At 42.2% G+C, this 72089-nt stretch overlaps 1 protein-coding gene across 2 annotated transcripts; it reads right to left on the reverse strand.

The window, feature by feature from the left end:
• Positions 1-3382: 3382 nt before the first annotated feature.
• On the reverse strand, positions 3383-8531 carry RAP2C (RAP2C, member of RAS oncogene family). Of its 2 annotated transcripts, none has more exons than XM_042974159.1 (3): positions 8449-8531; positions 6121-6899; positions 3383-3693 (listed from the first exon to the last, which is right to left on the reverse strand). In XM_042974159.1, the coding sequence occupies exons 2-3, from the start codon at positions 6391-6393 to the stop codon at positions 3415-3417; spliced, it is 552 nt and encodes a 183-aa protein (XP_042830093.1). In that variant the 5' UTR covers positions 6394-6899; positions 8449-8531; the 3' UTR covers positions 3383-3414. The 2 variants fall into 2 exon arrangements, with proteins under 2 accessions (XP_042830093.1, XP_042830092.1); XM_042974158.1 differs by lacking the exon at positions 8449-8531 and adding an exon at positions 7001-7145.
• Between the last annotated feature and the right edge of the window lie 63558 nt (positions 8532-72089).

Here is a 72089-nt window from a genome sequence, read left to right on the forward strand (position 1 = left end):
GCATTCCTTCTGTTTGGAAGTCACCTCTACCCCCACCCCCACCCCACCCCACCCCTTCCAATCCTACCCATTCTCCAAGACCTGAGTCAAATGCTACTCGTGCCCCAATCCCTCTAAATCGGTGGTTCTTAGCCAGGGGTGACTTTGCCCCCTAGGAGACATTAGGCAAGGTTTGGAGATATCCTTGCTTGTCACAACTAAGGGGCGGGGAGAATGCTACTGGCATCTAGTAGGTAGAGGCCAGGGATGCTGCTAAGCATCCCACAATGCATAGGGCAGTTCCCATAACAAAGAGCTCAGAATACTGAGAAATCTCCTCTCACTGACCATAGTCTCTCCTTTCCCTGAATGCCCACAGCGCTGTGATTTGCTTCTTTTATAGTATTATGGGATGATTAACAAAACACCCATCATTCTCTAGAACAGTAGAGCAAAAGAGCCGATTGTCAATTATTTACAGCAATATACAGAGGAGCTATGATGTAGTTAATAAAGGCAAAACAGGGCTTCAACGCTGACCTGGGTTTCTATTACACTGCTCCTGCACAGTAAAGAAGTCTCCCAAGGCCCTTGATGGCAGGCTCCTGGGGTCAGTAAGGAAACCCACCACGAAAGCAGCACATAAAGAATCTGGGTATCCAAAGGCACTCTAAGACTCCTGCCAGCAGGAGGGTGAAAGGTGAGGAAACAATCCTGGGAGCCATGCAGATAAACAGGTGTTGGGCAAGAGACCCAAACTGAAGGTGACCCAAATTGAAAGGTGGTTAAGAAATAAACATGAGGAGGGGCGCCCGAGTGGCTCAGTCGGTTGAGCGTCCGACTTCAGCTCAGGTCGTGATCTCGCGGCTTGTGAGTTTGAGCCCCGCGTCGGGCTCTGTGCTGACAGCTCAGAGCCTGGAACCTGCTTCGGATTCTGTGTCTCCCTCCCTCTCTACCCCTCCCCTCCTCAGGCTCTGTCTCCGGCTCAAAAATAAACAAACAAAAAAATAAATAAAAGAAAGAAAGAAATGTGAGGAATTCTCAGAAGCAATTTTTAGAGCATTACAATTTTCCCTTTCAATTAAGAGCAGCCAACTTACATCAATCACAGGAGTCCTCCTGACTTATTTGAATATTATCATTCCTCACCTGGACAAAAGGTACTCTTCTAAGTATTAAGGACAAACATTTCTCAAGCCACCTGTACTTGTCAAAGTTTGATCTTCCGTCTAGATCTGGGACTGACAGACGTCAGAGCTGCACAACTCAAGCTGCAGGACTCGGAATCCATCGCCTATTTTTTAGATACATTAGTGAGCAAGCACAACCACAAACTTTACAGGCCTCAGGTTACAGATGCCCATACACATCGATTCAACTTTACTTGATTTCAGGAAAGAAAATGCATATGGTGTGCTTTGTTCTAAAAGATCTTGCTCAGGGAACTTCCTCTAATATTTTCAGACACTCAGCTGATTAGATTTTTTTTCAATGCTCACACCTACAACTGTGTATTCTGCTTACAAAAATGAAAACCAAGCAAAAAAAAAAAAATCACACAGGCAACTTGCCTATTATTATAAAAAACGAGCAATTTTTGGTGTATTTTCTTGTTTTTAGTACATTAACACAAAACTTAAACACAGTTGGCTTGAGATATAGAGCAATTCGATTTAATCATTCCCGTAGGTAACCAAATGGATTCAAAGCCATTTAGATCACAAGCTGCAAAATGAAATAAACCTAAAGAGAACAGGGAGTAAGAAAGATCTAAAAATCGCTCTGGAAATTATCCATCTGCCAATCGGAATTTTATTCAAAGTTTACTTCCTGTAGCTGTCTACATTAATGATGCAAAGAAAGCTGGGAACACTTTGTGGCAACTGGTTAATATTTTATAAAGGTGACAACACTAAAATGTGTACACTTGTGTCATTTGGCCGGTAAAAAGTGTCAGAGGGAGAAACAAGAGTGCAATGGTGAAGACGCAGTCACCACACAAAACTTGCTCAAACTTGAAATCGGCTTACGATTTAGGAAAGATTACGGAAACACGAACACAGGACTCAATCCCCTACATACGTCTGTTCCTGCTTCAAAAAACTATACCGCAAGTGTGATGCCACCAACCAAACATGTGCCGCAGGGAGTCTGAACGGCGACGCTGTAACAGAGGTGGCTGGGTGGAAGAAAATAAATGTGTTCTCATCATATTCCGGTATGCTAAAAGGCTGGTGTGTGAAAGCATTTCGAATAAAGCACTGCTGTCATCCTTCATTTTCAAAGGTGACACTACCTGACAGAGGATCTTGTCTGAAAAGATAAATTAGGGACCGTTAGTCTTTTCTCCAGGGAGCATATATATAAGCCAGACCTTTGATTAGGAATCATCACTGCAATCTGCAATGCCTGCTGCCATTCGCAGCACTGCCTCCTAGACTTGAGGTCAGTCTTGGCTCCAAGCAATCAATTCCATTCCTGAGACCGTAAGGCCAGTCTGGCGCTTGCTGTGGCTTCCCAGTCATCCAGGCTATTGGTTGTTTTATCTTATTATCTAAGTGTTCCTGTCTAAGTGGGACTAGCTACCCAATGATAATCTAGGTTAAGAGATCGTGATGTGAATACAATAATCCCACTTAAAATGCTCAATAACTTTTACATAACCTTGCTTTTTCAAAAACTCATTTAACAAAACTTTTATGAAGTTATCCATGAAATGTTTGAAGGTTTTGTTATCGTTCCAATCAACTCCATCATTTACTAAACTAAATAAAAATGTTGCCTGGGCTTGGGTGCGTCTCTTCTAACACATCGCAGATGATTTTACCAGACTCTCATTTGGGCCATACGTTCATAATGAAGTCAAGATACATGTGGCACTGTAATTTGTTATTATCAGAGGTCACTTAAGTCCCTCAAGTGCAAGGTACAGATGAACTTGATTAAATAATCACCTTGATATATCAAGCACTTGGGTGATTAGTAAATTGATGATTTCAATTACAGCAGCTCTCTAGCCTGGGACAGAAAAGTGTAGGAAGCCTAAAACTAATCACGTTCTGAAATTATTATTGGATGTAAAATCACCAGAACAGGGGAAAGGTGTAGCATCCTTTAACTCACTGCACCCCAAACGAATGTTATCAATGAAGCAGAGAACATTCAGTTTTAAAAAATAAATCTTAGTGATAGGAATACATGCAATTTCTTACCTTCATTTTGCTTATCTGTATCTGTTTTATTTTCTTCATTGAATGTTGACTATTTTGTGCTAATGGAAATGTTATTTTAAAAACAAAGAGATTGAAGGTAGCACAACGTGTATTAATATTAACCAGCTTTTTGTTACACTTGATCAAAAACAATACACTCTCTGGCTCATAAGCTTCCGTCAACAACTAACCTGCTCGGTATGGCCATGATTGAGGTTCTTTTTTACTGGACAACGCAAGTTGTACAACACTGATCTTGCTTCTCCGGCAGGGATGAATAGTTCATTTGCCTGACGATCTCGGCAAAAAGTTCATCCACCATTGATTTACTTTTTGCCGATGTTTCCATGAAAGGACAGCCCCATTCTTGAGCCAGAGCTCTGCCTTCGGAAGACATAACCTCTCTTTCTGGTTCCAGATCCACTTTGTTTCCTACTAGGATTAGTGGGACTTTTTCATATCTCTTCACTCTGACAATCTGATCTCTCATTGGCTTGATATCCTATTCAAATGATCACAAAAAGAAAAAAAGTCATGCAGTTTGCATAACCATAACAGAAGCTATTACAATATCACAAGATAATAACTCCTCGGGAAGTACAGAAAGTTTAATCCAAAATAAAACCATACACCTAAACCAAGAAAATGTTATTTTCTCCATTGAGGTAGGAACTAGATAATCTCCACAGACCTCAGCTGCTGGGTTTCTGTCTAGAATATAAAATGTAGGCTGCACACTAACTTTAGGATTCATTGAATCCCTTCTTTCCCCCAGTCTATGCAGATTTAAAAAGTTCCCAAATATGAGGAATCCATTTGTACAGAAGGATGTTTGGCTAGCTCCTTAATCCTCCCGGCTTGGCATCATTCCTGAAAACACCTGTTATCCCAGCACAGGACTGCAGCATCTATGCATTCCTAGCCATTTAGCAAGAGTGCTTGAGAGAAAGTGTTTCAGGTGGGAACAAAAACACTGGTGCCTAGAAGACCAATTCAAAACAGATTCATACACTTAAACATTTCCTTTTAAATGTACTGGTAGGCCTTTATTCCAGTAAAATCAGACACCTTAAAATACACGAGAAACGAATGTAACAGTGAGCAGCAGCTCCTGGGAGAGACAAACGTACTGAGGAGTCTGGGCGGGAAGAAAGTCATACTTTTATTTGCCTATGTTAGGTTTTACAGCTTGAATTTTCCTCCGACTGTCTCTAATTACAATTAACTAGGAAAGATAAGAGCCTCAGCAATTCTCAGGTAGCATCAATTTTTGGGGGGTTATTGATTTACGGCAATTTCATAGATTTAATACTAATTGTACACTTTTTAAAAATTTTTCATAACTTAAAAGGATTGACTTAAATGTTAAACACGTTTAATTTGAATAGTTACAGTGAATTGAGTATTCACATGCAAGACGAAGGAAAAACAGACAACTGAAAATTTATGAAAACAATTATTTCATGTTTGCAACAATTTCATTTGCTCACGTTATCAATTCCGTCTTCCAGGCTAAGCTTTTTTCCCTGTGTCCTTATGGAAACCCAAGTTCAAATTAGAAACCGAATGTATGACATTTAGGCTTGCAAGAGTTTAAGTCTCTGCTGAAATAATGACAGTTTTTCACTCCCTATTTATGCCTATAAGAGAAGTAGATATAATGGAAATCATATGAAAAACCCTCCAAAGGGCTTCCAGCCTCAAGAGAGTCAGCTAATAGAATAACAAATCTCTAGAGGATCCTTTAGAAAGAAAATGCCTGTCAAATAGCACCTTTGGTACTTTCTGGGGAAAAATGCTTTTATGATACTATTACTGCTTTGGAATTCAAGCCTACATAAAAAGTACTTTAGTTTGGTCACAATACTTATTATCTGTGAGGAAAAATATCCTGAAGTTGCTATATGTGGTTACTGGAAAACTTCACTATAGTACTGCAATTTAAATACTAAGAAAAGTGGAATTAGCACACTGTATTTGCTAGAGCACTTAACGTCTCTTAAGTAAGCAACATTAAGCACATACCTTTAAATGCAGAAAAAAAAATATCCATTTCCTAAATCAATGGAGGTCAATAGAATGGGTCAATATGAGGTTATTTATTTTCAAGGAATAAATAGCAACATTTACTGCATCTCTTAAAATAATGTTAAACTTTCAGTCGGTCTCCCAGTGAAGGACAGGGCAGATATTCGGAAGAAACTGGACCAGCCCCAGCTTGGCCACCCAGCCAGGGTTAGAAATTTGCACTTGTTCAGTGTTCCCAGATCCACATATTTTGTATAAATATAGTCCGTGTTATCAGAAACAACTCGATCAACTGCAGGAGGGTCACTGCAGATTTTTGTTGGTTATATTCTAGGTACCAGTCTTTTCAATTAGTAACTTTCCTTCACACCCGCAAACTAAAATGCCTAGAAGGCAGGTCTTCGGTTCTTCATCTTGCACCACCAAGATTTATGAATCTGGTTGAGAAACTTGGGTGAGAACAGAGGAAAAGGCGGGGAAGGCAGCCACAGAGGAGTTACAGATACCGGCTCCAAATAATTTTCCTTCCAAAGTGCCCTATTTACCTGAGACCGTCTGTTAAACGTTGTTGTGTTAAGTACGTTAATCAATACTTGTTGAATTGAACCAGCAATTTTGGAAGGTTCTACCCCAGGCTAAACACAAACAGCCCGACCTATTCCTTTCTCACTTTTCCTGCGACTCAGAAATAACTTTAGAATATTTGTTGACGGTTGTTACTTTAGACTCTCTATAGAAACAACCCGATACTTTTCCGTGCCAGAAGTAACCTCAAAAATGCGCCATGTCTAACTTTTCAGAAAGCAAAACATAGTCATTAACGCACTGCTCAAGCACACCAGAAGTAAATGTGGGATCACCACACCCCCTTGTAACAAATTACAAGACTCGGTTTGGTTACCTGGAAAGACTGTTGATTAACCAGGCTATAAACCAGGATGAAACCTTGGCCGTTTTTGATGTAGAGATCTCTCATGGAGGCAAACTGCTCAGTGCCCGCGGTGTCCAGAATTTCCAGCACGGAGGGGGAAGAGTCCACTTCGATCTCTTTGCGGTAGAAATCTTCAATGGTGGGGTCATATTTCTCAATGAAAGTCCCGGTGACAAACTGCACGGTGAGGGCAGATTTGCCAACCCCTCCGCTCCCTAACACCACTACCTTGTATTCCCTCATGAGTCTCACCTTCAGCAACTCCTACCAGAGGGAGGGAAAAGAACACCCCGCTAGCTGCGGCGGCTCGGGGAGGCGGAAGGTGGGCGGAAATCTGCGAACCGGGGAGGAGAGTGCGGAGAGGCAGAGGGCCCGACGGGGGAAGAAGAGGAAGTTAAAGGAGGGGGGGAGGGGAAAGAGCCAAGTGTCGGGTGGGTGGGGATGGGACGGTGATGCCCTTCCTATAGGAACTGCGGCCCAGGCAGGGGGCGTGGGGAGGACGGCGAGCCCGGAGGGGCGGGGTGGGGAGACGCGCCGCGCCCCCGAGGGAAGCGGTGGGGGCCGCGGATGGGGAGGCCCCCGCGGCCACGGGCGGCCCGGCACCCCTCCCCCGCCCTTCACACAAAGGGGCCCAGGGACCCCGCTTCCTGCTCGCGCCGCCGGGCCGGCCCGGGCCTGTGGGCTCGGCTCCACTCGCTGCCGCCCGGGCGGGTCTCTGGGCCGCGCGGCTCCCGCGGGCGTCGTCCGGCCTGTGGAGGGAGAGGGGGCGCGTTACCCGCCGCCCCCCCCCCCCACCCCCCGCCGCAGCTCCCGCCCCGACCCGGCCGCCTCCGCCAACGCCGCCGCTTACCCCGCAGTCCGCACCCGCCCGGCCGCCCCCCGGGAGGTTCCGTCACGCCGAGGCCATGGCCAGCGGCCGGCTCCTCCGTCTCACCGCCGCCCCAGCGCCGCTGCTCGCGGAGGGGAAAGGGGCGGGGGCCGTCCGGCGGCGGCGGCGGCGGCCACTCCAGGCGAAGCCACCTCTTTTTTTTCTCACCCACCCCCCCCCCCCCCAGCACACACCCGGAAGGGTTTCCCTGACACACTGGCTGAGGTGCCCCAGTTCCCCGAGACTGGCCGGGATCACTTCCGGTGGGGAAAGTCCCACCTCTCCGGGGCGAGCCGGGTGGCGCTGGGGCCGCGCCCTGCCGAGCGAGGCGGCCGGGGACGCTCCCGGGTCGGGGCCGCGGCCTCGGCATAGGGCCTCGCTGAGGAGCTCCGGCGGCCTCCCTCTCCCCGCCCGCTGCCGCCGCCGTCCCACCCCGAACCCGCTGCAGCCCCTGCGCGTCTCCGCGGCCTGAGGACTCGAGCGGCTGCTTGGCCGGAGCGGGAGGGCCGGCGATCATCTAGCCGCCGGGAGAGCGCCAAACATCCCTGGACTAGAAGTGACGAGGAAAATAAAGCAGCCAAGAAAGTTTATTCTCTTTGCTGGTATTTCTTCCACTTGACGCTTGTCTGAGAAACGCGTGCGAACTCCCTCTAGACTTCGCTATTGCACGGCTTTCGTCGGTGATGGCTTTTACTTAGCCGTGCCTGACAAATCATTAAACACACACGGTACTTTTATCATCCGGCAGATCTGCTCAACTGCACCAGCAAATGCCAGAGTCACCCCTTTCCTTCGTATCACAAGGCTCAAAAACAACAGGAGTAGAAATACACTTTATCTGACAGTAACTCAGCTTTGCCCCCCTATTTGATTCCAACCGCTACACAGCAGGAAAGGTAAGCAACGCTCAGGGAACAGTTGATTGGAAATGTTTCAGGCCGACTAACTGCTTTGAATCTTTTCTTACGTGCATGCACTGCAGTTTGCGTGGCTGGCTCTTCCACGCTGAAGTTTGTTTTAACGGTCATCCTTCACGGTCATTGAAACGCACAAGGGAAGGACTGGTGTTAGACACTAAGTTTCTATTTTTAGATAAAATTGTTACTTCTTTCCTATCTTTCCCTCTGCTGACTTTCTATTTGTAAACTTCGTGTCAGCTCCACAGAGCCCCGGGGCCAGAAGGCTAGGTTATATTTCAGGCACGTCACTCCCTCTTTGATTCAAGCATGCACCCAGAAACCTGAGATACTCGGTGGCCAGTCGAGTTAAATTGATTCCAAATTCCCTGACTTGCAAGCCCCCACCAGCCAGACCCTGTACAAAGAGATTTATGACCAAACCCGAACTGGCAGACATTAGAAAGCAGGCAAATCACGGTAGTGTGAAGTTCCCGCTGGGTCTTTCGCGGAGGATTCCCCAATGTCACTTACAGTAGCCAAAGGACAGTTTAGTTCAATTTCTCCTCGGCTCAGGGCTGCTGCAATCTGTCCAGCGAAGTCCCCAGCTCTGGCTCCAGCTGGCCCGAGTCCCGCCTGATATCTGAGGCACTGCCCTCTGCTGGAAGAGGCTGGTTTAGGAGGTAGGAGTCCCCTCATAGGTCACTGCTCCTTCCACACGTGCCGTTGCCCGATTTGGAGCTCTGCTGCCCATCTCCCTGTCTTGCTGTCTCCAGACTGTCTGGTGGGACCCACAGCCCTGCACCAGCCCTGATTGTAACTGAGTCTGCAAATTCCTCTTCTGACCCAGCAATCGCTGTTGAGCAACAGCAGCAAGCCTCTGCTCTGTTACTAAACTGTCACAATAGGGAACTCTTTGAGGTTGTCCCACCTGTTGGCAACTCTCATGGCTCTGATTGTGTTGGCCAAAGTGTTTTGGAGAGAGTTCTTTGTTTCTCCACACAGTGGAACATGCTCCTCCCTTCACTACAGAGTCCCACTGGGTCACTCTTATCAGCTACAGGGTCGACAAATGTCCCACTCAGTGTGAAGCTCCCTCTGAACTTTCTTGGGAAGGGGATTCATTACAGCAACACTTAGGAAAGCAAACAGTTGGAAGTAGCTTAAATGTCCTTCAGTAGACAATGCAAAAAGTAATTGTGTGTGTGTGTGTGTGTGTGTGTGTGTGTGTGTGTGTGTACATTCGCAAAATGGATACTATTCAGCTATTAAAAAGAAAATATTTGTAAGTGCTGATATGAAAAGATGGTCAGGATATGTGATAAGGCTGAAAGCAAGACACTGAGCAAATATACAATTGCTCGCACCTACGTAAAATATGTGGGAGTGTGTGTGATATATAGTTACATAGACATTAAAACCTAAAGGAAGTCATGAACTATCCATGTGAGGTATTCTAAAAGGACTTCCATTTCTCCATCGCATTTTAGCTTTTAAACAATGATCAGATGTTATTGGGGACAGGGGGAATAAATATAATTTTATAATATTTTTAAAGGAGAAAAAAAAAGTGATTGATCATTACTTCCCCAAAAAACTAAATCCTGACTATCTAGGGGTCAGTGGACAGGTCGGCCCAAGTTAAACTCCCTCCCGCTGCCTGTTCTTTCCTCCCCAAACATCTCTATACTTAGAAAAGTATTTTCACATACATTATCTCATTAGACTGCAGTTGTTCGCCAGTTTACTTTTATTAGGCAATGAGAGTATAAAAACCAATTCCAAGGGCACAATTGAGTGCCAAGGGCTCTGAACTGAACACACAGGCAGTGAAACCGCAGCTTGCCCACCTCCTTCGCTGGGACACCTCAAGCAAGTGATTTCACCTGCCCAAGGGTCTAACTCCTCATCTGTAAAATGGTGCTAACCATTCAATGTGAGAATACAGTGAAGCAGTGTAGGTAAAATACTTAGCTCAGTTCATTGCTCGTGAGGAACACTGAATGAATGCTAGCTGTTTGGTTTTATTTAAAAGATTTAATAAAGTGTTATTTTTTTAAGGCAATGAACATAAAGAGGAAAACAAAACTTTGAAAGCCCAAGTATCTCCCAGTGGCACAAAAATAATAAGCGAGTTACTCTTTCCAAAGATATTTGTCGTTAAAAGCTTTTTGAGTTTCAGGGGAAAATGTTATTTAGATGCTGGTATATCTGTCAATCCATCTACTATATGTATTTTTAAAACATATTATAAAAGTAATCTTAGTATACACACCGTTCCCCACCTTGCTTGTTTTCCCTTGCCGTATCTCGGTAATTGAAAGAATTGCAACAAAACGGTATTGCATTGAAAATTCTCTGGTGAGGGGCGCCTGGGTGGCGCAGTCGGTTAAGCGTCCGACTTCAGCCAGGTCACGATCTCGCGGTCCGTGAGTTCGAGCCCCGCGTCAGGCTCTGGGCTGATGGCTCGGAGCCTGGAGCCTGTTTCCGATTCTGTGTCTCCCTCTCTCTCTGCCCCTCCCCCGTTCATGCTCTGTCTCTCTCTGTCCCAAAAATAAATAAAAAAAAAAAAAGTTGAAAAAAAAAAAAAAAGAAAATTCTCTGGTGAATATTGCTAAATTGTCCTTCAGAAAGATCATACCAATTTACATTCCTACCAGCACAGTATGACCGTATGTGGTTTTTTATAACCTCACCCTAGGTATTACTAATTTTATAGCTGTTACTTGCTTCAGGGTATGCTCAGGACTAAGAAATGTAGGGTAGTATCATAGAAGGAATTCGGGCTTCAGAGTCAAATCTTCCTAACGTCGTTTGCCAGCTAGATCTTCATTCCCTCATTTGTAAAGTTGGGCATAATAGCAGTATCTAAGCTCATAAGGCTCCTTTGAAGAATAAATGAGACGATGCAGTCAAAGCACTTAGTCTTCTAAACACTAACTGCTTAATACATGTAAACTGCTCAGATAATAACTTTCCACTCCCAAGGTTCAAGGATGGGGGAGGGCAATTTCTCCAGAGAGTATGCCCTCGAGATTTAGAACTTTTGCTTTAATTCCGTATCAGCCTCCACTCCAAAGTAACTATTGCTCGGGGAAGCATCTGTAAGAACACAGCTGATTTTTAGCGTTGTGAAGAAATCATAGGGTATAAACTGTATGCAGAACATGTAAGTTGCAGGTACACAATCCTGTTTTATGCAATTAGCTTGGCACAAGTTTAAAGTGTGAACGTTTGCTTCGGGCACCGATTGTTCACTTCTGTTATCCCTCCCTTTCCAGTTTATACCTCTTTCGGTTGCAACCCCTGCAGCCATGAACTGTTCTGGATCGTTTTCCCTCACTTCCACCCTCCCAGTGAGCCCTTTCACCTTCCAGATCCTGGGAAGAAACCCAAGCCCCGTTCTATTCGTGTCCCAGACGCTTCCCTCTCTTTGGCTTGAAGTTGACTTTGGATTAGCAGAACCCGTGTCAGTAGTGTCCTACTTCGGCAGGGCATCACCTCTTCTTACTTCAGTGCTTTAGGGAGGCCCCTTGATACATATTGTTCTGGGTTCTTCCCAGCTCCTTCTAGCCTCTGAGATTCCAGTCTTCCTTTTCAAATCCTGCGTCCAGCTACACCAGCTGCTGGTTCTGCATATCAGTCTCCCCAGGTACACAGAACCAATTTTATAACTTTATTATCTCTTTCTCATTATAAAAAAAGTTCTTTGCAAAAAAACTCTTTTCTAAAAAGGTGAAATACCACTACCCAAAGAAAATCACCATAAAATTTTAATTCCTTTCACAGTATTTTTCCCTGAGAGTGAAAACATATTTTTTAAACTAAGAATGTGGTCGTGTAATTTTGCACGCTGCATCTTCCACTGACTGAAACTTCACGTCGGCATAAAGAATTAAAAATACTCACGTACCCCTCAAAGTCTGGGTATGCCTTCTTGCCCATAGTGTCACCTCTCCTACAACCCCAACTACGATTTAATCACATCCCAACTTTGCCCACCTGGAATACTTCACCCAACCAATGGGATTTCATGGGAAGGGCTACTTATCAGAAGTCACTTCTCCAGCCTGGCCAGGAAAACACTCCTATAGAGGCACAAAACTCTTCTTTTCCTGATGTGACAGCTGAGAAAGTTCTCTCTCTAGGAACTCAGGGGCCTGCTAAATAAGAGTGTAACACACTGATCTGAACTCCTTAATCCTTCTCCCTCTCTATTCCATCTTTCCTTTCAAATATAGTAGTGAGGAAAGTATTTTGTAATCCGTTAAGAACTAAATACATTTAAGGACTTAGTATTAATAATAAACATAATCTTTTTTGTTGTTTATATATGCATGTTTATTGGCAATTTAAATCCGATGTATAAATATACTCGCAACTTACAGACACTTGAAGGTAACCTGGAGGATTGTAAAATACAGAAGGTGGGGCCCCACCCCCCAGTTTCTGATGCTGGGGTAGGGCAGATAATTTGCATTTCTAAGTTCCCCAATGCTGCTACTGCCGGTCCAGGGACCCCACCTTAAGCACTGCTGTTGTAAAAAAAGTGGTGGGACTTTATACTTGGGCCTTCCCTCCTCAATATTCAACGGTTTACCTATTCATTCATTCATTCATTCAGTCAGTCATTCGATACACATTGATTACATTCCTACTCTGTGGCAAGCACTTTGCCAGATAATGGGAATAAAAAGATGGATAAGACACAGTGTCCTAAGGAGTTCGTGGCCTTTTGAAGAACACATACAATGAAATCAATAGTTACTACAATGTGACAAGTGTCATGATACAGATATGGCCAGGGTGCTCTGGGAGACTCAGGAAGGGCATTAGGGAAGGTTGTTTTTTTGTTTTTTTGTTTTTTCAGGAGGTGATTGGGCTGTAGGTGAGGAGGTCAGAAGGGTGGGGGGGGGGCGGGGGGCAGTAGATCCAGATAAAGCAAAGCCTTATGTAGTAACCTGAGGGGTGTGACCTTTCCCCTGAAGGCTGTTGGAAGTCGTGGAAGGTGATTTTACAAAGGTCAGGGAGTACTACACTGAGCGAAAGTAGGGGATTCGGCACCCAGGCCCAGGTTCAAATATTGGTCGTGATGCTTATATGACCCAGGGAGAGTTACTTAACCTTCTCTGAGCCTCCCTTTTGGCATGTGTAAAGGGGAAAATAATGTCTGCCTCATTTAGGTGTTGCAAAGACTAAGAAAAAGTACCTAAATGCCTGGCATATGGTAAGTGTTTAATAAACGGTGATTATGGTCAGGTTAGAACTTTAGAAAGCTAAAGACAGGGAAGACGTACTTCTCAGATTATTGCAATTCATTCGAAACTACCAGGCTACTTCAAATATGAAGGCCGTATTTGATGTTGGGGCAAGTTGGATGATTTCATGGTATAATGATAGGGATTTATGGATGACAGACTCTATGACAGGCATTGTGATTTACACCACATCATTTTATTTAATTCTTGCAATAGCCTCAAGAGTTAAGTGCTATCATTATCATTCCCAATTTTATAATGAAGGGAGTAAGGCTCAGAGAAGTTAGGTAACTTCTACAAAGTTGCATAGCTTATTGGTGGTAGAGCTAGAATTCAAACTCAGGCCAGTCTGTCCCCAGAGCCTACAATATATTCACCACCTTGTTTCACAGCAATAAGTTCTGTTTCCCTGGAGTATAAAGTAGCGAATGGGTGGTAAGACAATGTTAAAGAATTCGGGCTTTATTCTCCTGTTTCTCTGACCTTGAGCAAGGCTGGTTGTTCCTACTGATTCCATGTCTTCTCTGAGAACATGCTTGCACGACCTGCCAGGGGACCACCTGACCTTGGGTCTGTGGCACCTGCTGCTGATGCTGAGGTTGCCGCAATTACCTTCCCAAATGCCTTGGAGCGTTTACAACAGGGAGCCTCTTTCTCTTCCAGGGGGACCATATTTAACTCCATGGGAGGAGGCGAGGGGTAAGCTTAATTATTTTTAATGCTATTATTACAAATAGCAGTTATTATTTATCGGGCACTCGCTAGGTGTCAAGAATCTGGTGGAACACTTCAATCCTCACAGCAAGTACTATTGTCATCATCCCTCGTTTAGAGGTGAGGAAACTAGGTGCAGGGAAGTTAAGTAACTTACATAAGCTCGCACAGCTGGTGGACGCAGAAGATTCAAGCGGAGAACTGGTACATTTATTTTAACAAACCTTATACTTTTCATGTCTTACTTTGCCCTTGTAACTACACCATTTACAAATACAAATGTAATCCTCTCAAATGCTTCTACCACCTACACGATTTATTACCACACAATAGTTCAAACCCTGGTTGTAATGATATGTATGCAAATATGCCAGTTTTCTCAAAATTACCGCATGCCATAGGAAGTCATTCTGTGGCCATTATCAGAGAGACAAGAGATGACAAGTGTCGGAGGGGATATGGAGAGAACAGAACCCTCGTGCACTGTCTGCAGGAATGCAAATTGGTGCAGCCACTATGGAACACAGTGTGGAGGTTCCTCAAGAACTTTAAAATAGAATTAGCAATTGATCCAGCAATCCCACTTCTGGGTTTATCTACAAAGGAAATTGAAGCTAAATAAGTCAGTCAGAGAAAGACAGATATCATATGATTTCACTCATATGTGGAATTTAAGAAACACGACAGATGAACACAGGGGAAGGGAAGGAAAAATAAGATGAAAATAGACAGGGAGGGAGACCATAAGAGACTCTTAAATACAGAGAACAGACTGAGGGTTGCTGGAGGGGAGGTGGGTGGGGGGATGGGGTAAATGCGTGATGGACGTTAAGGAGGGCACTTGTTGGGATGAGCAGTAGGTGTTGTATGTAAGTGATGAATCACTGGTTTCTACTTCTGAAGCCGAGACTACACTGTATGTTAACTAACTTGAATTTAAATAAATAAAAAAAGACATTAAATCACTCTCTTGAAGACATATCTGCATCCCCGTGTTCACTGCAACATTATTTACAACAGCTGAGACATGGAAATATATATAAAATATTATTCAGCCTTTAAAAAAAAGGAAATAGTGCCATTTGTGACAACATGGATGAAACCAGAGGACATTATGCTAAGTGAAATGAGTCAGACAAAGACCAATATGCTACGGTCTCGCTTATACGTGGAATCTGAAAGAACAAGAAGAACCCAAACTCATAGAAACAGTAGGTTAGTGGTTGGCAGGGGCAGGTCGTTGAGGGAAATGGGTAAAGATAGTCAAAGGGTACAAATTTCCAGTTAGAAGATAAATAAGTTCTGGGGATGGTGACTACAGCTAACAATACCGTATTGTATCTTTGAAAGTTATTAAGAGAGTAGGTCGTAAAAATCTTCACCACACGCACACACACACACACACCCCTACACGTGTGTGCACACATACAAATAAGGGAACTATGCGAGGTGAAGGACGTATTAACTAACCATATTGTGGTAATCATTTCACAAAGTACACACATATGAAATCATCGCGTTGTACACTTTAAACTTACACGATGTTATAGGTCAATTATGTCTCACTAAAGCTAGGAAAAAAGTCATTCTTCCCCTCCTCCACTTACTATTTTATTCTTCTTGAGAAATGGCAATTTATGATAATTACATTGCAGGCTAAATTTCAGCTATATAGTGTAAACCCTTAATCTGAAATTGAAGATTCTTTAAAAGTTGCCAAGTATGGGGGCACGTCGGTGGTTCAGTTGGTTGAGCGTTGGACTCTTAATTTAGGCTCAGGTGGTGATCCTAGGGTCTTGGGATCGAGGCCCACCCCAGCATGGAGCCTGCTTAAGATTCTCTCTTTCTCTCTGCACCTCTCCCCTGCGCAGTCTCTCTCTCTCTTTCTGACAATAAAATACATCTTTAAAAAAGTTGCAAATTATGGTTATGAGACCATTATAGACTCCAGTCCCATTTGACTCCCCTTACCAGGAGAATTTGTGCAAGTGCTTCACAACTAACAGAAAGTGATATTCTGACCTACTTGGGCCTCCAAGTGCTCTCAGGAATCCCCCCAGCAGGTAACCAAAATTGAGGCTTAGAAAGAAATTGCCTGAAAATTGAATTCTCAGTAATTTAGAAGGGCTGGTGCCTGAATGCTTGAAACGGCTGATCTATAAGTTTGAGAAATACTGGGGAGCCTGGCTGGCTCAGTTGGTGGAGCCTGTGACTCTTGATCTTGGGGTCAAGAGTTCAAGCCCCACCCACCGTGTAGAGATTACTTAAAAATCAAATCTTTAAAAATGTGAGAAACAATGTGAAAAATTAATTTAAAGATAGATACTGTTTGCTAAAATAGCTCATTGTTATTGTCTGTTTCGAATCGGTGGCGATGCATTAAACCTTGTTAATTTTTTTTCTTATCTGGAGCAGCTAGCTGAATATGCTGAGTTCTGGCACTAGGTGGCAGCAAAAGATTAAACTAGAAACGTCCCCCTTTTGTTTTCTCTTTATTTTCGAAATTTTGATAACAATAACAATAAAATCCATTTCCTGGATTTAAACAAAGAAGGCACAACACACATCCTTGTTGCTGTGACAGCGTCACTGAGTGAGAGGCTGGGTTGCTGCTGCTAAGTGGGCCCCTTAGAGAAACCACCAAGATTTGAGGAATTATAGGTCTTAGTTTGACCTCCAGCTTTTAATGGTCTGGACTCCGTTTTGTGTCACCTGGAAAGTTGAGGGATTAGAAGTTTGAAGGTGAGGGTACAGGGGTGAACCCACTCCTGTGAACCAGTTACTAAAAGTCTGGATAATAAATCATTTTAAAAAGAGAAATCTAATTTTCCTTTTTAAAAAATGTGTGTTTGTTTTTGAGAGCTAGAGAGAGAGAGAATGAGAGAAAGAGAGACAGAGAGAGAGGGAGACAGAGGATCCGAAGCAGGCTCCACACTGACAGTGGAGAGCTTCATGCGTGCTGGAGCTCACAAATCTGTGAGATCATGACGTCAACCGAAGTTGGATGCTTAACTGACTGAGCCATCCAGGCGCCCCAAGAAATCTAATTTTCAAGCTGATGACAGCACTTGGGCTAATTAATTCAGTGAATGCTCTTCCCATGTGGACAAGATGAACAAATTTAACCCAGACGATCATTTTGAGAGCCAAGGGAGTTGGCTGATGGTAAGGGCATCTCAAACTTACTATGTCTGATATTCAGCATATGTGTGTGTGTGTGTGTGTGTGTGTGTGTGTGTGTGTTAAAGCAATCTCTACACCCAAGTGGGGCTCAAACTCATAACCTGGATATCGAGTCGCATGCTCTACTGACTGAGCCAGCCAGGTGCCCCTCCTTGTTTTTTCTTTTGATCTCCAGAACTTCCCCCTCTTGTGTTTCCTATCACAGTCAATGGTACCACCATCACCAGTTATTAAAAATAGGACTTTGGGGGGCGCCTGGGTGGCGCAGTCGGTTAAGCGTCCGACTTCAGCCAGGTCACGATCTCGCGGTCCGTGAGTTCGAGCCACGCGTCGCGTCGGGCTCTGGGCTGATGGCTCAGAGCCTGGAGCCTGTTTCGGATTCTGTGTCTCCCTCTCTCTCTGCCCCTCCCCCGTTCATGCTCTGTCTCTCTCTGTCCCAAAAATAAAGAAAAAAAAAATAAAATAAAAAAATAAATAAAAAAAAATAAAAATAGGACTTTGGGTATCATCCTATATATACACATACATATACATATATGATGAGGTAAGGGTCTGATTTCATTCTTTTGCATGTGGCTAACTAGTTGTTCTAGCACCATATGTTGAAAAGACTAAAAACGTGATTCTAATGGCCTGTTTGCTAGAAATGGTATGACATAGTCCATACTCCAATGGTTCCAAAGTATAGTTTCCAGAGAGGTAGCATTGGTATCACCTGCAAACTTGTTAGAAATGTAGTCTCAGATCTCATCAAAGACCTACTGAATCAGAAACTCAGGGGTTGGGCCCAGGAATCTGTGTTTGAATTAAGCCCATCAGGGGATTCTGATGCAAGGTCTAGTTTAGAACCGAGGCAAGTCAAATCAAGTGATGAAGCACATGTACTTAATGAGTATCTGTGTATGGATTATCTCCCTTTCCCTCTCACACTTGGTCAGGCCACCAAATTCTATTGATTCTTCCTCATGAGTATTTCCTGCATGCATTTGCCACCACTTCTTCCTATTCTCAGCCTCATTATCTCAGCTCAGGTTCTCATCACCTCTCACTACAGCAGCCTCCTAATTCCCCTTTCTAACTTGTGCTTTCTCCCTTCCAGGTCAACCCAAGATTTCTAGAATGCTGTTCTCAAATACTACTTTGCATACATCAGTCAGTGCCCCACTCAGACAGGAAAGTGGTAATGCCTCATTGCTTCCAAGATGAAGTACCTATTCAAGGATCTCCTTAATTTGGTTCCAAAGAGACTTTAAAACATTTTTCACTTATGAATTCTCAGCAGGAACCACCCCCTACATAAATTATTCCTTAGACAGACCATGAGCATATTTGCCTCTGTACCTTCCTCTTTTCCAAATTCTCCCACCCCATACTCATCACCTCTCCCATTTAACGCCTACTCTCTCCCCTAGATTTGAGCTTAAATGTCTTGTCTTTGAGGATGCCACCCTTCAGTGCTTCAGGGAAGGTAAGGCACCCCTCTTCTTTGCTCCCATAGAACACTATGCTTACGCATTGTATTTTAATTGTCTGTTTGTCTGCTTTTTCATTAGTGTATAAACTCCCTGATGACAGGAACCTTGTTCATTAACTCAACAAATATTTCTTGACCAGTACTACGTGTCGGGCCCTGTATCCCCAGCATCTAGGGAGTATTTCATAACAAATTTTGATAGATTAAAGTGAGGTTTATCCTTTGTTTATGCTGGCCCCTTCAGCCACCTATTATACTGTAAACCATGTTTTGGGGGATGAATTTTTGGACACTTAGGGTGACATCTGAGGTCAAGTATGTGCTACAAAAAATATAAGAGCAACAGGCCTAATGACAAAGAAGAAGGTAAGGAAGGAAACTTGTACTCACCAATGACAGCATGCCAGGTACCTAACAGGAAATAAAGCCCTTTATTTTCTCCCTCTCTATAATTTATGTAAATTTGAAAACTGAAATTAAATATGTGCAAATAGGAGAATTCAGCTTGAAAAGTAAATCCTTTTTTGGCACATTTTTGGGTGTCAGAAAAGATGAGCGTTAGGAAAATGTCGGGGTGCCTGGGTGGCTCAGTCGGTTAAGCGTTGGACTTTGGCTCAGGTCATGATCTCATGGTTTGTGGGTTCAAGCCCCAAGTTGGGCTGTGTGTTGACAGCGTGGAGCCTGTTTGGGATTCTGTATCTCCCTCTCTCTCTGCCCCTCCCCCACTCACACTCTGTCTCCCTCTCTCTCTCAAAAATAAATTTTTAAGAGAAAAAGGTTAGGAAATGTCTTTTAAGTGTGAAATGAGTCCCACTATTCATAATTTACAGGGACATTATGAATTATTTTCCCACTTCTCATCCTATTCTCCTCTAATTAATTAAGGGCCATAGATCCTTTAGGGGCTTGCAAATCAATATAAACAACGAACCTTTTGCACAATGAATAGATCTGGTACACATATGCAATGTTTAAATGTATGCAGATGTTCTTGTGATGAATAAAATATAGATTCACATACTTTTAGAAATAGATGTTTTGGGCGCCTGGGCGGCTCAGTCAGTTAAGCCTCCCACTCTTGGTTTTGGCACATGTCATGATGTCACCGTTGTGAGATCAGCCTCACGTCAGGCTCTGTGCTGGGCGTGGAGCCTGGTTGGGATTTTCTCCCTCCCTCTCTCTCTGCCCTCCCCGCTCATATGCTCTCACTCTCTCTCTCTCTCTCTCAAAAAAAAAAAAAAAGAAATTTTCGTTTCTTCTTATTACTAAAGCAATACACATATTGTAGAAAACTATGAACTGTGGAAAGGAAGAGCATAAAGTTTACCTAAAATCCTTCTACCCAGAGGTAGCTACAGTTGTGTATTTTTCAAGAAACTTTTCTTTTATAATAGATTGACATTTGTAGAAAAATTGTGAGGATAGTGCAGAGAGTACCCATATAGCCCCCACTTAGTTTCCCCTATTATTAACGTCTTACATTAGTATGGTACACTTGTTAAAATTGATGAATCAATATTGCTTCATTATGATTGATAGCAGTCTATATGTTTTTCACACTTCCTTAGTTTTTAGCTAATGTCCTTTATCTGCCTGAGATCTCATCTATTAGTTACCACATTACATTTGGTTGTCCTATTTTCTTAAGCTCCTCCTAGCTGTGACATTTTTCACACCTTCTTTGTTTTTGTTGATATTGACAGGTTTTTAAAATGTTTATGTTTATTTATTTATTTATTAAGAGAGAGAGAGAGAGAGAGAGAGAGAGAGCGAGCCCGGAAGGGGCAGAGAGCAAGAGGGAGAGAAAAATTCCAAGCAGGCTCCACTCTGTCAGTGCAGAGACCAACCAGGGGCTCGAACTCAGAACCATGACATGACCGAGCCAAAACCAAGAGTCAGCTGCTTAACTGACTGCGCCATCCAGACACCCCGACATCGACAGTTTTGGGGAGTACTGGTCATGTATTTATAGAATGTCCCTCAGTGGGGTTTGCTTGATGTTTTTCTCATGATTAGACTGGGGTTATGGGATTTGGGGAGACCACAGAAGTAAAGGACCATTCTCATCACACCAAATCAACCGTACTATATTTAAGATATGCCTATTTTCTCCACTACCCAAAACTAGAGCATCCCTATGAAGTTTTTCATAAGCTGAAATGGCTTGAAGCTAAGAGACAACTGCCATTCATTATATGGGGAAAAATTTGAGCATTCCCAGGTCCAAAAAATCACCTCTCTTAGGATTTTCTGGTAACTTAGTACACATCTTGCTAATGGAGGGACAAAATAAATCCAGATAGAGGACAGATGCTCCCAGACAATGGTTCAAAGCTTTGGTGGCTGGATGCTGACATGCTGAGGGTAGTCGCCAGGGAAGGGGCTGGGAGGCGCCACTCTCGCTGCTCCGGGAATGAGCCACCTCTACAAAAGCTCACCGCCAAACCAACACTCAACCCTCTCCTTGTGTTTCCTCTTTTTTCCTAAAAGCAAAAATCCGCTTTGGATTTCTATCGCTTAGCAAAAATGGGTATCAATGTATGTCTTTCATAAAAGGAAAGTGGTGTGATGCAAACTTTTGAAAAGCAGGACATACCTATATATATTGTTACACTGCACACAGTATTTTGTACCCTGTTTCTTTTTCATTCAAATGCCTATCGTGAGAGCCTTCCATACCATTAATAGCAGGGTAGGAGTATGTACAAGTTCATGTTAAAATTTGAATGACTTCTGAGGAGTATTTTGTCTCTGTGTCTTTTATTTTTAAAGCCTTTTTAAAAATTTGATTTTATTTTAGAGAGAGAGTGCAGGAGTTTGGGAGAGGAGTAGAAAGGGGGAGAGAGAGAGAGAGAGAGAGAGAGAGAGAATTCTAAGCAGGCTCCATACTCAGCACGGAGCCCAACGCAAGGCTTGATCCCACCACCGTGGGATCATGACCCCAGCCAAAATCAAGAGTCAGTCCCTCAATGGACTGAGCCACCCGGGCGCCCCTCCATGTCTTTCTTTAAAAGATGGATTCCCTGGATCCAATTCCTACAGGGATTTGTTTACATTATAAAGGGAGCTCTAACTGAAGAGTCTGCTTCCTGTATCCTGGCATTGCACATCAAGGGCTCTTGGTTGAATTGGACTTTGTGAGCTATTTTCAGGCACTCATTGAATTTGCCTTGGGGTCAGCAAGATGAGAGCAGGTAAGAGAACCATATAGGGGATGGACTAGGTAGAGAATGAAGAAAAACAGGAGACTTAGACTTCTACCTAAAGGGGGAGAGTCCAATTCAGAGTCACTACCTGGGATAGTATCAGAATGGAGAGTATCGGAAAGACTCTTTCTTACTAAACCACAGCATATTCCCATGAATTAAGAGACAAGGGGCGTGGCAGATTTGTGACAGTGGATAGTTGGGTCATTTAGAAGTGATATTTTTATGGAGTGGAAAGTGACCCCAAACAACTAGCTGATTTGTCCTTTAGTCAGCATTTTAGTAGATATTAAAATTTAGTTCATCTGGTTGGACTTTTGCCTCCCATAATCATCACACAATCACATCACAAAATCACATCATTTAAAAACCAACACTGTGGCTGAACACAATCTCCTATTTTGGGTGTTACTGCTAATTGGACAATATTTACTTACTATTCTATATGGGCTAGAGGTAAACCAACTACATTATTAGTTTTAGATAACACAGATTGTGCTGATTTTTGCCTATGCATCCAGAAAAATACATTTGTAGTATCATGCTAGGAAGCGAGGGGCAGGGGGCTTAGACTGGGAGCATCATACCAAAGTATAACGTATTTGCAGCAGTAAATCAGGGTTCAGAGGAGGCTATAGAAATAAGACTGCCAACCCATACTAGATGTCCAAATTCACCCAAATAATAAGCAACCAGGACATCTGAGTTTATTCATTCAAATGTGGTATGCTGGCTACAGCAGTAGACTAAGAAGTATATAACCCAGATTCATCACTTCCTGGCTTGGAGTTTCAATCTCTGAAGGTTCTCTTTAGCGCTCCTAGTCTATGAATCTATGATTCTACTCAGTATGAGGCACTATTCTGGGTTGTTTGTGGGAGTCAAGGTTGTATAAAACACTGTCCATGTTCTTAAAAATCAAAGTAAGGAGTTGAATGGTCCCATGAACACTTAGCAAACATTTGCCACCAGAAGTCAAGAAGGCCTCTACTACAGAGATAGAGATAGGGCATATCAGGGAGAGTGACACATTTCCAACAACAAAACAAGGCTATGATGTTTGCCTTAGCTTCAACTCCAATTATTCTGCTCCAAATATCCCCTTAGACACTGCTAATATGAAGTGATGACATTAATTGAAAAACAAATACACCGGAACTTAGGCATGTGTGTAGCCTCTTTGAAATAATATCCTTGAAAGGTTATTTGAAGATACTTGATAACTGCCTTCACAGCATGTGGCACATGTTCAAATTTACTCAGTTGGAATAGACTTTGGTCATTGGAGAGCAGACAATGTGTTTGGGAATGGCCACATGCCATTTAGAGCCAAGTCAAATGAATAAGACAAGTGATAGAGCTAGGCCATAAATTTTGAGTTAAAAATGAAGTGTGACAATTAAGAAATGAGATTGACTTTCTTGAGGACCTGTAGTTGGCTCTGAAGGCAATTCTTATTCCTAGAGATAGTTTGAGCATCACAAGAACAAGTAGATGTCCTCCCAAGGGAAGCACTTTGAAAGACAACAGCACATGCCTAGCATACTTATGATTTCACTGTTTGTTTACTTAGCAACATCAGCTATGTTATCAGCAGTTAAATATTATACCCAACTATTCCTTGTCCTTACGTTTTTGTGACAAGTAATATCTTTCACTTCTGAAGGAAGACATTTTCAAGTAACACTTACTTTCAAGCGATTTTCGTTTGCCCCTCACCGGTGCCTTGCATTATGTGCTAGACGTTGAGCTGCATAACTCCCGCAGCAACCCACTATGGAATAACCATCATCTCCCTCATTTTATAGATGAAAAAACCGAGGTCCAGAAAAGTTATGTGGCATCGTGATAGAAATCAGGATCTTCCTTCAAGTTTGCCAAGGATCATAAAAGAACCCTTTTCTGTAGCGTGTTGAAGAAGTTCTTGTGCAGTGGGCAATGTACGAAACATTAGTACAATTTATTTTCTCTTTTTTTGGTATTGCAACACCGTTTGAACCAACCAGCCAGAGCGCACCGTTGCCTTCCACACTTGCCTGCCAGAGACTAATGTAATAAAACTGACATTTCATTTATTTGACACCTGTTTCTCAACAATAACCCTTCCGAATTTGCCAGTTAGCCACACGAGGGTTTCCCCTCTTTTGTTGTGTGGTTGGTTGGTTTGATGGAGCTTCAAGTTGTTTGACTCACAGTGCATATTCACCTTGGTTGCTGATAAAAGTTATTTTAAATAGTCTCCAGGCTTCTCAATTTTTTTTTTCACAGCCAAGGAAATAGTAACTATCCAACCCGAGGTAATTAATCATTCTGGACTGTTTTCTTATCTTTCACCTGGGGATAAAAATGTTTGCCTTACCTTTCCTCTCAGAATTGATGGACGGTCTGAATGCAGTAATGTCACTGAATGGACGTTGAAGAAATATAATGCATGGTATAAAATGCACAGTATTGTTTTTTTCACATCAATTATGTGATTGACTAACCACTAAGCCAATGTGTATTTTGATGTAATTAGATCTAGGTTCTGGGCTGGCTCCAGAGAAAGATTACTTTCTTTGTCTTAGCTCCAGAAAACAGAAGAGGGTCGTGCATCACCAAAGGCCAGGCCCTGAAAGATCTCCACTACTCACTGTCAAAAGCATTTGATTATATTTCACAATGTATACAAATATCAAATCATTATGTTGTACACCTGAAACAAATGTCATGTTACATGTCAATTATATCTCAACTAAAACAGGTCAAAACTGCAAAGTACAGTTTTGAGTTGAGAAGCTTTCTTAAAATCTAGATTGTAGCTGTCTCACAAAAAGATATAGAATGCTGTACGAGGCTTGCTTTATGTTATATTGCAAGCTAATAGAAGTTGAAATTGGTAAAACAAAACATCAAAAATTCCCCGAAACTCCCAAACCCATTCAATTAGGTGGTTTACAACAATGAACCAAATGGGGAGAACCAGGGGAGGGAGCAAAAGACCTCTCTGCAAGAAGTGGGAGGCCTTTCAGCCCTGATCCTTGCCCACTCTTTGAAGATAGGTGAGGCTCTGGTGCATTCTGACCATCAGTTTCTTTTTTTTTTAATTTGTTTATTTTGAGAGAGAGACAGAGAGAGAGAGAGAGTTAGAGAGAGAGAGAGAGGCAGAGAGAGGGGGAGAGAGAGAGAATCTTAAGTAGGGTCCGCACTGTCAGCTCAGAGCCTGATGTGGGACTCAAACCCATGAACTGTGAGATCATGACCTGAGCTGAAGTCAAGAGTGGGATGCTTAACCAACTGAAACAGCGCCCCAATCAGTTTCTTTAATTAAAGTAAGTGAAGAGGTGAAGAGAATAGTGCTTTGCTTATCTCATTGGGTTACCGTGAAGAGCCTTGCCAACGGTAAACAGCTATGCACAAAGTAAGGAATTAACAAATGTTTATTGAGTGCCTATTGTATACAGTGCACAGAAGAAACATCCCCTGCCCTCCAGAAACTGAAAGTCTACTAGAGAAAGAATAAATGTTTAAAAATAAGGAATTGAGAGGGAGACAGTCGTAAGCGCCAAAATAGAGGTAAACATCACTGTTACAAATGAATCAACTAGGTGGTGAGTGGAATTGATCAAGAAGACGATTGAAATGAGGAAATGATTGTTTTTAGGCACACTGCTTTAGCATCACGTTTGCTTTATACCTGGTACTTAAAGCGTTTTTCATTTGGCAAACATATTGAGCAACTGCTATGTGCTGGTTCCCGTACTAAAGACTACAGATATATAGGGAGTTACAAATGCGTGCGCCTGCTTTCACTGAACCTATACTTTAGAGAAGAGAAACAAAGACATGATGCAAAGACGTGATGAAAAGCTTTAGGTGTAATGGTGGACATGTAGACAGGTCCCAGTAGGCGTAGCACAAAGGAAGTATTGGGAGTGTGAGCAGAATCTGGGAAACTTCATGGAGGAGGTGCCCCTCGAATCTTGAAGAAGAGGTCTCCTTCAAGTGGACAGGAGGCAAGGAGGGAAGGACACCTCTGGCAGAGGGAAGGGCATGAACACAAAAGCAGAGGTGCATAGAGCCTGGAGAGTAAAGGCCACTGTTAGTGGCTCTGAGTGTCACTACCGAAATGAGACGCGGGAGAGGAAGGGGCACAGACAAAAAGATGAGGTAACTTTTATTTTTGTCACAACTTTGGCCAGATTCAGGCCTGTAACCACTCTATATTTTCCCGTTTCATAAAATAGCTTTAAGTCCTACCCGCATAAAGTTGGAAGCATCTGTATTTGCAAGAAAGTTTTGTTTCCAAACTTGTTTTACTGGTATTTTCCACATAGACAAGGCGCTGAATGGCACAACAGGATTGGTTGATGCTTTACTATTTAGTGTGTATCCATCTGAACTGGTTAAAGACTTTCTGTGTGAACTCCTTCTCTTCTTAGAAAAAACAACAGCCAAAAAAAAAAAAAAAATTCGATTAGCCATCCAGATTTCTGGGACCCCAGAGCAGTTGTTAGCTTCCTAAATGTTAGCATTATTCTGGAATATTTTTCACCTAAGGTCTACACCATCCATGTTTCCATTCCTTCCTCCCCTCCCCTCCGCCCCACTCCCTGGCTGCACTTGCAACATTGGTTACCATCTGGTGAGAATGGGTCCTTTTTATTTTGCTGTGGAATCTATTAGCTATTGTATTAGAGCTCACAGGAATGAATGCTTGGTGCTCCTAAGAAGCTGACATGTGATATATTTCCCTCTCAAAATTGGAGAGTCTTTATCTGCTGTTGACTACAGGCTATCTTGCATGAGCATCATTCCTGCCTTTTCAACAGGAGCTAGTCTAGTGCAATAGCCATTTGCCATAGGGAAACTCCATTACCTCTCCTTACCAGAAGGATAGATCCTGTCTGCTGTTTACACTGAAGATGGGAGAAATTTAATTAAATTCTTTCAAGTGCTAGATTTACTTACACTATCAATTTACTGCTAAGCCCACCATTCTCATTTTGGAGAAAGAGAATAGGACCATATGTCTCCGAGTTATCAACTGTCGGCACTTCCAGTAATAGTTTTCTGCTTAGAATCAAAAGAAAGATTTGGGTTTTTGAGTCCCCAAAGCCCTCTAGTGAGAACCTTACAGACTTCGTGATTTGGAACTGAATTTACTATGCACTTTTGTTTCTTGGAATGAGTTTTGCAATAAATCCACTATCTTATTTGCAAAATGTCTTAGGGCAAAGTCTGGCAGCTTCTCCAAAGAGTAGCTCTCTTGCCCCATCACTGCCTGGTGAAAAACTATGCAGCAGTCAGATCAAGCAGTAATAAATCATCCACATCTTTGGCCAAGTGACAAAATACTGGCCTGTGAGGTAAAGCTAAAGAGAACAATGATAAGGACACACATCCATTGACATGGAACCTATGTAAATATTAAGGGAAACTTGGTTAAAATTTCTGATGCCAGAGATAAAGATTTCGTAATCCTATCTAGAAAATGATATTATGGGAAATCTTCTCCCCTCAAGTTTCAGTTTAGATGACTATTTAAGTTAGAGATGGAACAGAGATACATGTGCATTTTCACATTTCTCAAATCTGTATCCAAAATGTCTGATATTTGGATCACAGCTGAGAAGAATTCTATCCCAAATTAAATGGGGCATGGGGCCTGTCTACAAGTAGCTTATAGTGCAGTTGGAAAGATGGGATTTCCACACATGGCATCGTGAAAGTCAAAGAAAGTTTGTGATGGGGGCGGTGCACCTGGGCGGCTCAGTCAGTAAAGCGGCCGACTCTTGGTTTCAGCTCAGGTCACGATCTCACGGTTCGTGAGATCGAGCCCTGTGTCAGACTCTGTGCGGGCAGCATGGAGCCTGCTTGGACTGCTCTCTCTCCCGGTCTCTCTGCCCCTCCCCTGCTCAGGCATGCACGTGCTCTATTTCTCTCTCAAAATAAATAAACTTTATATTAAAAAGGAAGTTTGTGATGAAGGGTGAAATGTGTTTAACTTAGTGTAAACGTGCAGGGTACAGTCACATATCAGGAGACATGGAAAGTTAGGAAGAGAAACAAGGATTAACAATGGCTCACGTCTTGGGGAAAATTTCATGAAGAATGTGCAGTTTATGCCGTGTCTCAGAGGCTGGGCATGTTTTGGATGCACAGAGGGATGAAGAAGGAGTGACTATGGTAGGCAGAAGGCAAAGAAGAGGCCAGGCTGCCTAGGTTGGAGTATGTGAGAATGTTGGCCAGGCAGGGTAGACTCAGACTTGGCAATGCTAGCTTAAGAATTTGGTTTGGGTTCCACCGGCAAGAAAGTGCCATCAGGATCCATTGAGCAGTGTAGTGACACGATGCAAGTAGTGTTGTGGGAAAATTAGACCAAGATTTGTGGGATTACATATGGCTGTCCAGATGGCAAATGCACCAGTTGCAAAGATTCTTCCTTGCCAGTACGGGGAGCAGGGAGCTGACTGTGGAAGGAAAGAGGCTGAAGGCTGGCATGAAACCAGGCCACAACGGAGGCTAGGACCAGCCAGGAAAAATTCAGATGGGGAGAACAGAGAATTTCAACTGGCAACATGGAAGAATTGAAATGAAACATTCTGATCATTCAGATACAGTGTTTCCAAACGACTCAGGGGAGAAAGGACACTAAGGAGAACAGGAGAGTTGGCATAGTGAGGCCCCATTATTATCTGGCCACTGCTTCTCTCTACAGCTGTAACTTTTGTTTTTGAGAGAGAGGGAATGGGGTGGGGGAGGGGCAGAAAGAGAGAGAGAGAGAGAGAGAGAGAGAATCTCAAGCAGGCTCCACATCCAGCACAAAACCTGATGTGGGGCTCGATCTCATGACTATGAGATTGTGACCTGAGCCTAAATCAAGAGTCGGAAGCTTAACCGACCGAGCCACCCAGGCGCCCCTCCAACCTAATTCTGACACATGTGCCATTGTATTGAACTGCCTGTGGCTTCCTGAAGTCAGTGTTTTCTCACCTCTCTAGGCCTGTGTCCAGAACACTCTTTCCCTCATTTTTCCTGAATGAAATTATTGTAGGCAGAATGGCCCCCAACAATATTCAAGTCCTAACCCCTGGAACTTGTAGCCATATAGTAAAAGGGACTATGCAGATGTAATTAAGGTTACATTCCCCAAGATATGGAAGGTAATCCTGGATTATCTAGGTGGGCCCAATCCAATCACATGAGCCCCTGAAAGCAGAGAACTTTCTCCAGCTGGAGTCACAGAGATGTGGCGAAAGAAGTCAGAGAGATTTCGAGTGGGAGACAAACTCAACTCAGTGTTGCTGCAGGGAGGCCACACGGAAACCATGAGAAGGAACGAGGGTGGCTTCTGGAAGCAAAGACTGGCCTCTGGCTGATAGCCAGCAAGGAAACAAGGACCTCAGTCCCACAACTATGAGGAGCTGAATTTAACCATCAACCTGAATGCTTGGAAGTGCATTCATTTCCAGAGCCCCAGAAAGGAATGTGGTCACTGACATCTTGGCATTGACCTTATGTAACTCAAAGCATAGGAAGCAGCCAAGTCACGCTGTACCCAGACTTCTAGCCCACAGAGCTAGGAGATAATAAATGGAGGCTGCATGAAGACAATGCATTTGTTATAATTTGTTACAGTGGCCCTAGGAAATGAATATAGTGCCCTTTAACACTCAGCTCAAACATCCTACTTCTGGGAATGCTTTCCTGAGCCCCTCTTCTGGGCTTGCATAGCGTCGTATATGTTTCTTTATAATGGCAGGGAAGACATTATATTGATGTCATCTGAGTGTGCAGCTGTCTCCTCCCCTAGATCATGAGGGCTTTGAAGGAAGGGACCATGTCTTATTCATTTTGATACCTGTAGCACGGTGTACTTAGCAAAGTACCTGGCAGCAGGTGCTCAGTAAATTATTGAGGGGAAAAGAGAAAGAAGATAGGAGAAGGAATAGGTGGTGAAGAGGCTGAGAGAGAGAAATGGAAAAAAGAAAATGGAATGGCATTTATGGAATGAATACAGCACGGGAATAAAAGGTCAATGATATAAGAGTGTTGTGTGGTGACAGATGGTAACTACACTTGCGGTGAGCACGGCATAACATATAGAGAAGTTGAATCGCTATTTGTACACCTGGAACTAATGTCACATTGTGTGTAACTACACTCAAAAAATGGCCATAAATGCATTTTAACAAAAAAAAAAAAAATGGAAAGGCAGTCAAGAATTGTGGACTCAGTAGAGCTTAGGAACAGTGTGTTGGCCACAGTGGCTGGAGATACAAATAAATACTAAAAGGAGACTTAAGTGTTATAAAGGAATATCAACAAGCTTAGAGGACTCTAGAAACACTTAAAAATTGTAGGCATGACACAGCAATCACTTACTTGACACATCTCCAAAGGCAAGGGAATTAAAAGCAAGAATGAACTATTGGGACCTCATGAAGATAAAAAGCTTCTGCACTGCAAAGGAAACAATCAACAAAACTAAAAGGCAACTGACGGAATGGGAAAAGATATTTGCAAATGACATATCGGACAAAGGGCTAATATCCAAAATCTATAAAGAGCTCACCAAACTCCGCACCCGAAAAACAAATAATCCAGTGAAGAAATAGGCAGAAAACATGAATAGACACTTCTCTAAAGAAGACATCCGGATGGCCAACAGGCACATGAAAAGATGCTCAACGTCGCTCTTCATCAGGGAAATACAAATCAAAACCACACTGAGATACCACCTCACGCTGGTCAGAGTGGCTAAAATTAGCAACTCAGGAAACAACAGATGCTGGAGAGGATGTGGAGAAACGGGAACCCTCTTGCACTGTTGGTGGGAATGCAAATTGGTGCAGCCACTCTGGAAAACAGTGTGGAGGTTCCTCAAAAAATTAAAAATAGACCTACCCTATGACCCAGCAATAGCACTGCTAGGAATTTACCCAAGGGATCCAGGAGTGCTGATGCATAGGGGCACTTGTACCCCAATGTTTATAGCAGCACTCTCAACAATAGCCAAATTATGGAAAGAGCCTAAATGTCCATCAGCTGGTGAATGGATAAAGAAATTGTGGTCTATATACACAATGGAGTACTACATGGCAATGAGAAAGAATGAAATATGGCCCTTTGTAGCAACGTGGATGGAACTGGAGAGTGTGATGCTAAGTGAAATAAGCCATACAGAGAAAGACAGATACCATATGTTTTCACTCTTATGTGGATCCTGAGAAACTTAACAGAAACCCATGGGGGAGGGGAAGGAAAAAAAAAAGAGGTTAGAGAGGGAGAGAGCCAAAACATAAGAGACTCTTAAAAACTGAGAACAAACTGAGGGTTGATGGGGGGTGGGAGGGAGGGGCGGGTGGGTGATGGGTATTGAGGAGGGCACCTTTTGGGATGAGCACTGGGTGTTGTATGCAAACCAATTTGACAATAAATTTCGTATTTAAAAAATTAAAAAAAGGAATAAGGGATATCACTGAATTTTAATCAAGGTACAGTTTTCATATTGCATCATCTTGCACATCACCCTGAATATAGAAAAAGAAAGCCAAATTCTTCATTTTTTCTCCTATATTGAATCTTAACGTCCTCAAAAAAAAAATCGTAGGCATGAATTTCTGCCCAAACATGACTAAGCCCCACGTATGCAGCACACCTTCAAGTGCTTTTTAGTTCTTCATTCCTAAACAGGAATGGATGGCCAAAAGTCACCAGTCTTTGGAAAGAAAGCTTCAGCTTGAAAGACAGAGACCAATGCAAAGGGAAAAGGTACTGAAGCATTTTAGAGAGTGGAAGAAAATGTCTGTGAAACAATAATTTATATCCTCAAAGAAATAAGAGATCATACATCACTAAAACAAGAACATGATTATATAAAAGAAAGTTAATCAAGGAATACGAAAGAGTTTTTGAAAGTTAATATGATAGCAAAAAACAAATTTAGTGAACAGGTTTGAAGATAAAATTGAGGAAATCACACAGAAAGTTGAACAAAAAAATTTCATTTCATTCATCAAAATTGCTTGAGCGCTTACTATGTGCCAGATACGGTTCTAGGCTCTTGGAATATATCATTACATTATCATCATCAACAGCAACAAACTGACAAAAATCCCATCTTTATGTAGCTTACAAAATAAAAATAAGGTAGAAGAACAATCCAACCCATCCATCATCAAACTAATAAGAATTTCCAGAAAGAAAACAGAAAATGGTGGGAGAAAATTATCAATGAAATAATGCAAAATTCTTTCCCCAGCTCCCAAGGACACGAGTCTTCAGATTTAAAGGGCCCACCTAGAATCCAGCATGAGAACATTGTGAGATTCAAGAACACTAGGGATAGAGAGAAGAACCTGAAAACTTCCTGAGAGAAAAATAAAATAAGTCACATATCAAGTATCGGGCTTCTCAACAAGATTTTACGCAATGGAGTAATTAATGCCTTTGAAATTCTGAGCAAGTGATTATTTTCAACCAAGATTTCTTTCCTCAGCAAAGTCTCAAAAATGTTGGGTATAGGGGCGCCTGGGTGGCTATAGGGGTGCCTGGGTGGCTCAGTTGGTTAAGCGTCTGACTCCAGCTCAGGTCATGATCTCGCAGTTCATGGGTTCGAGCCCCTCATTGGGCTCTGTGTCGACAGCTCAGAATCTGGAAGCTGGAGCCTGCTTCAGATTTTGTGTCTTCCTCTCTCTCTGCTCCTCCCCACTCATGTTCTGTCTCTCTGTCTCTCTCAAAAATATAGAAACATTAAAAACATTTTTTTAAAATGTTGCCTATAATGCATCCCTACTCAGGTGGTGACACTCAACCAAAGCAAGGATGTAAACCAAGAGAGAGATTCACAAAACAGGGTTCCCATCCAAGGGAGAGGTGAAAGGAATTTACAGGATGACAGCTTTTCGGCGAGCTCAGAGCACAACTGTCCAGGAGGGACACTTATAGGTGGAAAAGTCTTCAAAACCCACACAAAAGTGACAAACCTGAGAGATAATCTGAAAGCTTTGCTCATGTGACCATAAAGACAATTGGACTGACAAGCATTTTCACAAGACCATTGGTAGGTATGGAAAGATTTGGCTCCAGGTTCAGATAAACTATGCAAAGGAGGGGAATGAATCAGGTAATCATTAACTACTGAAAGAACAGAAACTGTCTACGGAAGGAAATGTAATCATACTATGTATCTTGGCTCATCGGTTGATATTTGTGTAACCATAACGATGCAAACTTTAAAGTACGATATAACAATTGGTAGAATGGGGGGGGGTTGTAAGGAAATTGAATCCTCATGGACCAGACCCCAACAGATAATTATAATGAATCAAAAGACAACAATGCATGCATGCTATTTAACAATATGGAAGTAACTATCAGAAAAAAAAAGTTAAAACTTGAAAGTGAGATAGGCCAAGTGGTGGGGAGGGGGGACAAAGAGACAGAGGTCTTGCTTTTTTTTTTTTTTTTGGTAGTGTAAGCATTTTAGACACAGTAATATACCATAGTAAATCAGCATACAATATACTTCGATAAAAATTATGATTTATTTGACAAAGAATCAGTGGGGGTTAAACATAAGGACAGCAGGTTATTTTCACCACCATTTTCTGAACACTCTGCCCACAGATCTCCTGTGGTTTCATCCTGGCTATAATCAGACAGGAAAGATCCAAAAAACTCTTTCGCACTGAGATCCTAGACACTTAAGGGGCTGTCTTTGAGGAGGAGTGCCCCGGGGGTTGGGGTATGCATTTTAAAAGAGGAGTTTAGAGCAGGGCCATGCTAAGCAAGGAATAATTTCTAAATATGGAAAAACAGACATTAGCACAAGTTGTGACCAGGGCAGGGTCTGGTTACATGGGTGGGTGGAGAGGTGACGTCCTTGGTAGCATGGAAACTTTCACTACGTTCTCAAATAAAGTCATGTAATAAAACCAAACATTTGTATCACATTTATCAAATGCTTTCACCTAGGTCATTTTATCTGAATCCCATGAGGTCAAGGTCATCCAGCTAATACACGAATAAGGATGGAGCAAGAACTAGGATCCAGAAGTGGCTGCCAGTGATCCCAGCCACTGTATCACTCCACCGAGTGCTTCCATGTGAATTTTCTGTGGCCCCCTCCCCACTGCCCTTAAAACACTCACTTGGCCACTGTAGTGCTTAGTGCTGCACACGCCCCAGCTGTTCCAGAATTTCTGCACTAACCTGCCCTGGCCCCTGATTCTTTTCTTTCCACGCACTGAGCAAAGGTGGGCAAAGGAAAGGCAGGGGCATCAGCAAAGAAAGGGGAGGAAGGGAGGTGAGGTTGAGTGGAGAAGCAGTGGGGTAAAATCAGGGCTCCTGCGCCCTTTCTGTTCGGTGACTGGAATTACAAACATGTGTAGTGCTCTGTGCTCTCAATGTTCATCTCCTCAGATTCACAGAACCAAGCCCCTTCCGCTGCCTAACACTCAAGGCAGAAGACAGGCATTTAAGATCATGTGGGCTAACAGAACACGTGAGGAGAGGCATGCTCCTGGCCCTTTGATCCACAAACAACCCGAAGTGCAAAGGCGGCAGTCTTAGGAAGTTTCTCAGTCTTCTCGGACTGACAGGGAACCACAAACCATGTGCATGGTCTGCCCTGTCAGGGCTTCTCTCATTGCCTCCAACCAGACACCTAGCAAGTTGGATGCCATCCAGAGCAATGTCCCAATCGCTCCCTCAAGAAAACCGGCCACCCCAAGCCTAGAGCCTGAGGAGGTGCCCCGCTGTGGGAATATTAGGAGGGGCCATGCTCAGGAGGTGGAAGACATCAGTGATGGGAACTTAGCTCCAATGTTCTGGGAGCCGCAGCCTCTGGGAATGCCAACCTTCCCCCCCCACCCCCCACCCCCCCCCCCCCCCCGCCTTTTGGCCCAGTTTGGGGAATCTGGGTGGGTTAACCTTCGCCCAGCTAGTTTACATTTCCTCAGGCAGGCTTGCTGAGAGATGGATGGTGCGTGAGCGATGGGGATGCCCACACCGCATTCCTTCCTTCTCCTAATGGCCCCCCTTTCTCTGTGTTTCACTTCGTGACTGCTCTAGGAGGCCGTGGGTCCCAAATTATCTCTTCAGTCCATCTAAGAAAAACAATGGGATTGCCAAAAACACATTCACATTGAGGTATTTGAGATTTAATGGGACGTTCCCTGCGTGCTTTGCCTTGTAACAGAGGAGACAGGAGAGAGCAAATCTTTACAGAGAACTTCAGGCACTGACATACAGCCTATGGCTGCCTTCAAAGACACATAGAAGTTTTGGGTTAGCACAGTCCCTGAAATCACCCTCACTTCACAGAGGAGGAAACTGAGGCCCGGGTAGGGAAAGGGACTTGCTCATAGTACTTAAAGAGTTAGCAGCAGAGAACTCAAGTCTTTGTATCTTGTGGTTCTATCATCCCCTAGGATATTTTCCTTCTCTGCATAGTCAAGATCACTTCATCACCCACTATGACTGTGTTTTAGCTCCTAGGAAGAGAGGAAGAAAAAGTACAGGGTAAGCCATTTTCTTTGTTTTTTAAATTCAAGTATAATTAACGTCCAGCATTACATTACTTTCAGGTATCCAATATAGTGATTCAATAATTCTATACATTACTCAGTGCTCATCATGAGCACTCATCAAGTGCACTCTTGATCCCCTTCATCTCTTTTACCCATCCCCTCAGGTAACCATGGATTTGTTCTCTATATTTAAGAGTCTGTTTTATTGTTTTGTTTTTCTGGTTTTTCTTTGTTTCTTTGTTTAATTTCTTAAATTCCACATTATGAGTGAAATCATATGGTATTTGTCTTTCTCTGACTGACTTATTTCACTTAGCATTATATCCATCCATGTGTTGCAAATGGCAATATTTCATTCTTTTTTATGGCTGGGTTCATACATACATATATATATACATATATATGTATATATACATATACATACGTATATATACATATGTATGTATATATACATATACATACGTATATGTATATGTATATGTATATATATATATATACGTATATATATATGTATATATATATACATATATATAGTGGGTGTGGGTTAAATGAGTGACAGGTATTAAGGAGGGCGGTTTTCGGGATGAGCACTGGATGTCATATGTAACACATGAATCACTGGGTTCTACTCCTGAAGCTAAGACTACACTATATGTTGACTAACTTGAATATAAATAAAAATAAAAAATAAAAATAAAAATGGAAATCACTCTTCTACTTAAAAAATAAATAAATAAATAAAGGGGCACCTGACTGGCTCAGTTGGTGAAGCATGTGACTCTTGATCATGGCATAAGTTCAAGGTCCATGTTGGGTGTAGAAATTCCTTAAAAATAAAATCTTAAAAAAATGTTTCAGGGATTTATGTTGAAATAAAGCAAGAGAATGGGCAGCGATAGGAAAGTGGCAGTTTCTAAAACATGCCAATTTGATTTCCCATGTAGAGGAAAGGCAGTTTTAGAGGGGAAGTGGGTTGCTGCTAGGCTAGGGAGGGTCTGAGACAAAGCCAATGAAGGAGGAACAGTGTCTGAAAGTTGCCAATTTGGGTAAAGGGCAAGCCAAAAGTATGTTTATGTATTCTGGATTGGCTACCGATAAAATTTAGCAGAATGGGATACAGAGATACAATCCTGATCAGAATGTCCCTGGTAGAGTCACTTCTATCTCTAAGCTGTGTCACTCTGGCCTCTTTACTCAGTTCCACTTGCCTGACTTGAGATGTTAGGTTAGTCTCCCTATCTCATGTTCTTTGAGAAGGGCATCTTCTCTAGATTGACACAGAAGTCTGAGAAAGGGGAACTGAATATTTCTAGACTAGTTCAGGTCAGTGCTGTCATTCTCTGAGGTTAGCATACCAACTGCTGGGAGTCGATAACAAGGCATTGCAATACACTCACAACTAGACAGAGGCAGCTACTCCAGCTGCCATCAGTCCATTGAAATGAGGTGTAAAGCAAAGACAGGTACATGTTCAGGCAACTGATCACCACCAAAAGGTCTAAGACAAAGGGGAAACCTGGCCCTATACAGGAGTCCTTGGACTAGAGGAGCCCAGTAGCAGACTGGTGCCATGGAATAAAGAAGTCCAAGAAGCTGGCAACTACCTGTCCATGGGGAGCAAAGCAAAGCTACTGAGTCTAGCTCTCTAGCCCCAAAGTGGTGTGACAGGTCTGAGCATTCTGGGAATTCAAGGAAGAAGGAGTCAGGATGGAGACCAGAACAGATGCAGAGTATTATGAGCTATGGTGTTCACGTAAGGACAGAGGGAAGGTCAGTCAAGAAGCAGTATCTCAGGGTTTAAGCTTTATCATAAAATTCAAGAGAGAATGGAGGTTACGCCCGCATCTCTGCCCAATCCATGTTATGTCTATATCCTCTACTCCATACTCAAATTAGAAAATTGGGTATCATCCTTGACTCTTCTCTATTCATAATTACCAAATTCTATCTGTTCTATCTTCTGATGTTCTCTTAAAGCAATCCAATTATCTCCTGCCCTTCTGCCATTAGTTAGTCCAACCTATCTCTCTCTCTCTCTCTTTCTCAGATTACTGCAATAGCTTTCTCATCAGCCCCCAATTCCACTTTTGCTGCCCTAAAATCCATCTGTTATGCATTGAGTTGAATACTCCTCCCCAAAGAAAATTCATATGTTGAGGTCCTAAATCCCCATAGCTCAGAATGTGACTGTATTTGGATACAGGTTCTTTAAAGAGGTAATTAAGTTAAAATAAGGTCATTAAGGTGGGCCCTAACACAATTTAACTGGTGTCCTTCTAAGAAGAGGAAATTTGGACACAGGTAGGCACAGAGGGAAGACAATGTGAAGGCACAGGGAGAAGATGGCCATCAACAAACCAAGGAGAGAGGCTGCAGAAGAAACCACAACTTGATCTTGGACTTCTATCCTCCAGAACTGTGAGAAAATTAATTTTTGTTGTTTCTGCCACCCAGTCAGTGATACTTTGTTATGAAAGTCCTATCAAATTAATACACCATCATCCACACTGCCTTCAGAGTGACCTTTATTAAATGCAAAGTTGGTCACGTTAGTTTTCTGGTTAAATCTCGCAGTGAGCTCCTGCTTTCAGTCTAACAAAGAACAACCAAAAACCCTGGGTATATATGTGTGCAAGCATTGGAAGTTGCAAAAGCAATCATCATCAGAGAAGCCAAGATTTTAAGAGGGTTGAATCGCTAAAGGAGAGTTATTTTTTCCTAGGGGACATTTGCAAATTCTGGGTGCATAGTAAGAGACTGAGAATCTGGGCTTTGGCTAGACAGAAGGCCCCTACTGGAGGACACAGGAAAAATAGCCTTTGTGGTTATTAGGGGCAGATTTGAGGGGCCAAGACCCCAGTGAAAACAGAAATGGATTTAGTATCGTAGGTCAGGATTTACTTCTTTATTTAAGGCTGAATAATATTCCATTGTATGTATATACCATATTTTCTCTATCCATTCATCTATTGATAGATATTTAGGTGTTTGCAAATTGTGGCCATTGTGAATAACACCGTGATAAACATGGGGGTGCCGATATCCCTTCAAGGTCTTGATTTCAATTCTTTTGGATAAATGCCAAAAAGTGGGATTGCTGGGTCATATGGTAGTTTGTTTTTAGTTTTTTTGAGAAACCTGTATACAGTCTTCCATAGCAGCTGCATCAATTTACATTCCCACCAATAGTGTACAAGGGCTCCAGTTTTTCTACATTCTCACCAACATTTTTATCTCTCTTTTAGAATAGCTATTTTATTTATTTATTTTTTAAAATAATTAAAAAAATTTTTTTTAATGTTTTTATTTATTTTTGAGACAGAGAGAGACAGAGCATGAGTGGGGAAGGGGCAGAGAGAGAGGGAGACACAGAATCTGAAGCAGGCTCCAGGCTCCGAGCTGTCAGCACAGAGCCCAACGCGGGGCTCGAACCCACAGACTGTGAGATTGTGACCTGAGCTGAAGTCGGATGCTTAACCAACTGAGCCACCCAGGCGCCCCTAGAATAGCTATTTTAATAGGTGTGAGGTGATATCTCATTGAGACTTTGGTTAGCATTTCCCTGATGATGAGTGATGTTGAGCATCTTTTCATATACCTGTTGGTCATTTGCATGTCTTATTCAAGAAATATCTATTCAGGTCCTTTGCCCATTTAAAATCGGGTTATTTCTTTTTGGTTTTGTTTTCTTTTGGTAATTAGTTGTAGGAGTTTCTTGTATATTTGGGATATTATCTCCTTATCAGATATATGGCTTGCAAACATTTTCTCTTATTCTGTAGGTTGCCTTTTCACTGTGTTGACTGTTTCCTTTGCTGTGCAGAAGCTTTTTGGTTGATGCTGTCCTACTTGTCTATTTTTGCTTTTGCTGCTTATGCGTTTGGTGTCATATCTGAGAAATCATTGCCAAGACCAATGTCAAGAAGTTTTTCCTCTATGTTATCTTCTAGGAGTTTTAGATTTACAGGTCTTATGTTTAAATTTTTAATCCATTTTGAATTTATTGTTATGTCTGATGTAAGGGTCCAATTTCATTCTTTTGCATGTGAATATCCTATTTTCCCAAAACCATTTATTGAAGAGACTCTCCTTTCCCCATTGTGTATTCTTGGCACAGTTGTTGAAGATCAATTGACTGCATACATATAGGTAATATGGTTTTTTTAAGTAGGCTTCATACCCAGGGTGGAGACCAACACAGGGCTTGAATTCATGACCCTGAGACCAAGACCTGAGCTGATATCAAGAGTCAGATGCTTAACCAACTGAGCTACCCAGGCACCCCGGTAATATGTTTTGAAATTAGAAACTGATCCCTTCACAATTGCACCAAAAATCATAAAATACCTAGGAATAAACCTAACCAAAGCTGTAAAAGATCTGTATGCTGAGAACTATAGAAAGCTTATGAAGGAAATTGAACAAGATACAAAGAAAGGGAAAAACATTCCATGCTCATGGACTGGAAGAATAAATATTGTTAAAATGTCAATACTATCCAAAGCTATCTACACATTCAATGCAATTCCAATCAAAATTGCACCAGCATTCTTCTCGAAGCTAGAACAAGCAATCCTAAAATTTGTATGGAACCACAAAAGACCCCAAATAGCCAAAGTAATATTGAAGAAGAAGACCAAAGCAGGAGGTATTACAATCCCAGACTTTAGCCTCTACTACAAAGCTGTAATCACCAAGACAGTATGGTATTGGCACAAAAACAGACACAGAGACCAATGGAATAGAATAGAGACTCCAGAATTGGACCCACAAAAGTATGGCCAACTAATCTTTGACAAAGCAGGAAAGAATATCCAATGGAAAAAAGACAGTCTCTTTAACAAATGGTGCTGGGAAAACTGGACAGCAACATGGAGAAGAATGAAACTAGACCACTTTCTTACACCATACACAAAAATAAACTCAAAATGGATAAAGGACCTGAATGTGAGACAGGAAACCATCAAAACCCTAGAGGAGAAAGCAGGAAAAAAACCTCTCTGACCTCAGCCGCAGCAATTTCTTACTTGACACATCTCCAAAGGCAAGGGAATTAAAAGCAAAAATGAACTATTGGGACCTCATCAAGATAAAAAGCTTCTGCACTGCAAAGGAAACAATCAACAAAACTAAAAGGCAACCGACGGAATGGGAAAAGATATTTGCAAATGACATGTCAGACAAAAGGCTAGCATTCAAAATCTATAAAGAACTCACCAAACTCCACACCCGACAAACAAATAATCCAGTGAAGAAATGGGCAGAAAACACGAATAGACACTTCTCTAGACATCCAGATGGCCAACAGGCACGTGAAAAGATGCTCAATGTCACTCCTCATCAGGGAAATACAAATCAAAACCACACTGAGATACCACCTCATGCCAGTCAGAGTGGTTAAAATGAACAAATCAGGAGACTAGAGATGCTGGAGAGGATGTGGAGAAACGGGAACCCTCTTGCACTGTTGGTGGGAAAGCAAACTGGTGCAGCCACTCTGGAAAACAGTGCGGAGGTTCCTCAGAAAATTAAAAATAGATCTACCCTATGACCCGGCAATAGCACTGCTAGGAATTTACCCAAGGGATCCAGGAGTGCTGATGCATAGGGGCACTTGTACCCCAATGTTTATAACAGCACTCTCAACAATAGCCAAATTATGGAAAGAGCCTAAATGTCCATCAACTGACGAATGGATAAAGAAATTGTGGTTTATATACACAATGGAATACTACTTGGCAATGAGAAAGAATGAAATCTGGCCTTTTGTAGCAATGTGGATGGAACTGGAGAGTGTGATGCTAAGTGAAATAAGTCATACAGAGGAAGACAGATACCATATGTTTCACTCCTATGTGGATCCTGAGAAACTTAACAGAAGACCATGGGGAAGGGGAGGGGAAGAAAAAAAAAGAGGTTAGAGAGGGAGGGAGCCAAACCATAAGAGACTCTTAAAAACTGAGAATAAACTGAGGGTTGATGGGCGGTGGGAGGGAGGGGAAAATGGGTAATGGGCATTGAGGAGGGCACCTGTTGGGATGAGCACTGGGTGTTGTATGGAAACCAATTTGACAATAATTTTCATATTAAAAAAATTAGGAAATGTGATAACCCTAGCTTTATTCTTGCTCAAGATTGCTTTGGCTATTCAGGGTCTTTTGTGTTTCCATATGAATAGTAAGATTTTTTCTCTATTTCTGTAAAAAATGTCATTAGGATTTTCATAGGAATTGCATTGAATCTGTAATCAGTTTGGACAGTATGGACATTTAAATAATATTAAGTCATGTGATCCATGAACATGGGATGTCTTTCCATTTATTTGTGCCTTTTTAAATTTCTTTCATAATTTTTTTTGTACTTTCCAGTGTATATGTTTTTCACTTCCTTGGTTAAGCTTATTCCTAAGTATTTTATTCCTTTTGATGCTACCATAAGCGGGATTGCTTTTTTAATTTCCTTCTTTTTAAAAGTAGGCTCCATGCCCAATGTGAGGCTTGAACTCATGACCCTGAGATCAAGAGCTGCATGCTCTACTGACTAAGCCATCCAGGTGCCCCTTAATTTCTTTTTTGGATCGTTCCTTGTTAGTGTATACAAATGCAACTTATTTTCATATACTGACTTTGTACCTTGCAACTTTACTGAAATCATTTCTTAGTTCTAAGTGGGGTTTTTTTTGGTGGAGTTTTTAAAGTTTTATATACATAAGAACATGGCATCTAAAAACAGAGATAGTTTCATTTCTTTCTTTCTGATTTAGATGTCTTTTATTTCTTTTTCTTGTTTAATTGCTCTGGCCAGGACTTCCAGTACCATGTTGAACAGAAGTGGCAAGAGTTGGTGTCCTTTCCTTGTTTTCATCTTAGATAAAAGCTTTCAGTTTTTTACCACTGAGTATGATGTTTGCTGTGGGCTTGTCGTATATGGTGTTTATTACGTTAAGGTAAATTTCTTGTATGCCTAGTTTGTTGAGTTTTTTTTTATCATGAAAGGATGATGAATTTTTGCAACTATTGAGATGATCATACAATTTTTAAGTTTCATTCTGTTATTATGGTGTATTGCGTTTATTGATTTGCATATATTGAGCCATCCTTTAATCTAGTGATTAAGAAGGTAAGTATAAAGTCTCAAAAAAAACCCCAAAAAACAAAGTGGTGTTTTGGGCAGTCTCACTGTGCTGAGTAGATAAGAATTAGAGTTCAAGATCTGCCAATGGTAAGGGCTTCATTGAACACACAAGATTATCAGCTGAAAGTTCTGCACAGTAATGCTTTAGAAGCAGGGGCAAAAGAGAAGTAGAAGGGCTTTACCAACATTGAACCTGGCCTTGATTCAACTTAGTCACTGATTCAGTAAAAGTGGTCTGCCCTTACTTGATCTACTTAACAGAGAAAAGAGTAAATTCTCTCTGAGGGAAGATAACATCATCTAGAGTCTATATATTTATTTATACTCAATTGGTTGACATTCATTCAAAATTTTCTAGGAATTATAAAGAGACAAGGGCATATGACTTAAAACCTAAAAAACAAAAACAAAAACCAGACAATAGATACAAACCCACAGGTGGTCCAGATATATAAAGAATAGAATACAAGGAATTTCTAATAACTATATGTTCAAAAAATAAACGAAGAGATGGGAAAATATATGAAAAGAAAAATTCAATCCAGTCATTAGAATCCATAAAGAATCAAATTAATATTTGGCCCATGATTAGCAATATCAATAGAATGCAGCATAAGTGAAGTTTTGCTGGTTCTAGGCATATTCTTTAAGAGCAATGGCAGTTTTTACTCTCTCTCTCTCTCTCTCTCTCTCTCTCTCTCTCTCTCTCTCTTAGGACACTCATTTTGGGGAGCCCTGTAAGAAGTTTGGCTCCCCTGCTGGACACATCATGTGGAGAGGAGAGTCTCTGAGATTTTATGTACAGGAAGAGAGGGATAGTCATCCCAGAGACCCAGTCGAGCGTCTAGATGACTCCAGTTGCCATCTGACTATAACTGCATGAGAGACCCTGAGTAAGACCAGCAGAAGAACTTCCCAGTGGAGCCAGCTAATTCACAGAACAGTGAGAGAAAACAGATTGATGTTTTAGTCATTAAATTTTGGAGTAGTCACCTAACAAGGTGACAATAGATAATAGAAATACTCTCCTTCCTAATTGCCCCATAGCCCATACTATGAGGTAGGGTCATGGAGATCTGATATCTGACCATCCCTGAGCACACAAGGCTAGATTTCCTTGTTGGAAACCTGTTCAAATCTCTGTGAAAAAGACTTTGTTCCTGTATCATCCACACTTCTGTGTGAGCCAAGCCTCACACAGATACCATCCCAGAAGGTATTATTCCAGGTCTTCTCTTGAATTGTGTAAGAAAGACTTCAGTTCCAGATCTTGGCAATTCTAGTATCAGTGGGCAGGTGGGGAAACCTCTCTGGCTGACTCATAATCAGTAACTCACATAGGTGGTCTCCTCCCTCTACATGCTTGCCTGTCCAGAGGTTAATAATTGCTCAATAGTATTGCCTTTCAAGGGAACCATATCCACCCACCCACCACCACATGCCCTTACAAGTCCTGGTTTCGCTCAAAAAAAAATCTCCCATATGAATGCATGATATCCTCCTGAGGTTTGCATCAGATCGAGTTCAGGGCACATCCCCTCTCCCCGGCATCACTCTGCTTCAGACTTAGAAGACATATTGCCTCCGGCTTTATGTACTTATTTTCATTTTGTTAACATTTCCACCTGAACAGGTCCTGTGAAAATGTTAATTTGCTGTCATAATAATTTGAAAGTACATTTTGGATGTAGCTGCTGAGCATATCATCCAAGAAGACCACTTGTATAAAGCAACCCACCTTATATTGTTTTATTTACAATGCACATCCTTGTGGTATAAATCTAGCCAACTCAGTTATCCATCCAGGCTACTGAAAGGGCAAGGTGGTGTAAATAATCTAAAACATAGGAGAAAAGGTCATTTATATTTGTTTTGGGACTGTATGATAGATTTTTCCAGCGGCAGCAGGTGTTCCTAACTATGATTGTGCTTAGGCTAATACTAGAATTAGCGTTCACACTCTGAGCATATACCTGTCAAGAACATGTTGGGTATCTGAGCAGGGAGAGCTGACCAAAGACTCAAGAAGGTGTCTGATGTAAAATTTGCCTGCCAAGTCTTGAATCCTCTTTTTGTAACTGAGCTATCAGACTTTCCGTATGAAATGAGAGCTGTTCCTCAATTTGACCGGCTGCATACCAACCCTAAAGGGCATCATTTCTGACATTCTCAAAATCTCTCTTTGTGATTCGCCTCCAAACTCTGTTCTCCTTTTCTTTCGTCATGAGAGAACCTGGGCTGCTGTATTAATGCCTCCATTGCAATGTCTGTCCCTGATGGATTTTTGTGGCCAGATGGGAGGCTTGATAGGGAGGCCGGGAAGAATGCGCTGGAATCAGCCATGATACTTCTTTATCCCGATTACTCCTAAATTCCCATCCCTGGCTCAGACCTCTCTCAAAATCTAGTGCTGTGTCAATCTGCCTATTATCTCCCCCTGAATGTCCCACAGGACCTTCTCCTGAACTTCTCTTCCTCACTCCCTTCCAAACCAACTTCTTCTATGTTTTTTGCATCGGTGGCAGGTACCACCAGTGCATCCAGTCTTCACACTTCCATCCAGTCTTCTTCACACTTCTTTGTCTTTCCTCATCTTCTCCAATTCTTGTTTTTACCCCAGTTATCACTTCTGTCCACCTACCTCTCTCCACCCTCTCTTCCACTCAGACCAGGGCTCTATCACCTCTCGTCTGGTCTACTCAGTCATTCCCATAACAGGCTTCCTTGCATGGAATGTTGCTCCCTGCCGCCATCCATCCTCCACAGAGCAAAGACAGGGAAGAGTTGTTCTTTTTTTTTTTTTTTTTTTAATTTTTTTCTTAACGTTTATTTATTATTGAGAGACAGAGAGAGACAGAGCATGAGCAGGGGAGGGGCAGAGAGAGGAGGAGACACAGAATCCGAAGCAGGCTCCAGGCTCTGAGCTGTCAGCACAGACCCCGACGCTGGGCTCGAACTCACGAACCGCGAGATCCTGACCGGAGCCGAAGTCGGACGCTCAACCGACTGAGCCACCCAGGCGCCCCTCCTTTCTTTTTTTAAATGTTTATTTGTTTTTGAGAGAGACAGCAAGCGGGGAAGAATCAGAGGGAGAGGTGGACAGAGGATCCAAAGCAGGCTCTGTGCTGACGGCAGAGAGCCCGACGCTGGGCTCAAACTCACCAACCGTGAGATCATGACCTGAGCCAAAGTCGGACGCTCAACCGATTGAGCCACCCAGGCGCCCCAGAAGAGTTGTTTTAATATACATATCTCATCAAGTCACTCCTGTGCTTAATGCTTTCCCATTGCCCTTAGGGCAAGGTTTAAGGTTTGAACTCCTTGCCTCCTCCACAAAGGCCTTGCACAAATGTGACCCCTGCCAACCTTTCTAAGCTTTATGTCATGTGTCTCTTCTCTTCGGTCTCACCACTTCAGCTGTGCTCTATTTTTCTCAATCTCAGGCATGCCAGGCTTTCTAGTCTCTGGGCCTTCATCGAGGTCCTTCTCTCAGCCTGGAGCACCCCTTCACTTTCCTCTTCGTCTGAGTCCTCTCCATTTCTTCAGATCTGAACCAAAATGCCACCGACTCAGGGCAATTTTTTCTGACACTCTTGGTGTTCATGTCTCCCTGTTTTATGCTCTCCTAACCCCCTGGACTTCTCTGTGGCTCTCCTCAGACTGTGGGTGCCACAAAGGGATAGGACATAGATGGTTTTTTCCCTGCTCAAGTTGTTAGCACAATGGTTGGAACAGAATAGCAACTCAGTAAATACTTTCTGGCTGGTTGAATAGCCCCTACCTGGCCTCCCTTCCTCCAGGCTCTTTCCTTCCAACCTATCCTTTCTAGCACCCCTAGAGTGGTTTCCACGCCTGGGATCTGAGGCACAGCTCCACTCAAGTCACATTTGAGCTAAAAAAGAATAATCAGTTTCCCCCTCGCTTACAGAATGAAGTCCAAATGCTTTTGTATGATACGACGTCAAGATCGTCTGTGATTTGATCCTAAACTCCCCGACCAACCTTATTTGTCTGCGTTAGCTTCTGCTTACAAGAGTCTACATTCCAGTCAAATGAAATTGCATGCTCTTTCCTGCCCAGGTGTCTCGGTGTCTAGTCTCTGTGTCTTTGCCTGTGGAGATCCATCCATCTGGCAAGCCCTTACAGCATTTCTGCCTGGGTCCTGCTTCAAAGCTTTGTCCTCTGTGCGGTGTTTGCAGTTCCCCTCCCAGCTGGAAATGACCATTTGTTCCTGTGAACATCGCTGTCCTCTTCGCTTCTCTTGTGGCACTGATCTAGATTGTAAACCGCGGGAGGGAAGGACCAGGCCATTTCTGCATAGCTGACAGGACTCAAGTGACACGACAGGTGTGGGGCCTATTTGCAAGTCCACGCTCGTTTCATAACCTTGTACTGGAAGTGTGGGCCAAGGACTGGCTGCCTAGGTGTCATCAGGGACTTGTCAGTAATTCACAATCTCAGGCCTACCAGACTCACCAAATCAGAATCTGCATTTTAACAAGATCCCCGGGTGATCTACGTGCACATTAAAATTGAAGAAGTCGTGCGCTGTCTTATTACACAAGGGAGCACACGTCCTCAAAAAAAAGACAAACACCACATCTTGTAATTCAGTGCTCTCAGACCTGGTACCAATTTACAGACTGGCTGCACAGCGTGCGTCTCCGCTTCTGCATCACCAGCCCAATTCCATCTGGCTGTTAGTTCGGGACCCTCCCCTTCTCCAACAACATGGTTCAGAACCCCATCCTAGATAAGGGAAGCTGTTTCTCCTCTTAGAGATCTGTGAACGCACAAAGCTGGCCCCAATCAGGGAGAGAAGCTGCTATTCTTTGCAGCTTGCCTTAATCAGTGCAGTCTCTGGCCAAGCTGTGAGTCAGGCCTTGTGTCCTCTGTTAATCATCAGTGAAAGGAATGCCACGGAGTGATGTCAAGTGAGTTTTAGAGCAAGCCACTCCTAGAAACATCTGGAGCTGGCAGAGGATCGTGATTGTGAATACGGATGAGGGGAACAATCGAACGATTCGAACGAATCACGGTTTTAAGTGTCTCGTACAAAATGTATTTGTATTTGATCTAAAGAGGCAAACAACTAAGCAATGCTTTGGCTTCTTAGGTTTTAGAAAAGAGGTCGTGACTCCATTTGAAGGACTTTGTCTCCTGAACCTTCTCTCTCCCCAGATTGAACAGGAATAGCCTTCTCTTCTTCCCTAGGCCCTACTTAATTATCGCCACGGTCCAAGTGTTAGATCCAGCGCCCACCTTGTCTGCAGATGCTGACGGGTCCCGTTGAGCAGATCCTCTCACTTTGCCTTGCGCTGCGGAGAAACGTGGTAATTGGCAAGGCCCTCAAGTTCAGGCAAAGCTCAAACCGGGAAGCGGCAAAACCCGTCGATTTTGCCTTGGGCACGTATTTGCTGAGGAATGACTGTCCCTCAAGCCTCCTCACTCTCCTTTGAGCTGCCTGGCTTCTCATCAGAGCCACACCCAGACTGAGCCGGGAGTGGCTCCAGACTGGCTTCTGTCTGACACTGAGAAAGAGAGTTATAACTGTCCTTCTGTCGCCGAGACGACAGAAAAAGCAGGGCTTGCTGGCAAGTGTTGTTGCAGGCCCCTGACTGTGTGCACTTAATCAGAAGTGTCTGTTGTCAAATAAGGCTTTGCCAAGCAAAGAAACAACTGTTTTGCATCAGAAACCGAGTGATGACAAACAGGCCACTGATGAAAGCTATCCTTCTCATGAGAAAGTTGCCCCTGGACAAAATGGTGAAATAGACTCATTTTCTCTTCAATGATTTCTTCTTTTGCTGGGAGTATCAGTCAAGGTTCTGTAAATAAACAGAACCAACAGGATACACACACACACACGCACGCACACACTCAATCTCTTTCTTGAGATATTTTATATATAGAAAATATAAACCCATTATATGTTTATGTACGTAATATAAATATAAAATATCTTGGGAGATATTTGAGGGAATTGGCTCACATGTTTGTGGGGGCTGGCGAGTTCAAAATCTGTAGGGTAGGCCAGCTGGCTGAAAACTCAGGCGGGATTTCTATGTGGCAGACTTGAGGCAGATCTCCTTCTGTAGTAGACTAAGGCAATTTTGGCATTTCAACTTCAATTCGTATAGGCCATTTTTGGTCCGTGTTTCATCCAAACAAACAAACAAACTCTTAGAGTGGGCTACGGCCAGCTGGCCTTTCTGCTTATCCAAGGTCATTGGTCTGGAAATATGATGGGGTTCCCTGTAGAATTAGAAGCCGGGAAGGGTAGACGGGGCTATTTGATGCCGCCAGCATGCATAGCGGGAATCTCTGGGGCAGTGTTGAAAGAGCCAAACTCCTAGGAGAGGTCCATGGTAGGCAGTGACTCAAGAGTTATTCTAAGCTCTTCCTTTGCCTTTGAAGCCGCAATAGTTTGGCCCTCCCTGTTCTGTACCGCCCTGTCCTGCAAGGCTGGCCAACTCCTCTGAATTGGAAGAGTACTCACTGGTCTCTTCCTGCTGCTCACAGCTCTAGGGAGCCTAAGGGAACATCCGATTGGGCCTGGATGCCCCCTTGCCTTGCCATGACCCTGAGACGCAACCAAAGATCTTCCGTTCATCTCACTTCTACTTTGTGCCACTCTGTGCTGGGCACGGGGCTTCAGAAAAGAATGAGACATAATCTATGCCCTTGAGGAGCTCACCACGAGGAGCTCGTCAGGGATTTCAGGCAAGGGGTATAAGAGGAGACCTGCCTTCCTCCCTGGGTGCGGATGTTCCCTCCCCTTTCTATCCTTTTCTCCAAAACCCAGTGACCCTTACATCCTCGCTCTCGGCCACAGGCCTTTGTTGGCATTCTGGTTTCCCACGGTTCTGCACTGCAGCGTACTGGGAAGGCTTACCTTCTCCTTGCTCCCCAAATAGGTCTGCCCTACTCTTCCATGTGTTCAGACCTTGTTGTTAGCTCATGGGTCATTGGCCATCACTCTGATAAAGTGGAGTGACAACATGGTATGAATAACTGATACTCTATCTAAATTCATTCATTCAACCAACAAATATGTGCCTAAAGCCTACCAGGTACCAGGCCCTGTGCTAGGTGCTGGGTATAGAGAGGTAGGTCTGACATGGTTCCTGCCGACAATGAACTTATCATCTAGTTAAGGACACAGACCAACAGGTAAACACGGATAACTGCCACACGATGTAAGGCATGCAATAATAGCAGTGTGCTGTGAACAGTTGTGACAGATGGAAAGAGTGACTCTTCTTGGCCTAAGAGAATGGAGATCAGGGAGAGAGAAGAGGACGAGTTGCTTCTACAAAAATAAGTAGCAGTTCACCAAGTAAACAAGGCAAAGGAGACTTTCCAAATAGAGGAAACAGCAGGAGCAAAGACGTAACAATGTGGTCATACACAGCCTGCTGGGAGAATGGAGATAAGTCAATCCAGTGTGGCTAGATGTGATGCAGTGCATGCCAGGGATTGCACATGTATGAAGGCTATGATGTTTCAGGCGACAAACCTTGGGCTTACTGCCAAGAGCAACAGGGAACTATGGACATTTTTGTTTTCTGGTAATAGCTTTATTTTTGTTTAAAATTTTTTTTCAATGTTTATTTATTTTTGAGAGACAGAGAGAGACAGGGCACGAGCGGGGGAGGGGCAGAGAGAGAGAGGGAGACACAGAATCCGAAGAAAGCTCCAGGCTCTGAGCCATCAGCACAGAGCCTGACGCGGGGCTCGAACTCATGAATGGTGAGATCATGACCTGAGCTGAAGTCAGACACTTAACAGACTGAGCCACCCAGTTGCCCCATAGCTTTATTAAAATATAATTCATATTCCATGTAATTCACATATTTGAGTATACACTTTGGGGTTTTGGGCATATTCACAAGGTTGTGCAGCCATCACCACTCTCTAATTCCAGAACATTTTCATCACCCTAATAAGAAATCCCATACTAATTAGGAGTAACTCCCAGTCCCCCTATTCTCCAGCCATTGGTGACCACTGATCTGCTTTTTGCATCTCTATATTTGCCTATTCTGGATACTTCATAGAAATGGCATCATACAATATGTGGTCTTTTGTGACTGACTCCTTTCATTTAGCATCATGCTTTTGAGGTTCATCTATGTTGGAGCAGCTATTAGTACACCATTTCTTTTCATGGCCAAAGAACATTCCACTGTATGGATGTACCACATTTTACTTATCCATTCATCAATTGATGGGCATTTGGCTTGTTTGTACTCTTTGGCTCTTATGAATAATGCTTCTGTGAACATTTGTGTGCAAGTTTTTGTATGGATATATGTTTTTAGTTCTTTTGTGTATATACCTATGGGTGGGATTTCTGGATGATATGGTAACTCTACGTTTAACCTTTCAGGAGCCACCAGACTGTTTTCCAAAGCGACTATACAATTTTACTTTCCTACCACCAATGTAGGAAGATTCAAATTTCTTTATATTTTTGCCAACACATATCACCTTTCTTTTTGATGATAGCCATCCTAATGAATGTGACATGGTTTCTTGTCATTTTTCTTTGCATCTCCCTGATGACTAATGATGTTGAATATCTTTTCATGGACTTAGGAGCCACTTGTATACCTTTTTTGGAGAATTGTCATTCAGATCTTTGCCCAAATTTTTGTTGGATTGTCTTTTTATTATCAAATTATAAGATTTCTTTGTTCTGATACAAACCCTTATCAGATATGATTTCCAAAAATTATCTCCCACTCTGTGGGTTGTCTTTTCACTTCCTTGATGGACTCCTCTGAAGCATAAAAGTTTTTATTTGGGCGAAGACCAATTAATCACGTTTATGTTTTATGGATAGTGCTTTGGGTATCTATATCTAAGAACTCTACCCAACCTGAGGCCATTCAGCCGTAGCCTTAAGGAAGAGTTTAAAACAGGGAAGTGAAATGTGAGGTTTTACAGGGTAAAAAGATCAATGTAGCCATTGCATGGAGGAAGGCCTTTGTAGGACAGGTCTGAAAGCAGAGAGACTAGTTAAAAGGCTCCGGAAGTAACACAAGTGAAAGATGATGGAACTATGAATGGGTTGTTGAAAACCCAGTGAAAATGAAGAAAGTTGGATGAGTCTGACATCTATCTCAAGGCCATTTCCATTCTCATAACACCAGATCTAGGAGAGTGTAAGTAGAAAGGGAAAATAATATTTTAAAGAGATATTACTTTGGGGGTGCCTGGGTGGCTCAGTCGGTTAAGCATCTGACTTCGGCTCAGGTCCTGATCTCACGGTTTGTGAGTTCGAGCCCCGCATCGGGCTCTGTGCTGACGGCTCAGAGCCTGGAGCCTTTTTCGGATTCTGTGTCTCCTTTTCTCTCTGCCCCTCCCCCAACTTGTTCTCTGTCTCTCTCTGTCTCTCAAAAATAAATAAATGTAAAAAAAAATTTAAAGAGATATTACTTTGGAGCAGCTGCAAAGATTTGGTGTCTAATGGGAGAACTGGAGTATGTGGAGAGGAAGGGAGAGGAGCATTTGGGTCTGAAATGCTGGTAGGGTGAAAGCACATGACACAGAAGGAGCAAAAAAGTGGGGACAGGTTGTGGGGATAAAGGAGAAGGAAGAACACTTTGGAAAAAATTAGTTGTGAAAAGCCATGGAGACATCCAAATAAAAATGCCCACTAGCAGTAGGAAATTTAGATCTGAAGCTCAGGAGCAAGGAAAGGCTACAAATGTAAGAAGACAAAAGACCTTTCACATTTAATATTTGGGTTTAAATGTGTTCAGTGTTCTGGAGACTTCTTTGGTGTAACCGTTTTCAAAAACCATGTTTGGTCCTTTGTAATCTCTAATACTTATCTGCAACCCCAAGAAGAGTTTTTGTTGTTTGACATTTTTTTGTTTGTTTGTGTTGGGAGAGAGTTGAGTAGAGAATGGTCATGAGGGCAGGGACATAGAGAGACTAGGTGAAAGAATGAGAGATTGGCACGAAATTGAGATCACAAAGGAAAGAAAGCACATAAGGCCTACAAGAAGCTTCTTCCATAACCAGCCTCCTAAAATTGCGATGGGGGTGCTGGGTCAGGGTAAAGTATCATGTTAATGCTCCCCATCCACCACCTCCAATTTTTAGTGAAAGGATCACTTAGCTTTATAAATACATGTATCTGACTGTGTCTCACTTGCTTTGTCTTTGTCTTTCGCTGTCTTAGTGTCTCTTAGGTTTTTTTAATTAATCTTTCCCACAGGGGAATTTTTTATTCTTCATCAGGTCAATATTTCATCTTTGGGCTGACCCGTGTTTCTCCAAAAGGCTGGCAGCTCTCTCTGAGAATGCAAAAGCCAGTTGCCCCAAATAGCTCTGGACTGCCACTAGATGGCAGTGTCTGGGAATTTTGCTAAATTGTCCTAGCCATTCATGACTGCCTGATAGCTGAGTGGAGGGGAGTTTCACTTGGTTATTCCGCCTTTACTGTGCCGCAACCAGTTGCTAACAAAAGGCATTAGACCTTGCAGGATCCCTTTGTCCACCACCAAAGGAAATTCGTGTTTGTAAAACACATCTGGAAAAGCCTGCTCTGTAAGTGGGTGTTTTCCCCCCATCACAATTCTCACCCAAATTCCTAGCCATATAACCTTCCCCTGGATATCGTGTTATTCCATCTTTAGCTGTTGTTTGGTTTGGTTTTTAAGGTAGATTCATTTCTCCCTCCCTCCCCAGCCTGCTTAGCAAGCCTGGTTGATCCTTTTGCCTCGCTTTCAACATGGGCTTGTAGAATCACATGCTGTCAAGGCCTGAAGGGTTCCTTATACTTCATTGCAGATGGGGTGTCTGAAGCACATAAAAGAACAGAAACTTGTTCAAGGTCATATAAAGAATTTGGGGCAGAGTATATGGGTCAGAGGCTGTTGATATATTTGTAATAATCAACAAAACAACCAGAAGATCATTTTGATCCACCGGTTGTGCTAGCATGGCTAGATGCCTGGGGAAGGGGAAGGTGGCAAGGGATACATGATACCTGTTCTCCAGGCACTTAGAGTCTAGCTGGAGAGACAGACTTATCCACAATAAAAAAGAAATAATGCTTTCTAAGACTAGGTGGTGTAAGAGCGGTGCTGATGTGTGTGAGTGGCTCAAGGATTCAGAGAAGAGAGAGCTCTAGGGAGAAAGGGGTCCACCATGGATGAGGGTGGAGGGGTAGAGAATTGGGTGAAGCTTGGAAATGGGAAATCCAACAATTCCAACTATTCACGAGTCAAGGCCTACATCTAAAGTAGAGGGTGATGGTCAAAGAGAGGTAGAGATAAGGTTAGACTGGTAGACTGGCACTAGACTGTTCAAGCTCTTAAATGTCAGGCTAGTTTCCTACTAATGCTGAACAGGAATTTGCAAATACTTTCACTCTTCAGATTTTCTGTTTTCAGTGGAAACTTTCCACTGTTTGATTCCCCCAGAAGATGTCTCTTCACTTTGCCCAGCTTTCCCCCATTAGTCTCAGCCACTGAGAGATGCAGTTGAATCGAGAAGTGAGGCTGGTGCTTATTTCCACTGCCTCTGTTTCTTAGCAACATAACCAAGAGAGAGCTGAACAATCTCCAGCTCTAAATCCCATTTACTTTGTTTTCATCTCCCACCCAGTCAGAGGAGTCCGGGTACCCTCTGCATCCCACGGATCAGATGTCACAAGAGGACTTCCAGGAGGGTTGGAGAGCTCTTGACAGCTAAGCAACATCTATAGGTAAGTATGACTTCATACAAGCTCCAAAAGAGGTCTCCATACAGAAGGGCTCTTGAAAAGCAGCCGAAACATGGGAGCAATCTGAGAGTCCTTTCAGATTGTCAAGAGCTCATCAGTGCCCACACAGTCTGACTGGCAACATTACAAAGCTAGACTAGCCTGCTCTTTCCCCTTCTGAACTCCTGCTTCATATTCCCAAATGGCTTGAGGTCTGTTTTTCTACCAGGAACCTTCCATCCAGTTTTACTCCTGCCATTTGCTGCCTCCTGTTTCCCACCTGGAATGCTATGCCTTAAATCTTGGCTTCTACTTGGTCCAGGGCCTGGCACATAGTAGGTGCTCAATAAATGACATTCTCTTCCTTCAGAAGAGCCTTGGAGATTATCTAGGCATTAGAGTGGAGTCACTTCAGGAGCCACTGAGGTACAAGTCTTTGGAGAGCAGGCAGGCTGCAGACCCTCAGGCCTGATTCAACAAAAGGAATTCTATTTGTATATGTTAATTTATAGTTTGGACTTCTGTATCAGATTTTGTTTTGGAGGGAGAAAGGAATGTTCTCACTGATACAATGTCTTCATTTTCTAGATGAGATCAGTGAGGCCCAGAGCCACTTTAAGTAGAATCAGGAAAACAATCTCACTTTCAATAGCAATAAAAATAATAAAATACTTATGAACAAATTTAACAAAGGAAGTGGAAAGACTTGTACACTGAGAATGATAAAACACTGAGAAAAAATTAAAGAAGACATCGATAAATGAAAAGACATCCTATGCGTTCATGGATTCAATGACTTTATATTGCTAAAGTGTCCATACTACCTTAAGTGATCTATGTATTCAATGCAGTCTGTATCAAAATTTCAATGGCATTGTTTTTTTTACACAAATAGGTAAGAATCCTAAAATTCATGTGGAAATAGAAAAGACTCTGAATAACCAAAGCGTCTTGGGTAAAGAGAGCAAAGCTGGAACATCACACATCTTCACTGCAAAATATATTACAAAATTATGGTAATCAAAACAGTACAATACTTGCATAAAACAGACATGTAGATCAAGGGAACAGACTAGAGACCCCAGAAATAAATTCATACGTTTATGGTCAACTGATCTTCAACAAAGGTGCCAATAATACACAATGGGGAAAGGAGAATCTCTTCAATAAATGGTATTGGGAAAACTGGATATCCACATGCAAAAAAATGAAATTGGACCCTTATCTTACATCATACATAACAGTAGACTCCAAATGGATTAAAAATTTAACTCTAAGACCTGAAAATGTAAAACTCCTAGAAGATAAGAAAGAGGAAAAGCTTCTTGTCATCAGTCTTGGCAATGATATGACACCAAAAGCACAAGCAGCAAAAGCAAAAATAAACAAGTGGAACTATATCATACCAAAAAGTTTCTGCACAGCAAAGGAAACAATCAATAGAGTGAGAAGGCAACCTATGGAATGGAAGAAAATATTTACTAACCATATATCTGATAAAGAGTTAATAACAAAGACATATAAGAAACTCCTACAACTCAGTAAGAAAGAAAGAAATAACCCAATTAAAAATGGGCAAAGCAATTGAATAGACATTTATCCAAAGGAGACATACAAATGATTAACAGGCATAGGAAAAGATGCTCAACATCACTGATCATCAGGGAAATGCCAATCAAAACCACAGTGAGACATCACTTACACCTGCTAGAATGGCCATTATTAAAAGACAAAAGATAGCAAGTGTTGGCAAGAATGTGGATAAAAGCGAACCCTTCTACGCTGTTGGTGGGGATGCAAATGGCTCCGTTTACATTATGGAAAGCAGAATGGAGGTTTACTAAAAACATTCAAAACAGAGCTACCATACAACCCAGCAATCCCACTTCTGGGTATATACCCAAAGGAAATAAAATCTGTGTCTAGAAGGGATATCTGCACTCCTGGCAGCATTACTCACAGTAGTCAAGATGTGGAAACCCTCAATTTCTGTCAATGAATGAATGGATAAAAAAGAAAACTTTGGTATAAATATACCGTAAAAAATTATTCAGCCATAAAACAAGGGGAATTCTGCCATTTGTGACAACATGGATGCTGAGTGAAATAAGCCAGACACAGAAAAAAGAAAAACTGCATTATCTCACTTATATGTGGAATCTAAATAATCAAACTCATAGAAGCAGAGTAGAATGGTGGTTGCCAGGGGCTGGGGGAGGACAAACTGGGACGATGTTAGTCAAAGGGTACATTTCAGTTATTCCAGTTGAGTAACTTCTGGAGATCTAATGTACAGCAAGATAACAATACTGTAAGTTGAAATTTGCTAATAGGGTAGATCTCACCAAAAAAAGAAAGAAAATGGTAACTACGTGAGGTCATGGATATGTTAATTCGTTTGATCATGGTGGTCATTTAACAATGTATACACATATCAAAATATAAGTTGTATACCTTAATTTCTATTATTATTCCTATTAATTATTATAATTATTCCTATTAATGTCAATTCCTATTTGACATTCATACCTCAGTAAGGCTGAAAAAAAAAAAAAAAAGAATTCCGGGGAATCTTTATCTGTGTTCATCACTGGCTTTTACAAACTGTGGATCTTATAAGCCCCAAGGTTCAGTGGAAATGCCTCAAGTCTCACCAAGGGAACTATTCTAAACTCTCCCCCACCTCCTTATCCAAGCAGCTCCCTTTTTACTTTGTAAACATTACATTGTAATTCTACATAGAGTTCATTTAAACAAAGAGTTCCATCCACTGCTAAACATTGATTGCCTCTCACCATGGATCAGCTTAGACCTAAATACTGAAAGGACAAATACCTAGACATCAAAATGGAAAGGAAATTTCCAAATCAGGGAGCAGACTGACTCCAAGGGACCACCTCAGAGATGATTTTCTAGACTGATGAACCAACCAGATGCATCTGAGATAATAGGAAAAAAACTAAAAGACGTTGTTATTGGTGCCATGGCTTTACCTGTGAGGCAAAAAGGGTGCAATCAAAATGAGGGAGCAAAAGAAACAGGTACAGTGATGTTAAACTAGTTGATAATTATATTCGTGGGACCTGTGAGACTTTGAATATTCTCTGTCTGAAAATAACCAAGCCAAGGCTGTCATGGATAGGGGCATGGGTAGCAGGAAAGTGCCATTACATTTCCTACTTGGTACCACTCCACCCTTCCAATTTTAATCTTCCTCATTTTCAATTGATAATAAAAATCCCTGTTCTGGTGCCTCACAGATATTGAGGTAAGAAACTAAATGTAAATGAGCTAAGGGAACTTTTAAAGGGTGTGTATATGGTAGCTACTATTGTGGTCGAAGTGTTATCCCTCTGCTTTGTTATAAAGTTGATACGTAGGTGTAAACTTCAATGGCCGAGAAAGGTTCTCTGCTCTTGACCCATCATATCCCCTAGTCTGAAATTCTTAATTATTTTATCCATCAGCCATCAACACTGTATCACGAATGAGCTTATCATATGGCTGGGCACTTGGGGGCTGGCTCAGCGGTGGGAGAAGAGGATGCTGCCTAGAGAGGTGCCCTGCCTGGAGAATGTTCAAGATCTGGCATGAGAAACAGAATCACCCATTTCCTATTTCTCTCTCCCTCTCTCAACAAAGGTCCCTGCCGTGTGTACGTGCGTGTGTGTACGTACGTACATACAAACATATATACAAACCTTGATAACAAAATAAGAAGGACAGAAACCGGTCATGTAGCCATAGCTGGTATTTATAACAATCTTCTTCTGTTTATTCCATATGACCTTTGCGTTCTGCAAGGATGGTCATAGTCATAGTCCAGTTTCTCCTTGGTACTGAGGATCAAGCACCCCAACCATTACAGGCACTCTCTTTGCTTGTTGACTCAAAGCAAAGTGGCTGTGGTGTTATAGCTGCCCATTTCTGGGTAGTGCAGAATCATCTGTAAACCAGGTCTGAATCTCTTCTTCCTTTGTCAAGTGATCCTAGGGAACTCTCTATGAGGCCATAGGTACAGACCGGGAGAGGGAAGGTAGTGTGGCAGGAGTGGGGATCATGGGCATTTGGGCCACTTCTTTATGTAACGTACTTGCCATTTTATGGCTTGCTTGGGCCCAATCATGTATATACCACTTCCATTTGATGATAGAGTGCTTCTGAGCATGCCTGATTTTATGGCTTAGTGGGTCAGATAATAGTTCATGACAGACAGCTCAGGTTGTATGGTAATTTGGTGGCCCATGGTTAAGTGTTCAGTCTAGCAGTAGGTCAAGAGCTGTTTCTCAACGGGAGAGTGATTATCTGCAGAGGATAGCAGGGCTTTGCTCCAAAATACTAAGGGTCTGTGTGGTAATTCACCTACAGAGACATGTCAGAGTCTCCAAATAGCATCCTTATATGCACTGACACTTCAAGAACCACTGGGCCTGCTGGGTCCTATGGCCCAAGTGGTGGACTTTGCATATCAGCCTGGACCTGTTGCAGATCCTTCTCTTGTTCTGGACACCCCTCAAAACTAGCAGCTTTTCAGGTCGCTCAGTAAATGGGCCAGAGTACACACCCAAATGGGGAATATGTTGCCTCTAATATCCAAAGAGGGAGGCCCACCAGGTGTTGTGCCTCTGTTTTGGTTGTGAGATGGACCAGATGCAACAGCTTATCCTTCACCTTAGAAGGGATGTTTCGACATACCCCAAACCACCGGAAGCCTGGAAATTTCACTGAGATAGAAGATCTCTGAATTTTTGTTGGATTTATTTCCCACTCTAACAAGATGTTGCTCCATTGCCTACCCAGTTACAATTTTCAATCTGCTGTCATCTATACCTCCGTTCCTCTAAACATAGCATGTCTTTTCTCTGGTTGCTTTTAAGATTCTCTATCATTGGTTTTGAGCAATTTGATTATGATGTGCCTTGCTCTCATTTTCTTCATATTTCATGTGTGTGGACTTCATTGAGCTGCTCAGATCTGTGGGCTTATGGTTTTCTTCAAATTTGGACATTTTCCAGCCATTAGTTTTTCAAATATTTTTTCTGTTCTCTCCCCCCTGATGCTCTGATTACATGTGTATTAGGCCACTTATAGCCCCAAGCTCACAAATGCTCTGTTCATGAAAAATATTTTTTCCTTGTGTTTCATTTTAGATAGTTTCTGATGATACACATTCACATTCACTTATTTTCACTTCTGCAGTGTGTACTCTGCCATTAATCCCAACCCAATGCATTTTTCATTTTAGACATTGTAGTTTTCATCTCTGGAAGTTCATTTTGGCTCTTTTAAATATCTTTTATGTCTCTACTCAACTCTGTGAATGTATGAAGTACACCATGTACAAATTCCAGATGACCTAAGATAATTTTCAAAGAGACAATGATATATGTTTATGGAAAATTGTTCTTTAACCACCTATCCTTACAATACATATGGTGGACAACATGGGGCTTGGCTTTTCAGGGTACAGTAGGATAAGTTCAAGCAAAAAGTCTTGGAAATGACTACAAGAGTATGAAGCAGGATAGACCATTGTGAATTGCATGACAAACAATGTGATAAACATGTGATAAACATGTGAGAAAAATGTGATAAATGTGATAAACAAAAGATAGACTGCAGAGTCAGGGACCAAGAAGAAACTAGATCTCAGTAGAAGCATGTTAAGAACAAGCAAACTTTCTTGGACATCAGTGGGTGTTCATAGTTCACTCATGGACCAATGGATATGTGGTACCTTCATGAGGTAAATAAGCCAATTAATATCAAGAATTAGTCAGTTAATGAAAACAAAACCCCACATATCCCCAATCTACCCCTGTCCATGAGAGTTGAGTATTATTACTCTTTGGCTCTAGCTTTTAAACACATCTTCAAAAACCTGAACTTTAAGCAAATTAAAGAGACCTTCTTTCAGCAGCAGCTAGCAATGACTAGCATAGAGTTAAAGTTCAGTGAACACATGTTGAATCAGATCTATTACTCTATGTTATACTAATCTGTGAATTTTTATCATTCCCACTAGACAGGACACATTCTTATTTATTTATTTTTTCACCTCCAGTGTCTAGCCCTATGCCTGGAATTTTATACATTTTTGATAGATCGTTTCTTAATAAATCATTTTCTGGATAAATGGAAAACCTTGGAAGTGCAGTGCAGTGCTTTATGAATCACATCAAGGCAACACTGGTGTCAGTGTTTAACACTCTGCCAAGAATCTAGCCTAAGAATGTTCCCTCTACCTCTTGAGAAGGAGAGAGCTAAGGGTGGTTTAAATAATAGGGAGAAATGGATGAATTGAACCAGAATTTCTCCACCATAGCTCAGGTGCCCAAAAAGGAGTGGGAACCACCCTATACTCAGCTGCTGTCACCTTCAAGGTCACTGATCTTTCTTTTGTACATCTAGTAGGATGCTAACCTCATTCAGTGAATTTTTCACTTTAGATATTATTATTTTGCATTATGGAAATAGTTTCATTTAGGTTTTTTTTTCATATCTTCCATTTTTCTCCTCTTTATGTTCATGTTTGCCTTTGAGCATTTAAGTAATTTGTAATATTTTTTAAAAGTCCTTGTCTGCAAATTCTATCATCCCTGTAATTTCTGAGTCTTTGTATATGGAAGGATTTTTCTCTTGGCTGCAGTTCACATTTTCCTGCCATTTTTGTGTTAGTAAATTCTATAGTATTTATTTATTTATTCTGGGGGAGCAGAGAGAGAGAGAGAGAGAGAGAATCCCAAGCAGGCTCTGTGCTGAGGTTCAACATGGGGCTCCACCCCATAAACTGTGAGATCATGACCCGAGCAGAAACCAAGAACCAGATGCTTAACTGACTGAGCCACCCAGGCACCCTTGTGTTAGTAATTTTTTTTTGAATGATAGACATCATGAATATCACCTTGTTGAGGGTCTGGATTTTGTTATGCTCCTTCAGAGTGTTGAAGTTTATTCTGTCCGGAAGTTATTCGTGGATAATCTTGGTCCTTCCAAGGTTTGTTTTTAGGTTTTGTTTGGGTGGTTCTAGTATAACCTCTAGATTAGTGCTAATTTAGCCCTTTACAAATGCAAGACAATTTCATTCTTTACTGAATGCTCCAGGTGTTCAATGTGGTCTCTCCACTTTGACTGGTTAGAATTCAGATGTCTCCTAGCCAGATGGCAGCTCCCTAGTAGTTTTTCCTTGCCTTGGACTTGTGAATTTGCACCATATGCACATGCAGCTTTGTATTCAGCAAAAGGTTCAGGAGGATCCTAAGCAGTTTTCTGGGGCTTTTTCTCTGCATATCTCCCTCTTCTCTGGTATTTTGTCCCACGAATTTCAGATGTTTTGGTTTCAGTGAGCTTTAATCTGTGTCGTTCTGACTCAGCGAGGCTACCGTGCTTGAGTTTCCCCTCCCAGCCGATGGTCTAGAAAGTACATCAGTCAGAAGGCTGAGGCGATCGCAGGGCCTACCTTATTTATTTCCCATATTTAAGGAATCACAGCCCTGTACTTTTTGAGGTCCAGTGTTTGACAACTGTTGTTTCATGTACTTTGTCCAGTTTTATAAGTATTTGTGTAGGAGGTCAAATCTGCTGCCATTTACACTGTCATGGCCAGAAGGACTTTGGTCACCTTCAGAATTCATTAATCCACACATTTTTATTCAATGGCTTCTATAGTCTCATCCTGTGCTAAATCCCAAATGAAATACACAGGAGAAATTAAAAAAAGCATTCCTGGATTTAAGGCGCTTACAAATCAGCAGAAAGGAGAACAGATATCAAATCACTGTTCCCTTTACTCAGAACATTCTCTTTAGTCTCCCTTCGTGCCTGGCCAACACCTCATATAGCTCAAATACTACTTCCTACGAAGCTACTACGTGGGCAGAACAATGAGGCTATCCTTTGAACAGAACTATGTCCTGTACATATTCTGTCTTTGTTCTTTAGACACCTTCTTGTATTTATTCGTTTATGTATTTGTTTCCCTCACTTAAACAGTGAGATCCTTTAAGACAAGGGACATGTCTTTCCCTAGCACCCAGCGGAGTAATTAACGTGGAGCAGACATGCAAGGCAATAAATACCAGTTAAATAAAGGAATTAACGAGTAAATATTTGGATATGAGCTAATTAAAGCATAATCAAGTGCTTAACAGTGGTACTGTTATGCAAGAAAAATTGAACAAAAAGAGATCACAGAGCATTAGGAAAATCAGGCAAGTCTTTGGAGATGAAGTGAGTTGGTATAGTAGGTAGAACGATGCCCCCCGAAAAGATGTCCATGTCTTAATCTTTAGACTATGAATATATTGCCGTACATGGCAAAAGGGACTTTGCAGATATGATTAAGTTAAGGGCCTCGAGGTGATGAAATTATCCTGGATTATCGAGGTAAGCCCAAGACAATCACAAGGATTCTTAAGAGTCATAGAAGGAGATGTGATAATGAAAGAAAAAAAAATCCAGAGCCATGCAGTGTGAGAAAGACTTGATCAGCTATTGCTAGTATTGAAGATAGAGAAAAGATGACATTAGCCAAAGAATTTGGGAAGGGGAAGCCTCTAGAAGTTATAAGAAGCAAGAAAATAAACTCTCTCCCTAGAGCCTCCAAAAAGAATACAATCCTGCCAACGTGTTGATTTTGGACTAAAGAGACCCATTTTGGACTTCTGACCTCCAGAACTGTAAGATAATAAATTGGTGTTGTTTGAAGCCACCGAGTTGGTGGCAATTTGTTCCAGCAGCGATAGAAAACTAGCAGACTTGGACATGGAGAGCTAGGCTGAATTCTCTAGGCCTATAAAGGAATCTGGGCTGATGCAAGAATTGGAGACATTTGATTAAGATCCATGGGATTGTCACAGCAGAGGTTGGCAACTCAAACGGAATACTTCCAGACAACAGGAGATGAAAACAAACAGAAGTGACCCTCAAAAGTCATGCAGAAGTCAGACATTGGCTCTGACAGACAAAATGCAGGCACGTAGACCAACATTGCTGTGTCCAGAGATTACACTGAGCGCATTATTATGTCCAAAGATTTCACTCTTTGGGAGAGTTTTCGGAATCCATTTACAAAGATGAATCTCCTTGCAGCCAGTCTTCACAAAGAAGTGGGCTCATGGAAGATTCGTTCATGTACTCATTCATTCCCTGCACAATATTGTTGAGCTACTAATGTTTTCACTACTGTAGACACAGTCCCTACCCTGTAGGAGACCATGTGTAGTAGGAAAGACAGATAACTTTAATATAAGTATAGTAGGATGGGGTTGTCTTCTCAAATCTCTTCATTTCTTCTCCTTATTTCTAGTGGGGAGAGAGCTTTTAGCATAATGATGCATCAAAGTCTTGCCATTAAAGACACTTCAATATTAGCAAGAAAAAAGGTCTTATGACTGCCCCATGCTAAAGGCTTTGAAAAACACATGGCTGCTCCCAAAAGAGACTGTAAGGAGCCATTGGATAGAAGGATCTACCATCACTCCTCTCCTCATAATGAAGAATGCCTGACCTTGACCACACTGAAAGTTCCAGATCATTTGAAAAGCTGGGACCAGCGTGGGGGGGGGGGCGGGTGGAATAGGGAGATCCGGGACTCTCATCAATAATGGGCTTTGATTACACTGAAAGGAAAACCCATGGGTACCATCCTCTGGAATCTGAGTGTGTTTATGATGGGTACTAGTTAGAAATGGGCTTTCCTTGCAAAGCATGCCAAGACATTACCTAAAGCAAAATGTGTCAAGTGTTAAAAGAGTGGCAAAGGGGCATGGGGGTTCCACATTGGTGTGGTCAGAGAAGTAATAAGCATGACTTCCAACCCCCCAAATATCTCTCCACCAAGAGCTCAGAACCTAAAATTCTACCGTCAACACCTAAAACATTTGTCTCACACATTGCTTTCTTTCCACGTTATCTATTTGAGAGAGCTAGTCTCCTTCATCTCAAAAAGTTGATGGAATAACAGATGGGACTAGCAGTAAGACGGAAGATGTGGCTCTTTGTTCCCATTTGAAAAGGCTCTGCTTTTCATCATTTATAGAGATCTCACTATTTACCGCCGCTGCTGTGGTCTTTGCTCTTCAGCATTCCCTGAATATGAGGCAGAATGCATGTGAACATAGAATGCAAACAATTGCTCTGTGCTAGCTTCTGCACAAAGGAGATTGCCGCTCAGGCTTTGGCTTAGTTGAAAGTAAATCTCATTCTTTGGGTGATAGACTCTGCCATTTTAACTGGCACAAGATTTTCATTTTGTGTGCTTAAATGATGAGGTCCCCGAATAAAACCGGCTACTCACAAGAAGGGTGGCCATGACGTGCACAAGATGCTTACATGTCCAGGGCAGCTTTCGGCGCCTTCCAGAGATAGTGGGCTAGATGCTGGCGGTGGAGGCTGCTTTTGGTGCTTTTAGAGTGAGCTTTATTCAGGTTTTCCCATCAGACTTTCCTAGAGCATTGGTGCTCATCTAGTCCCACAGACAAGTTTCTCTTTTCTCGTTCTCTTTACGTGTGTACCTTTGGTGACCGTTTGGGGTTTTCAATGCCTAAATGCCCCTCTTGGGGCAGAGGAAGCACAGCAGAGTGTAGGGAGCAGCTCACATCGAGCCAGCCAGTGACCCTCAAGTACCCCACCCAAGTTTCTTCTGCTTTCCACTCTCAATCACGTCAACCCAACGTAAGGGACCCAGGGCTGAGTTACATTATGAGACCAGGCTGCCATTGGTCAACGTTACTAAGTGATAGTAATGGAGACAGAAAGTAACCAATAGCAGAGAAGTGGAACCATAGAGACAAATTAAAGAGAGAGAAATGCCTTCAGAACCCCGTTGGTTTAGCCTTGCTAACTCCAGCTCACCTGACATTTCTGGGTTAGGGACTTGAGGACAGCCTCAGGATAGTTTAAGAGATTGGGCATCAATGAGCCCCAAACTTCATTTCCTTACTTTGAGTCCAAGAAGTGGCACCATATAGAGGAAGAGCATTTGTCTGGTGTTCAGAACACTGGGTTCTAATGCCTTGTTGAACTATTGCTTAGTTGTGTGACTTTGAACAAACCTCTTTTAATTCCTGGGCCTCAGTTTCTCCTTCCGTAAAATGAGGGGAAGAATAGGCTACACTGGCAAGGACCTTGAAAGCACTGACATTCCAAGAGTCAAAATAAAGCTCACACCTTTGCTCTACCATTTGTATTTGACCTTGGGTAAATCACTTATCCTCTTATCCTCTCTGAACTTAGGTTCTCCATCTATAACAGGAGACGCTGGCAGTCAGAGCCCTGCCAATCTTGACATTGAATGCAAAATTTCCCGAGGCCAGAGCAGGTGCTGACTTTCTGTGACAAGGAAAATCCTCATTAGACATTTTGGGAGCAGAAAGTTATCTCTTGCTTCCTAGTGCATGTGCTCACGTGTCTGGCATAACTCATCGGGTGAGTCCAATTTTCCAACAGTTGCATTTTTGCTTGTTTGATTTCTTGTCAGGACAAGCGTGCAATCCATTCTGAGAATGTAATTAAACAAGCAGCTGGAGATTCTAGAGATTCTAGTTCTCCCCCAAGAAGGAAATATATTTGCATTGGGAGCTAGGTCCCAAGGGAAGCCTTCCAGGAGCCGGTAACTGCTTGGCATGACAATCGGCCCGGCCCGAAGAGGTCAGCACCCACATGCTGTGCCCTGAGGAGCAATGGCGGGGGGGTGGGGGGGGTGGGGGTGGGGGGGATGGGGGGGTATCTGGCCATTGCACAATGGGCCTCCTCCAGTGCTTGTCACCATGTCTCTAACGCTCCCATTTAGAATACATTCATTCAGTATTTGCAGATTTCATTCAGGGTGTGAAAAGGTTGGTGGCCTGGAGGTTGGCTGCAACCTGCCAACACATGTGGCCAACACAGTTTTAAAGAGGATTTGAGGGGCACCTGGGTGGCTCAGTCGGTTGAGTGTCCGATTTCGGCTCAGGTCACGAGCTCGCGGTTCGTGAGTTCGAACCCCGTGTCAGGCTCTGTGCTGACAGCTCAGAGCCTGGAGCCCGCTTCCGATTCTGTGTCTCCCTCTCTCTCTGCTCCTCCCCTGCTCACACGCTGTCTCTCTCTCTCTCAAAAATAAATAAAGATTAAAAAAAATTAAAAAAAAAAGAAGATTTGAATTCAGCACAATGTCTCACCCGTGAGCCATAATCTTCGCCAACCCCTTTTGTATTACAGTTGCTCAGTGTTTGTGCCCCAGGATACTTTAACACCAGTGATTTCTGTGGTGCCAGGCTTCTGCTCCTCACTTTGTAGTTCTTCCTCAGCTAGGAGTTAGGTATTTGGAAAGTTGAGCCTAGAAACAGGGTACTAGGTGGGAGCTGAAAGGTTTAAAGACACCTGATATGTTCCAATGCCTTCCCAAGTTCCAGGAAGGATTTTATATCCAGGATTACCCTGCTTACTCTGCTCAGTCCATCCAGAGGATTTTAATCTGTGCCCCTTGGGGCCTGGATGTGGAGCTCACCACTGTGGGTAACTGCTGGCTCCAGCACAGAGGCTCCAGCAGCTTCTTCCAAACCCAGTCCTGGCTGGGGAAGAGAACAATAACGCAACGGCCCGTGGCCACAGAAGCATTTTCCAGGACTGGCCTTAGGCCTCAGAGAGAGGAAGGTGAAAAAGAACATTGAAAAATTGTTCCATGTTTGGTATCACTTGAACTTCTATTTGATTTCTCAGAGCCCAGAAAGAAGTCTCTGGAAATGTCTTGTGGACATAAACGTCAAATTTTCCTTGGAGTGGAGAGAACTCTTTTAGGTCATGTGCAAAAGGTTTCCTTTCAGTTTACCACTCACTTAACTGCTGAACCTGTTTTTCCAGCTCACCACCTCAAAGTTCCCTCCAAATGAACCCGGAGAGACTTGACAGGAGATAAACAGTGCTGTCCTGCTTCCCAAGCAAACCTGCAGCTCACCTTCTGCTCTAGAGGGGAAGGTCTCTAGGGAATGGGGAAAAGTGAGGCTGGGGCTGGTTTCAGGGAAGTTGGTAATGGCATCAGAACCTCAAACTTCATGACCATTTGTGCACCCCTGCCTACACCAATCCATTGGCATTTTCTCGTCTTTTTCCTGGATAAGGCTGAGGAAAGCAATACTATTTCCCAGCACAACAGGCCTTTAGAAACACCTGGAAGTCTAGGAAGTTTGTCCTCAGTGATTGGCACCCACATCTACCCTCTAGCCCTGCTTCCTGCTCTCCAAATTCCCATCTCTAGTCCCTCCGCTCATCAGGAAAACGTTCAGTGATGTTTCAACAAGGCAGAAAACTGCACGATACGTTTAATAGATTCTCAGTAGGCCGGTTTCAATTAAAAAGAAAAGTTTGCAGTCTTAAAGAGCATGGCTCAACTCCCCCAGGTAACCTTGCATCTGATCCCTGTATGTATATTTATCAAGGTTCCACCTCTGGCCACCTTTTCTAGTCACAATTTGTGTCTCATATACTATCTTCCCATGATTCTGAGACACCATGGATTGTATGACATTGTATTGATAATAGCTTTACACAACTTCACTGGAAGGTGCATTCTTATTTCAGAAATACTAAACAGAAAAATGTTCCCTTAATGTCAAGAAGATATGGTATCACCCTTCTCCTGATACTCGAACTTTTTTTGAAAAACGTTTTTATTTAAATTCGTTAGTTAGCATATAGTGTTATATTAGTTTCAGGTGTACAATATAACGATTCAACACTTCCATACATCCCCCGGTGCTCATCACGACAAGTGCCCTCCTTAATGCCCATCATCTATTTCACCCATCCCTCCACCCACCTCCCCTCTGGTAACCATCAGTTTGTTCTCTCTAGTTAAGAGTTTATTTCTTGGTGTCTCTCTCCTGTCTCTCTCTCTTTCTCCCTCTGCTCATTTGTTTTGTTTCTTCAATTCCACACATGAGTGAAATCATATGGCATTTGTCTTTCTCTGACTGATACTCCTGAACTTTTATCTGCACCTCTGACCCTTCTTTTTTTTTCTTAATTTTTAATTTTTTTAAATTTAATTTTATTTATTAAAAATTTTTTTTGATGTTTATTTATTTCGGAGACAGAGAGAGACAGAGCATGAGTGGGGGAGGGGCAGAGAGAGAGGGAGACACAGAATCGGAAGCAGGCTCCAGGCTCTGAGCTGTCAGCCCAGAGCCTGACGTGGGGCTCGAACTCATGGACTGTGAGATCATGACCTGAGCTGAAGTCAGATGCTTAACTGACTGAGCCATCCAGGCACCCCTCTGACCCTTCTTTAGAAGTATGTATCTTAACCATCCACTGAAAGTCTTCATTTACCAATTGTTTACTGAGGACTTATCATGAGCCAGACACCATTTCTGGGGCAACAGCAGGAAATAAGACATATGAAGTCAGTGCTTTCATGGAATTTGCCCTTCTAATGGTTAAAAACAGGTAATAAATAAGAACACGAATCAACCAGTAATAGTAATCATAAAAATTGCCATGCCAAGAATGAGCCCACTTCTAGAATGGAGAGTGCAGGAAGAGGCGGATGCTGTAATGAGGGTGGTTAGCAAAGACTTTTAAGGTGAGGGAATATTTGAGCAGAGATCAGAATTATCAAAAGCAGCCAGCTGTGGGGTGACCTGAGGAAGAGCAGTCCCCACGGAGGAAATAACAAATGTAAAGGTCTTGAGGTGCGAATACATCTTGGCATGTTTGTGGAACACAAAGGAAGTCAGTGTGACTGAAGGCCGGTGAGCAATGGCGGTTGTAGGAGAAGAGTGTACGAATTTGGGGTTTTATTCTAAGTATGTTTTGTACAGGCATTATTAGTAATAGCCAAAAGGTAGAAAGAACGGAAATGTCCAAACACTGATGAACAGATAAACAAACTTTGGAGGAATCAAGTGCTGATAGCTGCCACCTTGAAAACATGATGCTAAGTGAAAGAAGCCAGACACAAAATGACACATGTTGTATGAGTCCATTTATATGAAATGTCCAGAGTACAGAAATCTATAGAGGCTGCACGTAGATTAAGTGGTCGCTTAGGGCCAGGCGTATGGTGGAATGTGAGTGTGATAGCAAAAGTGTTGAGGGTTTCTTTTCAAGGTGATGAAAATGTTCTGAAGTTGGCTATGGTGATGGTTGGCAAATTCTGCGGCTTACTAAAAACCATTGAATTGTACGCATTAAGTGGGTGAACTGTACGGTTTATTAACTATATCTCAATAAAAGTTGTGTTCCCTCTGCTTGTACTATGGACAAGAAAGTAGGGCACCGCTTGATTGTTCTGTTCTCTTATGGATCACATCCCTGTGCCTAAAAACGAGGTTTCACGTATTTTGTCCAGTTTACTATGGGGCAGCAAGTTTTGGTACCAATTATCTCACCACGGAAGAAGCAGAAACCCTCACAAAGTATTATTATTTTTCGAAGTGTTATTTTTGGGACACATTCCTAACCTGTTTTCTTCTGGTCTCTGTGATTTTCTCCTGTCCACATCATAGCTATTCTTGAAGACTCAGGGAATGGTATCTCCTCAATGCAATCTTTCATATACCTCTCAAACAGAAGCAATCTGTCTTTCCTTTTGTCACCAGAGTGCATTCAGACACTCCTTCACTTAGTACAAAATTAAACAGTCCTATAATGAGCACTTTCTGTGTTCCAGGCACTGTGAGAAACTCTGAGGTTACAGAAATACAAAGTCACTCTTTAAAAACCCACATTTCATGGAGAGTGGAAGGCCATACTGTGATAGTCTTGAGGAAGGGCGCCAAGTTTATCGGGTGGAATCAAGACACAGAGAGTTTCTCGGAAGAATGGATAATACCTGGGAGAGGTGGAGGGGAAGAACGTTCCAGATAGAAGGAATAGCATGTGCTCTTAGCACTTTTTGCTTTGTATTCTCAATGTCTGTGTATATCTGACCTATACACTATTACTTTCAGTCTTCATTGACGGATAAACTCCTGGAGCCCAGGGATTGTTTGTTCATCACTTCCCCCCTCCCACTACGCACACTGTTCACACATAGTAACTATTTATGAAATATGTGAGGTATAAAACTGGAATAGCTTGTTTTCCTAGGATGGAACTATAGTCGGAAAATGACTTGGAAATGCCAGATGCTCTCACATAGGGTGCACCACTAGGTTCCAGGGAGACAGCCACTGTTCCCCTGAGCCTCACTGATCCCTAGGACATAGAGGCATCCTTTTTTTTTTTTTTTTTACTTTGGTTTTATTGTTTATTTTTTAAAATATAATTTATTGTCAAATTGGTTTCCATACAACACCCAGTGTTCATCCCAACACGTGCCCTCCTCCCTGTCCATGACCCACTTTCCCCTCTCCCCCACCCCCCATCTACCCTCAGTTTGTTCTCAGTCCTTAAGGGTCTCTTGTGGTTTGCCTCCCTCCCTCTCTGTAACTTTTTTTCCCCCTTCCCCTCCCCCATGGTCTTCTGTTAAGTTTCTCAAGATCCTCATATGAATGAAAACATATGGTATCTGTGTTTCTCTGCCTGGCTTATTTCACTGAGCATAATACCCTCCAGTTCCATCCACGTTGCTGCAAATGGCCAGATTTCATTCTTTCTCATTGCCAAGTAGTATTCCATTGTACATATAAATCACATCTTCTTTATCCATTCGTCACTCATCAGAGGCATCCTTTTTTGAGCATACAGTAAGAAGCATCTCCTATACTCATCTGAGAAATGGTATCCATACTAGGCTACTGTAGAATTTGCAATGGCTTCACAAATTCCCCGTATACATCTATAAACCATGTCTGCAGGGAAGCAGTCAAGCAGGCAGATTGTCCTAGGTCAAAATGAATCTGTTGGCTAGGACTGATAATCTGGCTACACAGATCAATTCTTGTATTTCTGTCCTGATTATCCAGGTGATTGCCTGAATCCTTTGCTTGGATTCTGACACGACTTCAGCGCACGTGTAAATATTCATACTTGTTGCCTCCCCAATGGCGGTGTGTTGCACTAGAAAGGGGGTTGCATACCTGGGTTCTGTTTACACCTCTGCAAGTCACGTCACCTCTCTGAGTCTGATTTCAGAGAGATGATAACACTTTGAACCTCATTAGTTATGTCCATGCCTCACATTCGATGGGAAAGTGTCTTTAAATCATTTAGAGTGCTTCAAGATGTTTGAAAATTGATTATATATTAACATATATATTATAAATATAATATGTAATATATATTCTATTTATAATATATTATATATGGTTTAATATATAATGATTATATGTTACATTAGATAATATACACTATATAATATAGTATATAATTCTAGTATATGTTATAGTATATAATATACATTACAGTATTGTTATATATTATATATATATTTATATACTTGTATATACGTATATTCATATGTACATATACACATAATACATTTATGTTATATGTAGTATATTATTATATATTTATAAAATAAATTTATAATTTATAAATATATCAGGGGTGCTTGGGTGGCTCAGTCGGTTAAACATCTGACTGTTGATGTCGGCTCAGGTTATGATCTCATGGTTCATGGGATTGAACCTCACATAGGGCTCTGCACCAACGGAGCAGAGCCTGCTTGGGATTCTCTCCCTCCTCTCTCTGCCCTTCCCCCGCTTGTGATCTCTCTTTCTCAAAATCTCTCTCTCTCTCATTAAAAAAATAAACATATCATCAATATATGTAATTATATATAGTATATCATAATAGAATACATATAATATATATTATTTATAATATACACAAAATATGTGTAATATAAAATATATATTATGTAATATATAATATATTATTATAATGCTGTCAATATCATTATACATTTTTATGTTATATATAATTCATTATATATAATCAAACATTATATATATTGTATGCATATTATTATAAGCATTATCATATGTAATTAATTCTATTAATTATTATAGACTATATATTAATTATATTACATTAATTATGTAG

This window comes from Panthera tigris, chromosome X (genome assembly GCF_018350195.1).
Source record: "Panthera tigris isolate Pti1 chromosome X, P.tigris_Pti1_mat1.1, whole genome shotgun sequence".
NCBI classification, from domain to species: Eukaryota; Metazoa; Chordata; class Mammalia; order Carnivora; family Felidae; genus Panthera; species Panthera tigris.

Coding starts and splice junctions, on each gene's coding strand:
- RAP2C (XM_042974159.1), bottom strand. CDS start 6,393: ATGAGGGAATACAAGGTAGTGGTGTTAGGGAGCGGAGGGGTTGGCAAA. Junction 3,694..6,120: donor TTAATCAACAGTCTTTCCAG/GTAACCAAACCG, acceptor TCATTTGAATAG/GATATCAAGCCAATGAGAGA.